This window comes from Vidua chalybeata, chromosome 19, assembly GCF_026979565.1.
Source record: "Vidua chalybeata isolate OUT-0048 chromosome 19, bVidCha1 merged haplotype, whole genome shotgun sequence".
Taxonomy (NCBI): domain Eukaryota; kingdom Metazoa; phylum Chordata; class Aves; order Passeriformes; family Viduidae; genus Vidua; species Vidua chalybeata.
Window position 1 is genome coordinate 8,427,113 of NC_071548.1, and position 70,950 is coordinate 8,498,062.

Here is a 70,950-nt window from a genome sequence, read left to right on the forward strand (position 1 = left end):
AATGATCCAAAGCTCAGGCCCAGGAGCACAAACAGCGTGGGCTGGAGAGAGAAAAACAAGCAGGATGGGAGTGCATGGGCTGGAGCTGGAATGGGACAATGAACTGCAAGGTGCAAATGGAGCAGAGCTGATCCCAGTGAGAGCCCCCGGGAGCGCTCGTGCATTTTGGGACCATTTTGGTTCCTCTTGGCTGCAGCCCTGGCTGGGCTCTGGTGCTGCCCAAGGTGGATCCATGGAGGAGATCCTTTGAATCAATCCCTGCTTTATCCTTTAGCTCTGTCCAGCCTCTGCTCCAGGTCAGCCTTTTCAAGGCCTCACTGCCCCAGGAGCTGCAATTTAGGACAGAAATGCAGAATCTTCATTGCTGTTCTTCCCTTTGAGGCCTGATTTCTCAGGGCAAGGAGTCACCCCTGAAAACTCAGCCAGAAGTGGCTCATTCCAGGTGAGCACAGGGAGGAATAACCCCAGCAGGAGGGAGAAAAAGGAGTGACAGGATCCCCATCTGTCCCCATCCCTGAGGAGCAATTCCCAGCTCATCCCTCACTCTCCCTGCCCAGGGAATGTTCAGCCTTTGAACAGAAGAACTCCGCAGAAGGAATATTTTCAAAGGATTTCACAGCCAGGGATTCAGGATTAAACAGAACATTTTCCTGCTTTTACCAAAAAGTTCATCCAGTGCCAGGCACAATTCCAAGAGAGACAGGAGCACAGGGATGGGTTTTTACCTCAGAGTGACAACCGGAGCAGTGTGGGTTAGACTAAGGCTAATCAGACTTAAAACAGTGATTTTTGTACAAGGATTTAGGGTCTCTCTGAGGTAAAAACCCCATTTCTATACATCAAAGAAGGAGGTGTAGGAACCTTCATCCTCATAAAAATGGGATCAGGAAGATCCAGCCTTATCCAAGGTCAGAGTTTGTCAGACCTTCAATTATTTTTAGGTTTCAAGAGAACCTGTTGCCATCTCCTGTACATAACAAAAGGTCAGCTTAGGTATTAATATCAATACAAAATAAGGTATAAACCAGTTTTTTTGTTTTGTTTTGTTTGGGGTTTTTTTGTTTGTTTGGTTGGTTGGGGTTTTTTTTGTTTGTTTGTTTGGGTTTTTTTTGTTGCAGACACTCTTTTTGTGGTGCCAGGAGTCTGATGTAAGGAGAAATGGAATTCAGATGGTGTCACCAAGGCAGTCAGTGCCACCCCAAGGGATCCGTGTGTGTTTGTATCGTTCCTCTCAGGCTGCAGATCCTCCCTGCAAGGAGTAAAGAAAATATTCCCAGAGAGGGAGAGGTGAAAAATAGAAATTGAAAATCAGTGTGGCTGAGCAAACTCTTTGCTGAGGGCCAGCCAAGGGGGCACCAAGGACAGGAGTGTATGAAGGTAAAAGATGGTGAGGGAAAAGCATTCACAAAGTTGTTGAAATGCCACAAAAACCTGGATCTTTGCTGTTGGGAATGATGCATGAACTTGATTCTTCCTCACACTACAAATACCGTACAAATGAATGGATGAAGGTGATGGGATTGCAGGGATAAACTCTTGGAAATGCCCAATTATTGCAAGAAAGCTGGGGGGTGAACCAGGAAAAGATGTCCTGGCCACGGAGCATGCCTGTGTTCCCAGTTTTTCAGTGGAAAGGGTGTCTCTGAGCTTCCCTGTCCTTACAGCTCGGAAGGGCCCCTGTGCTCCAGCTGCCTGAATTTTGGAGAGCAACTTTGCAAGCCTGAACTTCCTGCCTTGTGGTTCCTGCAAACCCTTCCCAGCCATTCCAGCTGATCCTGCACGGCCTGGGACAGCTCCAGGGGAGTTTGCAGCCACAGAGAGCAGAGTTTGGTGACTCCAGCACTGCCAGCAGCTCCAGGATGGGCAATAAAAGACAAAATCCAGCCCTGAGCTCCAGAGCAGGGTCTGGCTGCTCGCCCCTTGTGCCTCTGAAGTGCTTTTGGAAGTCCTGCCCTGCCCAGTGCAAGGGAAATGACCCTAATGAGACACTTTGAAAGAGTCCCCAGGGAGCTGCTGGATCCCGAGCCTTCCCTAGGTCACTGCGAAACAATTTCACACGTAATTCAGATTGCACAAAGCGTCATGAGCTCATAGAAACTCTGACACAGCTTTGTGTTCTCCCCTAGGAGAACACAAAGTCTAGGTCACTTTTGGGGCTGGATAAAAGGCAGATGATGAGCCTCCTGTTATTTTTAATTTAGGTATTTTATAATGTAGGTATTTTATTCTCCTTCATCTCAGACCTGCACCCTCTGAGCAAACAGAAGTAGATCTGCTCTTTTCTTTATTCCACTTTCAGATGATGATGAATTAAGCAAGTTCTGCTTGTCAGCTCTGTTTATTGAGATGGACCAAACCCAGAATCCAAACAAACCCAAACCAGAGGAAGTTCAGAGTTGCAGCCAGACCTTTTACCTGTTTTCCCTTTTGAATGACCCAGATCCAAATTTTAGGAACATTTCCATCAGGTTTTGATCTATTTTTAATTACTAAGACTCCCAGCCTGTAGCTCAGAAGGAGATAAAGCACAGATAGAAAGATCTGGCTGCTCATCCACAATCTTTTTTCCAGAGTTGTGCAAGCAAGGCAGCTTTAATGACCAAAGAGGTATAAATTAGCCAGAAACAGGCACAGGAAGGGGGATACAGCACCAGGAAGATGGATTTAGCACCAGGAAGATGGATATGGCACCTTCAGCCATCATTTTCTCTCTCTGACCCATCCCACCACTCTTTCCCAGTAACTTTGCCCTAATCTCCAAGAGCAGAAACAGTGGGAATGTTTTTCCCTCGAGGGCTGTCTCATGCTCTGCGATTTTTTGCAGCCCTCAACATGTATTTAGAATTCCAATTTGGCACAACTGAGGTCACAAAATCAGAGAGCCAATGATATAAAGTGAGGATTGTTGGTCATGGGGATCTCTCACAGTGGGAAACGGGGACAAAACGTGCAACGTGTGCTGGATATTTTTCCAGGGCTGTTCATTATTTTGTGTCTTGAAGGTTGAATTTTCATCAAAATCTCAAAAACCAGAAAATTTCAGCAAGGTCTGTGAACAGCTTTGGGCTTGGGAAGGTTTGGAGTCCTCATGACTGGAGGTGTCCAAGGCCTGGAGGTGGCACTCAGTGCTCTGGGCTGGGGACAAGGTGGGCATTGGGCGTTGGGCACAGCTTGGACCTGATGGCCTTGGAGGGCTTTTCCAACCCCAGTGATTCTGGAATTCTGTGATTCCCACCCCGGAGAACCCCCAGACAGCATCCACGGCCTGGTGGTTTGGTCTGATATTGAGCTTACAGGACCCAACTTCACCAGCGGCATCAAAACCTGAGGTGAGGAAGAGCAAAACCCAAAAGAACTGGAGATTCCTTCTCTCCCCTCTCCCAGTTCCACGCTTGGCATTTCTCCAAGATCCAAACCCAAAAGGTGTGCTGGGCTGGTGTGATGACCTCCTCTGCACAATTTCTCAGGCACAGGAAAATCCAGTTGTCCAGCGCTGCCTTTCATGTTCTTTTTTTTTTTTTTTTTTTTTTTCCCAGTAATTTAATCCATAGGAAAAATAGCCAATGGGATGGGAGTGGGGAAACGTGGAAAAAAAAATCACCTTTTTGTCAGGTAGTGACTCTGATCAGCCAACAAACCAACCCAAATTCTGCCAGGTCACACCTGCACACAAATTCAGGGGTTTGTGTTTTTGTGGTCGTGTTCCTGCTTTGTTATTCCCTTCTTTTCGTGGAATATTTTGGGATTTGAGGGAAATTTTTCAACTCCGGTGGGGTAATAGGATTAAAAAGATAAATAAACCTAGCCCAGGGTTTATTTACTCTCTAAAGGATGCTCTGGCTCCCAATTTTGGGCAGACTCCATCCCGGACCAGGCTGGTCCAACACCAGGGCCCTGCTGCCCTTTTGGGAAGTTTCTCTTGAGAACTGATTTTAGGAAAATCCTCTCTGCACTCTGATTTTCCAATGGCATCACAAAAACTTCGTGGAGTTTTGCCTCTTTATAAAAACCAGTTCTGTGCTCAGAGGGAGACTTTTGGATCTTCTGGAGAAGAATTCCACCCAAAATCAGTGGTGGATCACAACATCCACGATCACAGCGCTGACAGAGAAAGCCCAAACCTCTCCCAAAAATCCCCCGAACCCACCCCACCCCACCTCACAACTGAGAGCAGAGCTGGGCAGGAGAGGCTTTTGTTCTAAATTCATCTCGGACTGGATGTTTTGGTGAACTTGTCTGTTTTATAACAAATATTTCCCCCCCTAAAATTATGGAATTGTCTGTTTCATTTCAAGCTCTTTCTTCACCCCAGGCTCCAGAAAGAGCAATGGTTTTTTAATGTGGAAATTTCTTGCACAGGTTCCTTCGTCCCATGAGCCAAATCCCATTTTTCTGTTTCTTAAAGATTTATTTATTGATCCTTTTTTGGCCCACCTGATGAGTTACACAACCACATATCACAGAGGGGATGTAACCAGCAGTTTAAAAACCTTACAAAAAGGGTCTGGAAGCAGCCAAAGCAGCTTTATCAGCATCGCTCTGATTTATTTAGCACATCCAATGATTTACTGTGGCCTTTGCTTTATGCTCAAAGCATTTTTTCATTCTTTATTTTTTTCAGCTTTTTTGGTTTTTTTTGGTCTCTTCTGTAAAGTCGACACATGCAGCCACTATTGTTTTCTATTCTCATCTTTTCAAACTTCCAGGGTTTAAATAATCTCTAATGAATAAAAAAACTTGCAGTTGAAACATGGGAAGGAAAGTTTTTTTTTTTTCTTTCCAGCTCCTCCTGACCATAAGGCACATTAAAGGTTTGGGGTTTTTTTTTTCTGCTTTCTGCTTCTGTTTGGTTTGTAATCAAGAAAGTACTTGAATGAGAGAATAAATGTAAATGTAAATGTAAATGCAAATAAAAATGTAAATGTAAATGTAAATATATAAAAATAAAAATAAATAAAATAAATATAAAATTATAAATATATACATATAAAATATAAAGATATATATGTACATATACATATACTCTATAAAATATAAATATAAATACATATAAATATAATCTATAAAATATAAATATCTAGGATGATAAATATAACTATAAATATACATAAAACTGAATAATAAGTATAATAAATAAAAATAAATAAATATACATATACATATACATATACACACATATATACATAGAAAAATACATAAAATATATATTTATATAAAAATATTTATAAATATATATATATATAAATTAAAATACATTCAATCAGGATTTTTTATTACTTCCAAACCCAAACTTCCTTGCAGTTCCTGGCAGATCCCATCATTTTTTCTCCTTTTCCACACTCAATTTCCATTCTCAGCTCAAAGTGGAAGTGCTGAACTGGCAGAAGGAGTGAACATTTTAACCCCCATGAGATTTCCAGTCAAGTTTTGGCAGCCTGGGGAAACCAAAGCTCAAGACATTTAGGGAAGGTACCTAAATGAATCTTTTCAGGCCTCTGTCATCCATCAGGGGCACGGACTGTGAAGCTCTGTCCTTCACAAAGGCGTTGCCCGGGGCGTTTTTGGGCTCGGGGAATTCCTTTGGTGTCACTGGGGAGCTGACCCTGCCAGCAGCTGCACAGATGGTGAAGGAGCAGATCCTCCTTTGCCTGGAAAAGCTGGAATTTTAACAGCTCTTTTTTTTTTTATTTCTCTTTTTTTTTAATTAGGGATCCTCTGATTTTCACAAATCCTCCTGCGAGCCAGGGAAGGGTGGCTGGGCACAGCTTGGATTTGATGATCCTGGAGGTGTTTTCCACCCTTAGTGATTCTGTGAGGTTGGGTCAGTCCTGGTTGAAAGGTGAGGAATCAAATTTGAGAAGTGGGAACGATTCCTTAAAAACATTTGCAAAGTCCAGGTGAAGAGGAAATCGAATTTGAGAAGTGGGAGCAATTCCTTAAAAACATTGGCAAAGTCCAGGTGAAGAGGAAATCGAATTTGAGAAGTGGGAGCAATTCCTTAAAAACATTGGCAAAGTCCAGGTGAAGACACAGAGCTCTGGACTCCTCTGAGTGCCACAACCACCAGGACCTCATTCCCTGTCCCTTGTGAGGAAAAGCTCCTGGCTCACCTCTCCTGGGGTAGATTTTCCAGGGCTGGAATTATTAAAAATGCTCTCTTGTGGCACCTCCACAAGGTTTTCCCAACAAGTCCTTCTCCATCACAAAAACCTTGCTCCTCATGGAGCATTCTGTGGTCTTGTGAAGGTTTCAGAGCCCTCTCCAAAGATTAAATTCTAAGATAAATTCTAAATTAAAAGATAAATTCTCAAAGATTAAATTCACCCCGTTGCTAAAATGCTTTCTGTGCCAGGCATGGACTGAGCAGTTTGCAGGGAAAAACTGTTCCAAGTTTTTTTTTCTCCTTTTTGTCCTCAAGTGCAGCTCTAATCAATTTTCCAATTGATAAGTGCACTGGATAAGTCCCACCCCTCCCATTTCCAAAGACATAAACAAGTCACAGACCACCCTGGGATGGATTCCCAACCAAAATCCTACATCCAGCACATTAGCTCATATTAAATACACTCCTAGAATCCCTCTGCTTTCTGTTTAATTGAAGTGTGACACACAAAGCAAAAGATGTTAATTGAATTTTATAGCTCCCAGAAGCTGCCAGGTTGTTTGGAGATAATTTTTGCTGAGGGGAAAATTTATCTTCTCAGGATTTATTTCTTTTTGGGTTGGAAGCACTGAAAAAAACCCTTGCTTGGAGAGACACCACATTTATTTATTGGCTTTGCTTTCTTGCAGCTAATGGCTGGTTTATTTTGCAGAAAACACGTCTAGCTTTGCTGTTAACGACACTTTCAGTAAAAATCTCATAAAAACGAGAAAAAAAACCTGTTCAACCTCTGAACTTGAGCCTTATCTCAGATTTAATCTCGATTTGAAATGAGGCCTGACTCCTGACCTCTCGCAGCTGAACCTCCCATCACCTGCCAGGGCTCTTTGGTGAAACCCAGCTTTTATTTCTGCTTTATTTGATTTACAGTAATCCCTTCTAGGAAAGGCTGCTCTGAACTCGGGCTTGGCTGTGCCTGATCAATTAAGACAGGAAAAGAGTTGATTAGAGCTGCTCTGATAGTGGGGCCTATCACAAACCATTCTGCAGCCACCTGGGCTGGTCAGGAGAGCTTTTTTTACACCCTGGCTATTGATCAGCACCTACAAATGAAGACATTGGAGAGGTAATTGCTTCTCCTGCAAGGCCCTGCAATAAATTTCAAACGTGGCAGCACTAAAAGTGGGATCCTCAGTAAACACATTTCACTGCTCCAGAGGTTTGGGGCTGATCAAAAACACTTATCTGGCAAAATACGGGCCTGGAAGGTGCCATTTCACAGGTTTTTCTAATGTTTGTGTCACCAGCTTCAACCTCAGCTGGCAAAAAAAGTATTAAATTAAAAAAAAAAAGGGATTTGAGGCTTTGAGGTAATTTTATTTATTTCCTTCCTGCCACTGTGGTGGGTAGTTCAGGCCCCAGTCTGTGCAATTTATCTGGGAGATAAATTTGAAAACTAGTATACTTATTTCTAGATATAAAGATGCATTTATGTCCTCTCCAATTATATCAGTCATTTCTTGCAAATTACCGAGGAGCAGCGCTTCTTGATTTCTTGTAGATTGGTTAATTTTGGATCCACCTGCAAGGAAAAACGAAGTCAGATATGGCACTGATAAAACAGAGTTCATCACTTCCTGTCTAGTGAACACGTGTCTCCAGGTTTTCCAGGAAAAGACAGAAGGTTCCTTGGCAGGTTAATTAGAGGAGCTAATTGCATTTTTATTAATGGGCCTGCTAGATTTTATTAGCAGTGAGGTTGCCAGGCCTGCAGCAGCCCAGGGCCTGGTTTTGCTTCTCGTTGTGCTCTGAGGGTTGGTGCTCATCAGAGGGACAAGGTGAATTTAATGAAATAAAGACTGTAGTCAGGATGGAACCTCTGGAACTCTGCATGATTTGATTAAAAAAGATTTGATAAGGAATCGTCTCTGTTGGGCGCAAGTTCTGCTAATTTAATACAGAATGTGGGGAGGAAAAAGAGAAAATTAAAAAGAAGAGGAGATGAAAGAATAACACAGAATTATAAAATTGAATGGGCAGGGACACCTTCAGCTGTCCCAGGTGGCTCCAAGCCCCAATGTCCTGGCTTTGGACACTTCCAGGGATCCAGGGGCAGCCACAGCTGCTCTGGGAATCTGTTCCAGGGCCTCCCCACCCTCAGAGGGATGAATTTCTTCCTAAAATATTTGTCTGTGCGGCAGCAACCACATCTCCCAGCACCTCTGCTTCCAGAAAAACTTCAAGACCCCTCGAAGGTCCCTGATCCAGACCTGACACTTCTCCTGTGGAGCTTCCCTGATGCCAAAGCCAGCAGCTGGCAGAGGACAGGCTGTGGGTTTTAACTGCATCCTCCTCATCCTCATGACAAGGAAATAGAGCTCCTCTTATCCCCAGCAGGCTCCTGCCTCATTGGGAATGATCTGCAGGGAGAAACCTGCAATCTGAGGTTGCTCCCGGGCAGCATTTGCATTAAAATCCACAACTGTTGCCTGTATTTTATGCAGAAATCTCACTTAATGTGCTTGAAGAAGAAACCCAGCCATTTCTACACAGAACATTTGCTTATTGATTATTTTGCTACGCATCTGTTGATGCCACAATTCCGTCTTCCACGGAAGAAAGAGGAAGAACAAAGGAAAAACAACGCATCGAGTCTGAGGGGAGAATTCCTGATTCTGCTTGGGAATGGGAGCTGAGCAAGCAGAAAACAAAACCTTCTGTAGAAATACATCCCAGATGTAGTTCCAAATCGTTAATCAGCAAAACTCTGTAGGATTTGATAAAGAAGATTTGATAAGGGATCCTGTCTGTTGGACACAAGTTTCACTAATCCAGGGCCCTCGTGAACAATTCCTATTTTTGAATTAATGAATAATGTGCACAATGTTTGATAAGCTGCCTCCACCAAGCACAGAATGTACAATCCTAATTAGCTGCTTTGCCCAGCTACTTAAAATGTTTTGCACATGCCAGCAAATGTAAATACACAATTAGGACATGCTTAGTTAAAAGGCAAAGCAAGATAAAGTACAACTATTATTAGCCAGAACAAAAATCTTCATGATCTTCATCATAGCCAGGGCTAATTAGGTTGGTAAAATGTGCAAATGAGCTCAGCTGATTGTTTAGGGTTTGAAAAGCAGTGCCAGGCTGGGAAGTCCAGCACTGAGTGCGTTGAGGGGTGGGTTTGTGATTATTGGTTCTGGGAGCTGCTGCCTGCACAAGTGTGAAAATAATCACATTAGGAGGTTAACAGGAATTGGGAAAGCAGTCACAGGAGATCTTCGTGGCAGATGAACCCCAAAAAATGTCAATGGTATCAGCTGGTTTGTGTGGCTGGGTGTCTTTCTGCTTATATTTGGGGAGTAAATAAAATTTAGCTCGTTGTCAGCTTGGTTTAACAAATAAAGTTTGAGGGGGAAAATGGGAAAAGTGTTTTTTCTTTCTCTCTTTGAGCATTTGCCCATTCCCTATCTCGAAACCCTGCATTTCCCAGTGCTCCAGATTGCCTGGGATTAGGAAATGATTCATGAGTTAGTGCCAGAGAAGATAAAGGGGAACTTTCTTCCAGGGAATTTGAAGCATCCTGCGCTGCTGTGGATATTTTGCTGTCAGGTTGGAGGTGATTCCCCTCAGCCTGAAACACAAGGTCTGCTACAGCAGCCTGACAACTTCTTTGCTGTCAAACACACCCCAGGAGCTAATTAAAAGAGAGGCTCTTTAATTTCCACTGCAAATATTTCAGTGTTTATCTAAAGGCTGCTTTTGCCAGCTCCTGCTTCTCCCAGGAATGTGCACCCAAAATTTGTCCACCTGAATTCTTCAGCTAACTGTGGGCACCTGGTGGGGTTGGTCAGAGTGGAAGGGACATCAAAGCCACCAGCAGAACCCTGATCCAAGACTCTGCTGGCTCTCTCTGTGCAGCTTGGTGTCCTTTTGGGTCTCTGTGAGGGCCATCAGCAGCTGGGATTCCTGGAGGAAGAAACAGGAATGTTGTGTAAATAAATAAGTGGAGGCAAAGCAGAGACCACCACTCATCCCCTCAGTGAAAGCACTGGTGATTACCTTTCAAGCAAATTCATATTTACAGTCATAGCATTGTTAAAGCTATTTTTAATTAGAGAAAATAAAATACTAATAAAGCTTAATTAGTGTTTCATCTCTCCCTCCCTTTCTTCACGTCCTCGTGTGAATTTTAATTGTGGTTTCTTTCCCACACCCCTCCAAATCCAAGGAGGCTCCAGCAAAGCCAGAGAGGAGCAGTTGGGAGCAGTCTGATCCAGATAGGCTGGGTTTGCCTCATTAAGCCTGCCTGCAAGCCTAGCAAGCTGATTAAAGCTGAGCCCATTCTCAATTTACAGTCTGTGGGATATGAGACACCGAAAAAGCCTCCTGTGTCCCTGATCCTTTAACTGCATGATGAGTGAGGTTTCATCTTTCTCGAGGTGTTGCCAGGTGCTAATTAGCCTCGGGACCTTGTACAAAGGGAGAAAGTGCAGGAAAAGATTTCAATGGAGAGTGGTTTCTTGCCCACTGTGTAGAACTCAGCCCTGCAGGAGTCTGTGGAATTTATTCCCATCTGGTGCTTTTTCCAGGCATGGACTGCAGTTATTAACAGAAGTACCTGTTGCTGATCGAGTGGATATTTTAGCAGGCTGAATTTCCACGTTTCCTATCCAGAGCTGTGTATAACATCCCCAAAGCAAAGGGAAGACAGAGCAATGTTTAAACCCCTCCGTTTTTTTGGCTCAGCTAAGGAAAACTTCCATGCTGGACCTGATAACTGGTTTATTAGAGCACTCTAAAACAATCAGAGAGCACAGCAAGTTCCCCAGTCCCAGGGGAAAGTGGGCAGGGCTGGAGCAAGCCACAGCTCCTCGTGTCCCGGCCTCCATTCAATCCCAGTGTCGTAATGGAAAGCGGTGGGAATGTCCTTGATTCCCCGATAGCCTCAGCCCTGCGTGCTCCAGCCTTTCCAATAAAGGCCTTTGGGAAAGTGCCTGTGGATTTGGCCTAGGCAGACACCCCGTTTTTATTTGTTTTTTTCTGCTTTGCTGTTCCATTGGCGGCGAGGGAAGGAAGTGGTGGGAGAGCGGAGTCGGTGCCCGGCCACTCGCAGCATTCCCAGACTCCCCGGGATGGTCATACCCTTGGCAGGCTGCTGGATGCTGTGGGCTCACCTAAAAGTGCTTCTGGCTGCTGTCAAAGCCTTGTTTGTGGATAGCCAACCCTTCTTTTATCCCATTTCCGACCGCTCCGTTACCCCGGGCGCTCTTGGAACTGCGTAATCACCATCAATTCCTTCTTTGGGGGGATTGCATCCAAAGCTTTTGGGCTCTTTCAGGTCATGTGTGCCAGACCTCAAAGTGACCTTAGCTAACAATCCCTTGTTTCTCTTCCTCTTCCATGTGCTTACTTTCCAGGATCAATCTCTTTCCAACAATAATATTAATGTTGGCAGCCTGTCCCGCTCTGGTGTGTGTCTGGAGCAGAGAGGAGAAGGACAAAGCTCCCTGTCTTTAAAACTTTAAAGCACTCCTCTTCCAGCCACACTTGGGGCCTTTTCTTTTCATTTGTTTTATTTCTGAGCTGAAGATTGAGGGTTTTGTTGTAAGAGAATCCCGTGCCCAGCACCAGTGACTGGTGCAGAATCCATCAGGGCTTTGCTGGGTTTGTTCCCATCACTTCTGATGTTCCTCAGACATGAAGGGGGATTTATAGAGCTTGTTCCCATCACCTTCTGATATTCCTGACACCAAGAGCAATTCAGAACCAGGAGCATTAATACGCAATCACTTTGTTTCAACTTTTATTTATCCAGTGCATTCTGTGTTAAAAAAATAAATCACAAAATAAGTCGAGTGCAGAATAATGCACAGGCAGGGGAGCAGAGTGGGACAGAAATGGGAGGAGAGGCTGGTTCTGGAATGCTGGGCTCTGTTCTGATGGCTGCAGCCAGAACCAGCAGCTGGAAGCGACTGGTTATAAAATTATAGCAAGAAAATAGATGGAATTATAGCAAGAAATTAGATGGACCCGTTCAATAGCAGGGAGAAATTCCTGCAGGAGTGAAGAGACCTTTTTATCACCTCAGAGCAAGGCTGGATGCATTTCCAGAGGATATTCCAGGCTCAAAGCCTGGACTCCACGAGCTGTGAATGGAGCAAAGGGACCAAGCTAAGTGAAAGTTCACCTGTCACCTTAAACTTTCCTGAATAGGGAATAGAGAATTATTCCTTGGAATGAACGAGCTCGATGACAATTTTACAGACCTGCCTGGACTGCAGGGTGAGTGTGACTTTATTACCCCAATATTTATTTCCAGTGAAAAGGGGCAGCCGAGCTCTGTTTGCACGCAGGGGTTCTGTCAATACCCTGCAGGGCAGGAGGTGCTGCTTTGTGCCTCGTTCAGCAGGAATTTATCCTGCAGTGAAAAGGGAAAGGATGTGGGCTCTAAACCCCACTGGGGGAGAAGAGTCCCTGTTAGTACCCTGTGTATTCACTGTGCACAACGATGGACAAGACCATCAAAGAATATTTTTTTCCCGTTCAAGAGAGAGGGGGAAATGAGGGAAATGGATTTGTAGAGAATTCTCAAAGCCTGACAGAAGGCTCACACTCACACCGTGTGCATCTCTATGCAAACCTTGAGATAAAGAAATGCTGACTTAGAAATACATAGAATAAGACAAACATTGGTGAGAGAGAAATGGAGCTAGAAACAAGTTTCAAAGGATGGCCTTGCAAATAAGACTGGATACTTTGGGGAAATAGAACTGTGAAAGATGCATTGTAGTGGGACCCACGAGGGGTAATTTCAGATGATTTGCCTTAAAGCCTTTACAACACGGCGTAGCAAAAACGAATAAGCCAAGAAACGCATATAATATATTGCAATTTAAAAAAAGCTTCTGATTGTGATAGCATGAATTGTAACATCTGTATTGTCTCACCTTTCACTGAAAATGGAATAAAAGTTTTTAAAACACCTCTCAGTTTGAGAGTTTTGGACATCTCTAAGGCAAAAAAAACCCCATAATCCAACACCCTGGTCCCTTTTCCCCAGCACCAAACCCTTCCAAACCTCGCTGGGCACGATCCCCGCTCCTCGGGAAGGATGGGTCCCGTGGTGCCCAGGATGGAGAGCGCTGCTGTCGCTTGTCACCATCCCCGTTTTGGTGATTTAACAACAGGAACTGCTCCGAGCTGGCTGTGATGGCAGAGATAAGAGCGGGGCAGGGCGGGCAGCAGAGGCGATGTTCCGTTTGCAGAGGGCAGGGCAGGGCAGGAAGGGTGAGACAGAAGCGTTAGCGCTCCATGCTCTTATCTGACAGCTGGAATTGGGCTTTTCTTTTGGTTTTTCCCGTTGACAAACACTGCTTTTCTCGCTCTTCCCCTCCCGGGAAGAGCTGATTGCCATCCTCCTTCCCTCCCTCTCCACCCAAACCCCGCACGGTGCAGATGTTCCAGCTGCCACCAGCCCCAGCGCTGCCCAGGCTGCTCCAACATCATCCAGGCTCTGCATCCCGAGTTTTGGGGAGAAATCACCCTGTCTGGCCTTTTGCAGATGTTTATCCCCATCACCTCAGCAAGCCTGAGCTTTTTCCCCTGCCCGTGGTGCTCTGCTTTCTGATGCTGCTGTACAGTAAAGGGCCTTATCCAAGCCGTGCTTATTTATGAGAGACTTTTATTTAGGAGGAAAAAAAGATACTTTTAAGACAAAACAGATTTTAAGGGCAGTAAATCACTCGGTGTCTTTCTATCTAGAGGTTGCTTATCCCCTGGTGTTAAATAAATGAGGTTTTTTAGCCTTTCCTAGTGACTGCCTTGTTCTGGGCTGCTGCTGCCCTCCCAATCCAAGGGATGCCTCACACCCAGCTGGGGCTCGGCAGCAATTTCACTTTGGCTGGACCTTGAAATTAGTCCCTACCCTCGTGATTGAGTTGTCAGCATCTGCTGAGGGATCATTTATTGTGCTGTCCCTTCCCATTCAGACAGGAAAGCCTCACACAATAAGTTCACCTCGTGGAAAAGGTCATGCCCAGAGTTCACAGAACACTGTCTATATTCCTTTATTTATTGTTTATGCCCACCCCATAAGCCACAAAACAGGGGAAGACAGTTAAAAATACTCTGCTTTGGCACATTCCCCCTGCTTTGGCAGAATTTGGGCTGAGGCTTTTGTATTTATGTGGAAAAGCAGGACAAAGCTCAGCTGGGTTTCCCTGAGAGCCCCGAAGCAGAATCAGTGCAGGATTTATAGCTCTGCATGCAGCCCATAAATCAGTTGAGGGGAACTTTAAACCCAGCCCAGGTTTGCCAGGACAGCCTGGCAGCCCCAGACTGATTCACAGAGCCTTGTGCCCTGTTCCTGCCCTGCCACTGGTTTTCCACATCCCATCCTTTTGCCTCCATGGCCACCACACCTCCTGTTTCCCTGTGTGCTGTCCCCAGCGTCCCCACGTCAGCGACGTCCTGGCGTAGCCACGGGCAGAGCCGTTATCACTCGCAGCAAACGGTTCTTTCCCCTCCATGCATTTTTATTTTTGAGTGTCAGATGTGGAAAACCCAACAGGATGATCACTCAGCGTGTACCTTGTGTCTGCTGCCTGCTGGGAAGCCACAGCAGAAATGACAAATGAGAGAGGGAGGAATTCAGCAAACACCAAATGGCTCAAAAGGCAGCGGGGCAAAGCAAGTCCAACCCTTGCTGTGGTTTTGCTGGTCTTGATAAAGCTGCAAAACCAAGAGACAAATACTCAGATGTTCCACTGGTTTGTCAGCAGGCAATTGGTAAAAATATTTTAGCACTTTTCCTTGAAGAATGATGATTTTTTTTTTTTTTCTTGCCACAGAGCTCCTGTGGGCACGACAGCGTTCCCCAAAGAGCCCTGATGATCTCATCCCAGGAAACCTTTATCCCAAGCAGTGCTCCCTGCTCCCAGCACAATTGCTGGATGATCCTCCCTTTGCTCTGGCATCCACCAGAGTGCCTTGGTTTGAAAAGACAGGTGCCTGCTAAAGAGGGGACATGGGACACTCAGAATTCCAGGTGCTCCACACGGAGCTATTTGCTCATTTTCCTCTGTATTCTGCTTGAAACAGCTTTTGAATCCAATGTGCAGCAATATCTGCCAGCCACCAAAGGGGATTCACGTCCTGGAGTGATGCCAGATCCCAGAATTACAGGAATTCTTCATGTGCACAGAGTCCTTAGCAAAGCTGTGAGACCACAGGCATAATCTTCCTTCTTGTAAATTCAGCCCTAATCACGATTTTCCAAGTTTGGAGTGGCCACAAAAAGCAAAAAGAGAAAGATATAAACTTTAAAATGACCTGGAGAAAAGAGATCAGAAGGGTACAGAAGTGTGAGAGAGGAAAAAAAATAATGTTAAAAGGAAAAATAATGTTTGGAGGAAAAATAATGTTAAAAGGAAAAATAATGTTTAAAGGAAAATTGTTAAAAGGATGGGATACTGGTGGTCCAACAGCAGGATAAAAAGATGTAACCACATTGTCACACTCAGTGTAATACTTTAATTTTCACCTCATCTTAAAGCTGCCTCTGGTTTCAGTCACCATCCACCAGAAACACCCTGGAATTAACTCTGTTGTGGTATTTTCAGTAGTAGAAACACTTTCCTGTGAAATGAAGTCCTCCAAGAACAGCTCTGGTGATCCCATTCAGAGGAAGACAGAAGATTTATTCCCGTGTTCGCTGCTGTCAGTGGGATCTGCAGCTCCTGTCTTTATCCCAATTAATTTTGTCTCCTGGTGTTTACGCAGGGTTGTGCTGCAGGCACTGGAAGGTTCCACAATCCCTGCTTGGGGCAAGATAATTTCATGTCCTTCTGAAGCCTCGGAAGGTGCAGCAGGACCCCTGGAGCCCAGAGCACTCCGTGAACCACGTGTGGGAATGATGATCCCTCCTTTGCCCTGCCCGGCAGTTCTAGTTTGCATTCCAAGCATGATTTGATGCAGGACTCTGGAATTTCTCATTAACTGGGCTACAACCATTTCTAGGAGTTTCTGAGGCGTTTTGCAAATATTTGCAGCTGGGGCATGTGGCAAAAAAGAGGCTGAAGGGAGACGTAATTGATGTCAGCTCAGTAACACTCATTCGTCAAAGGATAATTGTGCTAATTAAAACTTTAGCCATAAGTCATGTCCATGCCACAGATGGAGGCCCCATCCCAAGTGTCCAAGGCCAGGCTGGACGGGGCTTGGAGCCACCTGGGATGGTGGAAGGTGTCCCTGTGCAACTGGATAATCTTTATAAAGTCCCTTCCCACCTGAACAATTCCACAATTCTCTCTCTGTATCCCCACAAATGCTCATATTTGAACCAGCTATTCCTCACCTTCAGCTTGGGTGGCGAAACACAACAAACCCCACAAGAAAACCCATTCCCACCCGTTAATTTTGAAGCAGAGCAGCTTCCAGGAGGACTCAAATGGCGAGCAAAGTTGTTTTCTCCTTGAGGAGTGAGGAGGTGAAACTTATCCCTCGCAGCTGCCTCAGTCATTCCCTTGCAGGCACGTTCACCTGGCTCCTGCAGCAGCTCAGAGCTGGCACTGCCCCCCTGGCACTGCCTGGGATAAATCTGAGCCCAGCTCAGGGGGGACCAGCCCATCCCAGGCTTCTCTTGGGAAAGGGATCGATGGCTCAGCCCTAAAGAAAAGAATCTGAATCACAATAGAGGTTGCTGGAGGGAGGGCTTTACAAAGAATTTGCTGTTTCTAATTTTGGTAAGGAAATAGGCAATTACTGCCTTAAAAAATTAAATGTCACGTCATTTCAAACTCTCTTTGTTTCTCATAAACATCTTGCAAACTCGTGGCAGAGGTTGCTGGAAATGTGCCCTGATGGCAGTGCCATGTTGGCCAAGAGATGTTTGATTGGTGCTCCAGCCTTCTCTTCATGTGGGTTGGACTGGTCTGTAGTCAGATCATAAAATCACCTGCTCAATTTAGCTCCAAAATGTAAATTTGAGTGGATCAGTGTTCATTTTATAGCAGCTCTACCTCATCCATCCAGAGAGGCAGCTAAAACCAGGTTTGGCCAGCACTAAGGCACCATTTGCCAGCTGACTTCAGCAGAGGGAGCCTGGAATTCTGACGTGTGTGTCCCCAGGCTTTGGCTGAGATCCAGCTCTACCTGCACCCCAAAGGGGCTGGGTGGGTCAGGGTGTGCTCAGGTTTGCCCACCCTGGGGTCTGAGTCACCTCCACGCTTCTCCAGGTCGGAATTTCTGAGGCAAAACACGACCTGTAGGCTGGGCTTAAATGGCTGCACAGATATCTGGGCATCAGCCTGTCTAGATTTTGTCCCAGAAGGGTGAACTGATCCCTAACCCAGTTCCATATGGACTTTCTGCCACTTCACGTGATCTGCAGCTACAGCTCCCTGGTGAGCTGGGAATGACACCCGCTGGACACCGAGCACCAAACCCTGCAGTCAGATTTTCCCTAAAGGGTGTCCCAAAGCCACTGCTCCTTTCCAGAGGGAATTCTAGGCTTAAATCCCAATTTTCTGAATGAACTCACTGCTCTCAAAGCCAAGCAGAAACTCCGCCACTTTTACCTGTGCCGTTGGCCCAAACTGATAAAAGATCACTTCCTTGGAAGTTGATGTCTCATCAAAGGAATTCTGCAGTGACTGTCGTGCCTTTCGCCCTGCAGAGTTCCAGTTTGGAGAGTGGCAGGTAATGCTTTATTCCTAGATTAGATCCTGTATTCCTAGAAATCTGTGAGGTTTGAGGACAGGGAATTGAAAGGCAAATGGGTGTCTCCCACTGTGCTGTGCTCCCGTGGGCTGGAGCTTCCTTAATTTCTAATGTTCATTGGAAAACCTCCCCATGTGTCACTTTGACATCCCCATGGTTTTATCAGAGCCTGGGAGAGTCAGCAGTGGTGGCACAGGGACACCCAGATGGACACAGGCGTTTGTGCCAGAGCCCTGCTCAGCTGTCCCCGCTAACCCAGCCCGCCTGGGGCAGAGGGAATTCATTACAAAGCTTGGGAAGAAAAGTCAATAACAGGATTGAAACATTCCCACAGGTTTCCCTGGAACGAGATCTCCCGGAGAACTTGTGCCGATGGTGAAATGCGGTGCCAGGTGAGATTTTATCACTAATTACAGGTGCCCAGACTTCAGCCAGCTCTTGGGATGCTCCATGAGGTCATGGATGAACGGGCTCCAAGGAAAAAAAAGGCAACACAGATGATTTTCTCCAACAGATTCACTGTGATAAGCACATTCCAGTGACTCAGTGCAGAGCGAGGAGGTGCTGGATTTTTCATATCCATGAAAAAATCAGGTAGCATAGAAAAATCCAATGATGCCTTTTTTTTTTTTTTTTTTCTGTCCACTGCTTGTATTTAAAATTAAATATAATTAATAGGAAATCTGTGGGCAGGGACTGTACATTACCCAAGAGTGCTCTGCCCATGAGGTCACACTTCATAGTGTGACGGGAAATAAAAAAAAAATAATAATAAAATTGCTTCCAGTCGATTCTGAGGCAAGTCCTGAGTGACCAAATTCCCTGTCCTTTGAAACCAATCCAGATCACATTGGCTGGGTCCCGGTTCAGCGTGGAATTTGTTTTTCCCATCATGTGAGAGGGAGGAAACGTCCCGTCCAAGGAGGGCGATGTCAGCTCGGACGCAAACGCGCTCGGCACGGAGGCACGAGGAGAGGGCTCAGCAACTTGAGAGCTTTCTGCACTGCCTCGTGCACAAAACCCTCTCGGAAGGACCCACAGCAAACTGAAAGCTCACTGGAAACATCTCCCTTGTTTGTTTTGGCTTCCAGAGCTTTTCTAAGTGTAATTACCAGCCGTTGAGAAATGGAGAGGGTGAAAGAATCCCTGTGGTTCGTGCTCAGGGGCAGCAGCTCCGGAGACCTGGGTTGATTTCTAACCCCTGTCACGGTGTCACGGCAGGAAAAAGGGATTTAATTCATCTGCAGGTCGATTTGTACAAGCAGGGATGAGGCTGCCCTGCAGCAGCAGCTCCTGGCACTGAGGTGAACCCTCCATGTCCTGCTGATTTAATGGAATTCAGGCAGATATATATAATTATACATCCATTTTTAAGGGTTTCCAGTGCTTTTATATCAATATATAAACATCTCTTGACAGCACCATGCTTCTTCAGAGGGGGAAAATCCCCCATTCCTGCACACAGCTGCACATCCCTTTAAACCAGCGGACGGGAATGGATTTGTGCCCTGCAAGGACCAACGTCTTCATTAAGATCCCTGTTTGCTGGGCAGTGACAAATCTTCCCCTCAGAACTCGGTGATTAGGGTTTAATTTTATTCCGGATTATGGGCAGCTCCACTTGCAAAGCAGCCCTGGGCCAAGGCTGGGCACATATTGCCTGGAAATGAACGTTCCTCCCCAAAGTGCTTAAGCAGCTTTGGATAAGAAATGATGGTTTGGGGAAGATTAGGAGCACAAGAAAGATCTCCAGGCTAAGAGGACGTTCAGAGAAAGTGCCATCGTGGGCTCAGGAAGAAATGCTGAGGGCCTGAGGCTGCCAAATTGCTTGGGAGAGTTGGAGGAAGATGGTGGGAAAAGGACAGGTTGGTGAAGGTGGTGGATTTACAGATGGTGAAGACAGCCAGATTTCTGGGGATGAGGTGGGGGTGTGTGGTTGTAAATCATCAGCAGGGAAATTCCCAGGCTTCAATTTGCTTAGAGAACCAAATCAGCACTTCTGGAGGCTTTATGATGTGGCAGCAACCAGGAGCATCACTTGAGATGAAGTTTAGGTGTCATCTTAAACGCAGTGGGGAATGAAATCTGTCCTGCCCAGCCCAAGAGCTGAGTTTGGAAGGCAGACAGAGGGCTGGAGGAGAAGCAGAGGGAAAGGAGGAGAAGCTTCCCGGGCTCGGGATACAAAAGTTTGTCCTGATATGCAGATCCCTGTTCCTGCAGATCCTCTCCCCTCTGCTTTCCCTCACAGGTACAGGTTTATTCTGCCAGAGAATGGTATTTAATGCAAGCAGTGATGATTATTTGTTCTCAAACACATATGTTCTTCCCTCCCCTGAGAGCAGGGGGAGGAGGACAGCGATGAGAGCCGGCGAATGTTTCACCCTCGCTGCAGTGACAGCTTTGATTTGTGAAACAGCTTGGAATAAAACGCCGGTAATTTTTCATGGAAAAACCAGTGGACATAATTTTTTGTGTGTCTCAAAGAGAACAGCAGAGAGCTGAAATGCCTGGACACACCATTGTGTGAGTGCCAAAAGCCCGGATGGATATAAAACTCAGTGTTTTCAACCCAGAGAAATAACATTACACTCATCCCTGGTTAAGCAGATTCTGCTTGTTTATTGTTTTCCAGTATCTGCAGCTTTGCTCATCAATTTTTCACATTATTCCTTGGTTGTTTCCTCGTGTTCTGTCTCTTTGCTGGTTTGATGTTTTGTTCTCTAGAGATTTCTTACATAAATTTTTATTATTTCCTCCAAGAAATCTTTTTTTATGATTCCCAGTAAGAGCTGGGTCTGTGATATGGTGGAGGGAGAGGAGAAAGCTGGGCAGTGGAAACTCCTTTAACTTAATGCCATGGAAAAACCCCTCTGGCTCCCTGTCAGCCAAAGAAGGTCAAAGGCAGTCCAGAGCTGCAGCTGTGCCAATGGATCCTAAATCCAGTATTTAATATCGATCTCCAGCTTCATAAACACCACCCTGACAGTGCTGACAGCAGCCCTGACATCAGCGTGATGACACAGGGCACAAAAATGACTTCACACCGCCAGCTCTGCTCCCAGCCAGCACGGGAACAGCTTTTGTTTAATTAGTTATTGGTAATGAGGTTTGGTTAAAGGATGAGGTGGGACTGAGGGGAGCAAAGCTGGGCTGGCTCAGTGCTTGGGGCAGGGCATGTTTGACAGGGCTGGTGCAGGGCTTTAAAGCAGATTTTGGGCTCCCCTTGGCTGTGGGAGGAGGTTTTCCAGGCACAGCCAACACCAGCCCATCACTCAGGTGGTGATGGAGGAAGTCTTTGGAGATTCCTCTTCAGTTTTCAAAGGGATGTATGGAGATCTACTTGCAGGAGGTTTTTGGGAATCCATCTGTCTGTGATCTGGAAGGGGAACAGAAAGGTTCCCAAGGAGCAGAGTCAGAACCTTGGTGCTGCAGTCACATGGAAAACCAGACTTAGACATTCCCAAAATTGCTGGGCACATCCAACACCAGCACATCACTCAGGTGATGAACAAAAATCTTCAGCTCTGGAGCTGACCTTCAGCTTTTGAGGAAGCTTTTTGGAGATTCTTTTTCAGTTTTAGAGGACATTTACAGAGATTTAGCTTCAGCTTTGAAGGAGATTTTGGAAATGCATCTGACGGTGATCTGGCTGAACCCAACCCTGCACAGGGGAATAGGAAGGTTCCCAAGGAGCAGAGCTGGTGCCCTGGGGCTGAAATCACATGGAAAGCCAGACTTAGACATTCCCAAAATTGCTGGGCACAGCCCTCTGAAGATTGATGGACATGGGGTGTGCTGCCATCACTGCCCTGCCAGCGCTGAGCCCCTGCATGTCCTTTCTGAATTTGACTAAAATCTACAACCACCACAATTAAATCATCCAAAGCCCAACAGAAATATTTAGGAAGGGGGAATGTTCCAAGTGACCACAGTGGGATTCAGGGAAATGGTTCCGAGCTGACAAGAATTCACAGGGTAACTCCTTTTTTAATGAAATGAGGGGGGCAGGGAGAGAACCATTCAGACTTGACAAAATTAATTTTTACCTATTCCAATGAGCCCCACCTTCGCTCCATCCATGAAAATCTGTGCCCACAGAATGAAAATAAACCCAATAAACCCAATAAAACTCTCCTTCAAAGCTGCAAGTAGATCTCCATACATCCCTTTGAAAACTGAAGAGGAATCTCCAAAGACTTCCTCCATCACCACCTGAATGATGGGCTGGTGTTGGCTGTGCCTGGAAAACCTCCTCCCACAGCCAAGGGGAGCCCAAAATCTGCTTTAAAGCCCTGCCCCAAGCACTGAGCCAGCCCAGCTTTGCTCCCCTCAGTCCCACCTCATCCTTTAATGGGAGCAGCATGAGCCAGACTTTGGGATTGTGTAAATAAAGCACTGAGGTGACATCACTGGGGCAGCAGGGATTTATACCAGCTGAGGGTCTGGCCCATGAAGTGGGAATAACTCCTTCTGCCCTGTGATTTATGCTCTCCAGTTATTGACTGCTCCAAAATAAGCCTCTGTTATAAACAATCCAGGCAGCAAAGAAGGCAATTGTGTCTTAATGAGCCCGTGGTTCAAAGCACTGCCCTGCTACATTGACCCTCCTATAGATCAGAAAGTCTCCTTGATTTAATTACCTCACAGAACCCCAGACTAGACAGCTCCAAACCTCATTTATGCCCTGATCTTGCTATTTTTTTTTAATTTCGGTGCGCTTTATAGTGATTTATAATTCAGCCAAGGGACTCTTCAAGCAGCCGAGGAGAATTGTTTAGAGGGGTTTGTGTGCAATTACCTTTTTCTGAAGGAAAGAAAAAGGAAAAAAAAAAGCACATTTGGAGACTCAAATGTCTCGTCTCCTTTCCCAAGCACAAATAATAAGCATTTCTGCCTTTTTAAGTGTAAAGGACTAGAAACTTCAAGGGTAGAATTAAGGGAATTTAAATCAGAGGCGAGACACTGGAAATGTTCCCAATTGGAAGTCCCCAATCCAGTCGTGCACGCAGCTTTCAGCAGATATTACAGGATTGTTCCACCAGGATTATCTCAGCTACCAGGGTATTTATTTTCCCCTTCCAATCTGTGGCACAGAGCAGTGGAAATAATTCCAACGTTCCCTTGCATTCACCAGCGCCTCGTCCCTCCTGTCTCGGGATGAGCCTCTCATTAGATGAGCCTCAAAACATCCCCAAAAATTAATCCCAAATTAATCAAACGACCAAGATTATATCTTAATTTCTTCTGAACTGCAACCAAAGGTGCAGCAAACAGCCCTGGCTCCTCTCTGCTGCTTCCCTGGCACATGAGATTCCATCTCCCACTGGCAGGGAGGGATGGGACACAAAATTACAGATTGAAACTGCGGAATCATGGAGCAGTTTGGGCTGGAAAGGACTTTAAAGCCCATCCAGTCCCACCCCGGGGACACCTTCCACTATCTGAGGATGCTCCAAACCTGGCCTTGGGCGTTCCAGGGATGGGGCAGCCACAGCTTCTCTGGAAGTTCTGCTGCAGAGAGCGCCAGAGTTGGTCATGGATCCTGCTGAGGGCTGAGTCCAGTCCAGAAGGGGACCAGGACTGGCTCTGCCAGGCTGGAGGTGGTGGCTGGGTTGAGCTGGGACCTTGCATCCACCTGCCCCAGGACAGGGCAGCTCTGGCAGCTCCAGTGCTGTCAGATGTCAGAGCAGCTCCACAGTTTGGTGGTTGTGCTTCACTCTTCACATTCTTGTTTTGTGACACAATTGGATCACTAAAACTGCCACATTATTCACTTTCTTCCCCTCCCTCTCCCCTTGATTAGTAGAGACACTTATTACAGCTTTAATAGGGAGAAACAAGTTCCCTCTGTCCTTTTCCAGTCCTAAAAATACAAGAGTGGTTTTTTCCAGAGGAGCTGGTGATTGAGGTTTAAATGTTCAACCAGAATACATTAAAATGCTCTAAACATCAAGGAGAAAAAAGGGAGCCCTGATACTCAGAGGAAAGTGGGGAGCTGGAGCTGAGTTACAGCACTGTAATTATTGGTACTGTCAGAGCTTCAAATCTACATTATTGTTAGGCCCCCGTCCAATCCACAAAAAGATCTCTAAAATAATTGCAAAAAGACCTCACTTGAAGACTGTTTGTTTTGGAAAAATAGAAATCTTTGCTCCACTTCAGCATATTTCATCTTGGAGAGCAGTAATATTTTATTTTTGTTGAAAGAAGGCAGGGGCTTATTCAATGTTCATAAATGGTTTACAGCATGGGTTAAAGTTCTTTTCTTATTCTGCCCTGCAACCCTGCCCAGGAGGCTCCACTCCTGGGGGAGAAGATGTTTCTGCTGAAGGGACATGAAATTAAAGGGAAATAATATTCACAGGGTGTAAATCTGCCCAAATCGAGATGTTTCCTGCTCAGTATTCTGCTACGTTTTGCACATTGGTGCTAATTAGTGGTGTCAGCTAATTAAGAGCAGAATGTTAATAGGACACCTGGCAGGGCAGTGTGCTCCTGGCCAGGACAAAGGGACCTGACCCATTCCTGGTCCAGGCTCTTGGTTTGGAACCCTCTGAGCCCCAGACAGAGCCTGGGAGTTGGGCCAAAGTCACTCCATGACATTAAAGACTCAGAGTCCAGCTGTCCATGGTCAGAGACAAGAAAGGGATGGAAAAGAGGCACCAGGAGAGAAGGAAAAGGGAAAAACCAGATCTTAAATCAGGGGGATGCACTTGGATGGATGAGCTTTAAGGTCCCTTTCAATCCAAAGGGAAAAAAACAGATCCTAAATCAGAGAGATGCACTTTAATGAATGAACTTTAAGGCCCCTTTCAATCCAAAGGGAAAAAACAGATCCTAAAACAGAGGGGTGCATTTCAATGGATGAGCTTTAAGGTCCTTCCATCCCAAAGGGAAAAGCCAGATCCTAAATCAGGGAGATGCACTTCAATGGATGAGCTTTAAGGTCCCTTCCACCCCAAACCATTCCATGGTTCTGTGGGTATCCCTGGGACGGTTTGCAGCCTGCAGGTGACTGAAGGGATTGAATTTTGGCTGCTCCTGAGGATGCACAGACCCCCCAAAAAAAAAGCATTTTCTGCCTTCTTGATGTTTTTCTTTGCTTTGTTCAGTGGAAGAAAGGGGAGAAGGGAAAATGTTTGAAGTCCTGGTGGCAGTGGCTGTGGCTCAGCACTGGCACAACCCTTCAGGCTGTTCTTGCCCCTCTGGCTCCCTGGCTTTGAGCAGAGCTGTCCCAGCAGTCCTGAGCCACTTTCAGGCCGCCCCTCTGGCCCTGGGGCTGCAGAGTCCTGCCGGGTGCTCCCCCCAACCCCAGGGCTGGGCTGGAGCTGGATCCCAGAGCACAGGTGGGACCTGCTGCAGCCACCAGGGCTTTAGGAACCAAAACCCTGCAGGGCACAGAGCTCAGCTCGGGCCTTCACGGACCCCCTGACCACCAGGGTGCTGCTAATTGTGGTCACCAAAGGCCCTGTGTCCTTCCAGGGTGGCATTCAAACGGGTGGCAACCAATCAGTGACCCGGCTGAGGGACTGGCAGCTGGAGAACCATCAGCAACACAACCCCGAGGGACAAAACCCCAAAGGAAAACAGCTCTGGGGGAAGAGAAAAATGACCCCAGTAACAACAGCAGGGAGCTGAAAGGGCTGCAGGCAAGTGCTGGGCATGATCTGCCCAGGTACGATGGGAATTGTGGCTGTGGGTGCCTCGAGGGGACAGGTTTGGAGCACAGGTGTCAGGAATTCCCTGTCCCTCTGCAGTGGGATTTGCACCTCTCCCGCCTGGGCACTGCCCTGGCACCACTCCCACCCGTGCTAAGCTCAGATGCCACTGGAGTGACTCTAAAACCCAACAAAATCTGCTTTTTTATACCACAAACAGGACAGAAGGAGCAAACCCCGTGGTGGTGGACACTGTTGACCACGTGTCTGGGTTTTTGATTCGTTACAAATCAACAGGAGCCAGCAGAGTTTCAGAAAGTCAGATCAGTTTCGGTGTTTTTGCTTTAAACCTTCCCCAGGCCCTGCTGCAGGACCCAGAGATGCTGAGGGGAGAGAGCTCCTTCCCCTCGATCTTTTACCTCTTTTTTTTTTTTTTTTTAAGTGCTGCTTTTCAGGGCTTCCAAGTGCTGGGGACTCCTCTGCAGGCAGCAGCTGAGCAGGGCTGTTTATAAGAGTCACCCAGAGCCACACAAAAGGTTATGGCCACGGGCCAGATGTCTTTGACATCATAGCCTGTCATTAATGGCATAAATCCTCCGTGATTTCATTTCCCACTGAGCCAACCAGCATCTCTCCCAGATTATTTCAAAGGAAAAAAAAGTCTAAACATTTACCTTCAAACCCCAAACAGATCGTATCGTTCCATTCTGCTTGCCCCATATTAAATATATTCTCCTGCACATGGCATTTTTATGGCAGGTTGTGACCACTCCTGGAGCTCGTTTCAGAAGGAGATAGGCTCAGAAAGAGAAATTTTCTTACTGTTCCCTAAGGGCAAAACCAAAAAAATGACATTTCATTCAACAAAACCTATTCTAACCACTGCACTTTACTGTTTTAATGTATTTTTGTCCCCCAGATCTCTGTCTGAAGGAGAGAAATATTTAAAAGGTTGTTGTGAGAATATTTAATGTGGACAGGCTGGAAAAATTTTGCTTCCCACTGTTTTTATCCCCTTTTTTCCATCATATCCATAATATGCACGTGGTTATGTGGCAGACATTAGGAAATCACTCTGAGCATGAAAGGTCTGAATATACCTATAATACCTGAATATTTTCATTTGAATCCTTTGGGATTTGAAGTCTTCCTCACCTTCTGCTGATGCACTGCTTGATAAAAAGCCAGGTGGAAAATATTTTATAATAATATCAGATAATTTTGGACCAGTCATTGCTTGTTACTGAACTGGGCCTAAAATGCCCAGGAAAAGTTTTCCAAATCAGGGCTGGCACTAAACCTGCTGGGATAAACCAGGAATTCTACACTTTTATGCAAAAGCAGACACTCAGAGGGTTGGGTTTGCCCTCACTTTTTGGAATATTTGCTGAAATGGCTCCAGATTGGCCCGTTTGAGATGAAAAGAGCCTGACAGGACTCCTGCCCCCAGGGGCAAATGTCCATAAAGTCAGGGAAGCTCCCACTTATCAGCTGCCCTGCGAGGAGAAATTAATTATCTGCAATTACAGATGAGTCCTGAGATCCAGATGAGCTCAAAGAAAGCGAATTTAGGCTCAGCCCAAGCCCAGGTCGGGTCTGGGCACACAGGGCACCATTAGAGGTGATTTGCTGCAAGCTCCTGGAGCTGCCCTGGCTCAGCCCCGGAGGCTCCGGGTCCCGGGGACAGGAATCCCACGGAACATCCAGTGCCAAGGAGGGTCCCCAGGCTGGAAGGATGAATGTGAATTTTCCCAGGGCAGGAAAGAACCCCCAGGGGCTCGAGAGAGAGGGAGAGAGAGAAGCAAAGTCCCCCCAGGCTCTGGTGATGCTGCTCAGAGGAGAAAGGACAGAACAGGGCTGGACATGACAGCCCTGAGCCACCACTCCTGCCTCCATCCCACCTCCACCCCACACCCCAAAGCCCTCACCGCCACCAAAGAACAGCAGAAGGATCTCCAGCATACCTGAGGAAATAAAAATTGGCCGTTTCCCCCTTTTTTTTTTGGAGCGGGCTGGAATCTCAGGAGGCACCAGCGAGTGAATGCTGCCTGGCCGTGCCGACAGCAGGGCTGTGTCAGAGCTCTCCTGCGAGAGCCAGAGTTAAAATATTCCTGCAAAGCACCAGTAGCTTCATTCTTATGACTAACACATCCCAAAGGTGCCATAACATGCACGGAGGCAGGGAATTCTGGGGTGCTGGAAGGAGTACAGCGAGAGGAGGAGCTGCAGGCCAGAGGTTCTGAGGAAAGCCAGCGAGTTCTTTTTCCACAATTTATCATCCTGCTTTTACTCCGCTCCTCCGAGTGCGCAGATGAAAAGTCCCACAACTCCAGCACGAGCTGAGCCAGCCAAGAAAAAGAAAAGCAGCCTGCTCTGCTCCCCAGGGCAGGTTATGGCTATTTGTTAATGTTTTTTGATACGTGGAGGAGACAAATTTCAAGGAAGGAATGCGGTCATCTCCTATCAGAGGCAGAATCTGCCTCGTTGGAACTGAGCGTGTCTCGTGCTGGGAGCAGGCAGGGGCTGGGGTGGAATGTGGGTGGTTTTTGGCACAAGTCACACAGTGCTGGGCTCCTCTCTGGGTAACTCCTGGGCTCTCACAGCGCTGCTGGAAATAGTCACTGAACGGTTTGGGTTGGAAGGGACATGAAAGGTGATCTTGTTTCACCCCCTGCCATGGGCAGGGACACTTCCACTGTCCCAGGCTGCTCCAAGCCCTGTCCAGCCTGGCCTGGGGCACTGCCAGGGATCCAGGGGCAGCCCCTGTGCCAGGGTGTGCCCACCCTCCCAGCCAGGAATTCCTTCCCAGTATCCCACCCATCCCTGCCCTCTGGCAGTGGGAGCCATTCCCTGTGTTCTGTCCCTCCATCCCTTGTCCCCAGTCCCTCTCCAGCTCTCCTGGATCCTCTTTAGGCCCTGGAATGATGGAATAAAATCACCCAGGAGCCTTCTCCAGGCTGAGCAATCCCAACTCTCAGCCTGTTCTCACAGCAGAAGTTCTCCATCCCTCTGATCACCTTTGTGCCTGCTCTGGCCTCTCTCCATGTCCTTCCTGTGCTGGGGGCAGAGCAGGAGGGGGTGAGCAGCAGGATCCCAAATGCTGGGGTCACAGACATTCCCTTGGACGATGAGCTGGGCGTCAGCAAAACCCCACGAGCCTTCAGAGTAGATAAAGTCACGTGTAAAAATGCTGGGCAGGTTCCTGCTGAGCACCCACCACCACCCAAACCAGTCCAGTGCCATGAAAATGGCCATGGAGGGAAACCTGCCAGGCTCAGAGCATGTGAGCCTTTTGAGCACTACCTAATTAATTACACCTCAAACACATGCAAATGGTTTTAATGTGTAGCAAAACATCCAAATGAGAAAGCACAACAGGAGTGTTTAATTCTTTCTGGAGCAGTGACATTGTCACTGATGGTGATGCCTTAGCTAAAATGCTAAAACTTTTTTAGTTTTAGCTAAAAACTAGCTAAAACATAGCTAATTTTTTTTTTTTTTTTAGTTTTAGCTTTTGTATTTTTCAGATCCTGTACTGCATTAGGGCATGGCTCTGAGCTCCATGCAGAGTGTTAGCAAGCTCTCCTCACATTTTGGGCAGACAGAACAATCCTTCCAGGCCTGAGACCCAAGGACCTCAGACCCCAAAAAATATCAACAAAAATGAATCTGTAGGGGAGCAAATGGGGGAATGTGACTTCATTACCTGAAGCTGTAATTGGACAATTAACCCCTGATATGCAAATAGACCAAACTTCTGTCTGCCCCAAAAACTCGTGACTGTTGTCCATGTGGGGTGTAGCCTCTGTGTGGGAAATGAATTTATAGAAAATTCTCAAAGCCTCTCAAATTCTCACCTCTGCAAGGCTTTGCACTGCCCAAGGTGCAGCTATTGAGTGACTTCAATAAAACCCCACTTTATTCTCTAACTCTGCCCAGCCTCTGTTCCAGGTGCCCCTCCAAGGCACCAGTGGGGCGGCACAGCACGATTCCTACAGAGGCCAAAAATGAGGGACAAGACACGCCAGTGCTGCTCCCACTCCTTTTCCCTGCTCTCTCCCAGTGGTTCCATTTCTGCCTGCTGAGAGCACAGCTCCGAGCAGGAGGATGGCTCCCCGGGAAGGCCACAGGGGATGGAGGAGCTCTCATTATCCGCAGGAAAGCTGCGCCTCTGCCTCAGCCAGAGCTGTCACAACACGCTGAGCTCCAGGGATTCCTTGGGGAAGCTGGGCTGACAGATCTCCTTCTGATTTGCATGGATTCATGAATCCCGCTCAGTCTTTTTGTCCAGAGGTTCTGAAGATGTTTAGTCAGTGCATACCTGGAGTTAATTCGACAGAAAATCTGTCAGATACAATGCCATGGGATAGGTTTTTGGGGCTACCTAAAAACAGAGGCCAGACAGAATTAAGGGAATAAAAAACAGTTTTATTTATTGAAAGGCCTCCAGGTACATTTAGGGCAGACAAAGCCCACCCAAAAATGAACAACAGGTTTTCACACTTTCATAAGTTTGGTCCATTTGCATGTTGGGGGTAAATCTTCCAATTACAGCTTCAGCTAATGAAGTCATTGACCCCAAGTTTGCTGCCCCCAACTCACTTTTGTTTCCATCTCTCAGGGCCTGGGGCAGTGAGGTGTCCTTGATTGCCAGGCCTGGAGAGGAATTGTTGTGCCTGCCCAAACTGAGAAAGCAGCAGCTCACACTGGACATGGAGTTAGAGTTACACACTGAAGAGCTGCAGGGTTACAAATAGATGAAAAATAGAAAAGCTGAAATCTTAAAGCACCCCAGGCCCTGCAATCCTGGCAGCCCTGACCTGTTAAACACCCAGGGCAGGGGCTGCAGCAGGATTTCATCACAGCACTTAATGAGCCAGCAGTAAATGCCAGCACGCTCCAACTGTGGGGAAATGTTACAACTCTGAAGGTAAATACCAAAGCCAGCAGGGTCCTGAGATCACAGCCTGCTGTCACTGCGAGGAGGGAGGGGTGAGGAGGGCAGAAATGAGCTCCAGAGAGCGCTGGGAGAAAGCCTTGGAGAATTGGAGATAAATGTTCTAATAGAGCTCCAGGACTGGCTTTAATTAGGATAAATCAGGGCTTCCCTAATTGCTGTTAATCGTCTGGTTTCTTGCTGACAGGAGTGACCATGCCCAGAACGTGGAGAAGAGGATCCATGGATGTGGATCCATGGAGGGATCCACATCCTCTGTGCCCACTGCCACTCCCAGATCCCAATTCCCACCTGGGATGAGCCAAAAACAGAGGGAAAAGGGAGCCCAAGGACCCCCTGAGCCCCAGGAGCCCAAATCTGGACCAGCACAGCCTCTGCAAGGCAAAAGCTGGGACATTCTGCCCTCTCCCATGGAATGATTTGCTTCCCTTCTCCAGTTGTGCCACTGCAGTCCCCTGGATCCTGCAGACAGGGGTCCTTCCAATTATAACTTTGAAATGCAGAGTGTGGATTTGAGCTGCTCCATGCTTCTGTTCACTTTATTTTTCCTTTGAAGGTTTCATTCTCTTTTTTTTTTTTTTTTCAGTCAGCTGAGGGGTTTTTATTAGAGCTCAGGCATCTCTTGCCAGACCCTCCTGCAGAAGGCAGGATGGAATTCCCTCTGTTCCCATCCCGGAGGAATCCTGAATCACCTGCAGCAACCAAAGATCTCTTGCTTTAGGAGCAAACAGAGAAAAAGAACAAGTTTTGATCTGCTTCCACCTTTCCAGCAGAAGTGAAGGCAGTGCAAGTATCAACGTGGGAAAAAAGAGGGAAAAAATCCAGGTTTTCTAGGCTGTCTTGAATTCTGTGAGTGCATGGGAAGGATCCCACAGAAATCCAGGAACTTTTCTCAGAGGTGACATTCATCCCTCCCGGGTGCAACAGCCACTGCCCCGTTCCAGAGCATTAAAAGGCTTCAGAAAAGAGCAGAGTATAGAAAAAAGAGGCTTCAAAAAAAGAGCAGAGAAATAACCCAGAGTTATTTCTGTGGGTAACCTCTGTGGCCCGGCGTGAGATGCAGCCCTGCCATAAAGATCTCGTGCTGCTCAGCTACAGAAATCCATCCTTTCCTATTCCCCATCAATTAAACTCTGCTAATGAGCTCAGTGGAAGCAGGCTCGTGGGGTTTGTGAGTCCTGGGCAGCAGCAGCAGCAGCAGCAGCCAGGTTTTTCTCAGATCTCAATATCAGGAGATTTCTGAGGTGGTGACCTCAAGATGCTCTGGTTTGGTGTGGTCTTTATTTAGAGCCCCCGGCAAAGCCAGGAAACACCTTGCATGCCTAATTAATGAGCTAATTTGCATATCAAATGAACTTTGTGCACAGCAGGATATTTGTAACAAATTTTTTACGGGGTATCTTGACCAAAAAAATGAGCAAAACAAAAAATCCTGGAAAGCAAGAGCTTACAAGTTCCCTCTTGCTTCCCAAGCAGCCAGCACATCTCCAGCAGCAGGAGGGAGCAGGATTTACCTGATTTGCCTCCCTCCTGCTGCTGGATGCAAGGAAAAAACAGAATGAGGCCAGGTTTGGTCATATGACACCTAAAACTTAGTTTAGACCTGGGCTCCTGAGTTATCCTGAAATCTGTTGCAGCTGGGAGGTGGAAGGAGGAGGGGATCCAACCCCAACTCACCCTGCCACAGCTTCCCAAGCAGCAGGGACGTCACAATTTAATGAATATGTCATTTGTACAAGCCTCAATGGAGATTTTTAAAAATCAAACCTACTGTGGGTTGAAGTCCAAGCCATTAGGGAAGGGAAAGGCAAGGGCAGCATTTTTATTTTTCAATATTTTTATTTAATTTTTTGAACAGGTGTGTTTGTCCTGCCCACCCAAAATTCCAAGCTGCATTTGCGTGCATGTGACACCCTGGATTTGCATATTCAAACAAGCTGAAAACGTCGGTGTTGGATTATAATCTGTTTTTTAGTGAAAAATTTGGAAGGGGAAAAAATACATATTTTCAAGACTTGTAAAGAATTTTTTTTTAAATAATTGATTTAAAAAAAAAATTATATTATTTTCTATAATTCAATTCTTGACTTTTCCATAGTTTTATTTGTGACTTTTCTATAATTTCATTCTTGACTTTTCCATAGTTTTATTCGTGACTTTTCTATAATTTCATTCTTGAGTTTTCCATGGTTTTATTTGTGACTTTTCTATAATTTCATTCTTGAGTTTTCCATAGTTTTATTTGTGACTTTTCTATAATTTCATTCTTGAGTTTTCCATAGTTTTATTTGTGACTTTTCTATAATTTCATTCTTGAGTTTTCCATAGTTTTATTCGTGACTTTTCTATAATTTCATTCTTGAGTTTTCCATAGTTTTATTTGTGACTTTTCTATAATTTCATTCTTGAGTTTTCCATAGTTTTATTCGTGACTTTTCCATAATTTTAGTCTGGACTTTTCTATAGTTTTATTCTTAACTTTTCTATAATTTCATTCTTGAATTTTCCCTAGTTTTATTCTTGACTTTCCTCTAATTTTAGTCTGGACTTTTCTATAATTTCAATCTTGAGCTTTCCATAGTTTTATTCTTGACTTTTCTATAATTTTAGTCTTGAGTTTTCCACAGTTTTATTCGTGACTTTTCTATCATTTTATTCCTGACTTTTCTATAATTTTATTCCTGACTTTTCTGTAATTTTCATTGCTTTCCCTTTTCTGCCCTGTTTGACAAAGCTGGCAGAGTTGCTTCACGCAGAGATTTTGCAGTGTGATTTTATGGGTGTAGGACTTCAGTGGGTTCCAGTGAGGAACGTGAACCACGTCCCACACAGGCTCACCCCAACAATTCCACGAGCAGTGAAACGAGCACACAGGCATGAACTGCACAAAGAGACTCCCTGTTCAACCTCCAAAAACTACAAATCTTGAGGTTTATGTTGATGTTTGGGCTGTGAAAATTGTTAATAGAGCTCTTTTGGCAATCGTGTTAAAAAGAATCCTGATATCTCCAACTTTGTAAAAATTGGATGTTAAATAGACAGCTTGGTCCCCTTATAGTTCACCAGTCCCTGAACAAATGCTAAAATATTTCCTTCATTATTGCGTGGATATAACATCTGTATTGTCTCACCCTTCACATGAGACTGAAAATGGAATAAAGGTTTTTTAAAACGCCTCTCAGTTGCCCCATATCTGAGTCAGAAAAGGGTTAAATCCTGTCAGAGTCCAGAGCATCCCTCTGGCTGCCCTGGTGTCTCCAGACCCTGGCAGGGGGCTCAGGGGCCTTGGCAACAAGTCAAAAACACCTGTGGCTTTGATTTTAGCCCGTGGGAGAGGCTGCCAACTCTGTGTGAGGAATTGCAAGCCACAAGGGTTTGAGTAGTGTAATAGGTGAATTGACACAGGGTGGAAAAGTAGAATTTTGGGGTTTTTAGAATGTGATTCAGGGGTAAAGATGGAGGAATCTGGGCGTGCCAGAGCCTTTTCTTCCTTCTTCTTGTCCTCCATGTCTCGGTGTGATGGTGACACTTTTCTGTTGGTCTAGGATAGGGACACACTGTCCAACATAGATTTCAGGTATTGGTATGGGAACTGTAAACATGGTACATGTAATTTTGAGTCTGTAATGTGGGAGACGCCCGGGGCTCGGGGCAGACTGCCATGGCTTCTGTACTAGCCGGACCTCAGCAGGTCAGAGAGAAATTATTACAGATAAGAAAAAATAAAACAACCTTGAAAACTCGACCTCACGCATTCCATCTTTTCTTCGGCTGCCGGGCTAGGGGAACAAGGACTTTGACACTGTTGGGGTCTTGCCAGTGACCCTGACAAAATCCGACACAGGAGCACCCAGCAGCATCACTGCCACTTCCCCACACTTTCTGTGGGGTTTTATTCCCTCTGCCTGGCTTGGGGCAGCACATCTGGAGCCTGCAGAGCATCTTCCAGCCCAGCTGCGTGCAGAGAGGAAGAAAACTTCAATTATTGCCTCGCTGGCCACCAAAATCCTGATGAATTGGTGCTGACTCCACCCGGGCCGAGCAGAGGAGGAGAGGCACTGACAGGAGAGGGTGCTCATGATTTAGGGAAGGGACAGGGAGTGGTCCCCAGGCTGTCCCTGCAGGGAATCCAGGGCAGGGCACTGAGCAGCTGTGCCCGGGGATGCCTTTCAGCAGCGGGGAGAAGAAGCAGATGCAGGCTGTGGCAGCTAATCTGTGCCTCTAAATCCAGCCCTGTAATTATGATGATAAGCTTTCCGAGAGATCATTCGATTCGAAAAGTAAATTTGAATGTATAAATAGAGTCCTGCTCAGCGGGGTCAGGGCTCCAGCCGAGGCTGATTAAATGGCATTACAGGCTCCTAAAAGGGTTGGGAAATCAGCAGAGGGGGCAGAGCTGCATTGAAATGTTCCCCTCAGCCGGGTAGCAGCATTTGATCCCCGCTGCATCAGCACTTGGCAGCTGAGTCACGGTTGTGCTGATGCCTCAGGTTTCAGCTTTTATGTTTTTCAGACTCTGTGCTGCTTTAGTGTGTGGATCTGGGCTTCACATGAGGGGATGCTGAGCTCTGTGCACAGAGCAGGGAGACAAAACAATTCCTTCTCCAGCTGGGCACCAAGGACAAATGATCCAAAGCTCAGGCCCAGGAGCACAAACAGCGTGGGCTGGAGAGAGAAAAACAAGCAGGATGGGAGTGCCTGGGCTGGAGCTGGAATGGGACAATGAACTGCAAGGTGCAAATGGAGCAGAGCTGATCCCAGTGAGAGCCCCCGGGAGCGCTCGTGCATTTTGGGACCATTTTGGTTCCTCTTGGCTGCAGCCCTGGCTGGGCTCTGGTGCTGCCCAAGGTGGATCCATGCAGGAGATCCTTTTAATCAATCCCTGCTTTATCCTTTAGCTCTGTCCAGCCTCTGCTCCAGCTCAGCCTTCACAGGGCATCAGTGCAGCCTCAATATCTGCCCTGGAGGCCACACAAATCAGGATTTCACAGCTCCCTGAGGCTGCACTTCCCTGTGCTGGTGGCAGTGGGCTCAGGGAAATGAGGGATGCAGGTCACACCCAGGCTGTGTGGAACTGAGCGTTTCAATAAGGAGATGCTCCTGGCAGACATGAAACACGGGGATTTCAAGATGACTCTCGTGCTTAATTTTTGAATCCCTTGCTGATGCTCTGGGTGCTTTCATCCCTCCCCCCTTCCCAGCTTTTCTTCCATTTCCATTCGGAGCAAGGAATGACCTGGGGCTCTGCAGTCCCAGATGTGACCTCAAGAAAGGTCCTGGGGCAGATTTTCCTCTGGTCCGAGTCTCGTTTGTGTTCTCCCCTGGGAAATAACGATGGGATCACCTTCCCTCCTGCCTTTTGTCGAGGCAGAGAACGAGCTGTCTGTTGTCCAGACAATGCTTGTGCTCAGACAAGCATAAACACAGCTCAATATCCCCCTCCAGACCCATCTCCCTCCTCCTTTACACATGGGCTGCACACACTGAGCTCATCCTCAAGTTTTTTTTTTTTCTTTCATTTTTTTAATTATTTATTTAGAAATAATAAAATAAGACATAATATATAAAAATCTGTACAATCCACAATTTGTGCAGTACATTAGGAAGACTTCGATACAAAAAGGCTGCAAACAGGAAAATAGTCATGGACAACTGTCAGATGCCGAGATTGTTCGTCTTACAAGAGCTGCAGGCCAAAAAAAGTCCTTACAAAATCAGCTTCTGATGGGCTGTGGGGTGGTAACTATGCAGCACCTTCTACTCCACAATGTGGTAAGCAGCCAGAATTAAAGACATTACAGTACTTCTCAGTTTTACCTTGTAATCCATCATGAGAAAGAAAACCTCAGAGAACAAATTAAATATCTGAACCCTTTGTCTTTATCCGAGGGCTTCCGCCAACTCGGAAGTGTTTCCACGGCTGGGAGAGTCGTGAAATTAAATTAATTAAAGCCAGCTAATGAGTGAGGATTCCCACCCTGGCCACTTAACCCAGGAGAACTCGCACGGAAGAGACGGAGGGAGGGGAGCATCCCCACCCGCCTCTGCTCCTGTCACTGTACACAGAATTACGGGTCAGACAATGTGTCTCATTCAAGTATTTTCAGGGAAGGGCAGAAATAACATATTCCCCCCCAGCCCCTAAGCAAAAGACAGGATAAAAGCTTCCGTGCGAGCCGGCTGAGCCAATTTATCCCGGATAAAGAGGCTGAACCGAGGCCTGGGGGAGGCTGCGGGTCGAGCTCCGTCAGTTTAAAGTTTTGAGGTTTAAACTTTAAGGTTTAGAGTTCAAGGTTTAGGGTTCAAGGTTTAGGGTTCAAGGTTTAGGGTTCAAGGTTTTAAGTCAGCCTAAGCTTGGCCCACGATCAACAGGAACTGAAGGAAAGCTGTCAGTCACTGTCTAGTCCTTAAAAATAACAATTTTTTAAATGATTACTCCGATTTGCTGCTGAGAAAGCCAAAATTGATGGCGAAAAGTGGAATGGGACCACTTGCAGGGCTCTTCCCAGCAGCTTCCCAGAGCCAGGGCTGAAATGTGGGATTCCCTGGGCAAAGACAAAGGGTTGGGAAAGAAAGAACAAGCAGAGATTAGCAATGGATTACACCGACACACCCCCCTCGACACGGCTCTGGGAGCTCTGCAAAAACGCCAGTAACTAGAACGTGTTCTCAAATGAGAAGTCCATGCTTAAAAAATAAATAAAGAGAAGTTCAGAGCATTAGGAATCCTATAAGGCTTGCAAGTAATTTGCTAAAAATCATGCTAACCTGTAGCATCTAGTCCTAGCGAGCCGAGACTGCTGAGCTGAATTGATACTTTTTTTTTGTGGCCTTTTCGTTGTCTTCTCTTTGTCCTCCTTTACAGACTTCTATTTACATTTGGCTTTAAATATGAAAATACTTGATAAACTTTATAAAATGTACAATTTTTAAAAATATTTCTGAAAAACCGACTTGAAAAACAAAACAAAACAAACAAACAAGAAAGAAAAAAAAAAAAAGAAAAAAAGAAAACAAACAAACCCAAAACCTCTGCACCAGAAATGTTAAAGGGGAGGGGATGATTATTTTTTTTTTTTTTTTTTAACTCTCTGGATTTCTTGTGTGTCAAAGAAATGAGACAAATCCTGCATTTTCCATCGCCCCCCATCTCTCATCCCTCTCTCAAATATCTCAAGTATCATTTAGTGGGAGCGCTGTGCACCTGGGGGATGCTGATCTGAGACCAGGTCCCCTTTCTCCTGCTCAGCCTCCCTTTCCCCGTTGTGTTTTCGTGCCCTCTCTGTGTCACTGAATGCTCTTTGGTTTAGTTTTTCTCCTTTCGCAGGAACGTCACCGTTAGCAGCACTAGCAGCACCCCGTTGTCTCCACCACTGTTGACCCAGAAACTGCAACCAGACCGCCTTTAAATGCCCACCCTTCCCTTCCTTTTCCATCCTCCCACCCCAGTAACAGCCTCAGTACTTGCACTTCATCCTCTGCCCTCTCCAGGAGCCAAATCTGTGTTTACAACATGGAATTCCCCCAGTTTCCAACCCGCCCCGCGCTGCAGATAGCATCTTATCAGAAACCAGTTCCTTGCAGGCATTTCTTCCAGGCAGGGCTGGCAGGGGCCAGAGGCAGATACAGATATCCACGTGCAGAAGACACCAGACCTAGAACAAGCTGTTTTTTAATGGCATACAGTGATCCAATACTGCAAGAGTCATCTGGGATTGCCATCCCCACCGCCCCCACGAGCAGGGGCCAAGCACAGCTTTGCTGTCTCCTTGAGCTTAGAGGCACAGAGAATTTAAAGCCTTCTGGGTGAACGAGCCAAAATACCACCAGAGCTTTGCTGAAGGTGACAAAATCTGCTTGGTGACGAGTGATGGGTGAGTGTCACCCGCTGAGCTGGGGTTTGCTGGGGAGGGAGGGAGGCAGGAGATGAAACTCCCTTTGCAGCCTTGTCCTCCCCAAAGAATCCCTCTCTCCACGAGATGGAAATCCACCTCCCTCACACCCCTGCCCTGCTGAAGAGAAGCATTTTGCACAAAACGTCCCTCCACCACTCCCAAGTGCTGTGCTGCCAAGGCCCTTTCCTCCTCAAAAAACTCTTCCTGGGGACTTCTCTGCTGCTTGGCTCATCCGTGGCCAAGCTCCAGCAGCCTCTGGCATCAGCCAACAGCTCCACGGCGTGTCCATGGCACAGTTTCAGGGAAAGCTCCTCTGCTCGGAGCTGGGGCAGGCCAGGGAGGACACACAGATGATGCTGGTTTGCTTCCCTCAACTGAGTTTTTTCTCCTAGAAGGAAAGAGGGATTTTATTCCCCCCACAGAAGAACGGGGGGAAAGAGGAGGAGGCCCAGCTCGCTTTAGATCCGAGCCTTAAGCCTTTAGAATAAGGTGCAAAATAAAGGTCTTAAAAAGAACAGAAGAAAAAAAAAAAAGAAAAAAAAGTCAAAACCAAAAAAGTGTCTGAGGTTTGATATTTTTGTTGTTGTTGTTGTTTAAAGCAGCCTGTTCCTTTTTTTTTTCCTTTTTTTTTTCTTTTTTTTTAAATAAACTCCACTGTGCAAAACTGTGCATTTTCTTTGGTATCCACTTAGGTAGTTTGAACTTAGTACTTTTTCCTATGTATACATATCTTTTGTCTGGTTTTACCTTTAGACAGAGAATTAAATTCTCCCCCCAAAAAAATCATAATTTTGCTGGAGGCTACTGATTGGCCTGATATTACATAATGCCCCTTATGTAATTGGAAAGAGAGAAATTGATTCTAGCTATCAACTACTGGCCTCAAAAGGAGTTTAAACTTTCTGGCAACATTGGCCTCTCTGAACTGATCATGAGCTTTTCAACCCAAGAAGTTCAACACTGACTTTTTTTTTTTTTTCTTTTTAAATTACACAAGAGAAAATAAAAACTACACTGCAACAAAAATAACCATTTGTGTTCATGTAGTTAGCAGCAGCTTTTTAAAAAATAATTATAATAATAATAATAAGGCAGATTCTTGCCTTTGTTATGCCATTAAAAACATTCTTGTTCCCTAGAGAGAAGCATTCTGGAAAAAGTTGAAAACAAAAAATAATAATAACCCAACCAAAGCTTGCCTGCAAGTTCAAGTTTTGTAAAAAAATATATACATAATTTATTCTACAACATATGTGCCTTCTGTTCATACTTAGACATGTTTAGTGCTTTGTGTTTAGAGTTCATTTCCTGTCGTCCCTCCTCTGAGGACAGCCCTAAAACCAGCCTGGGTTCCTCGGGTCTGCTGCCTTCACGCCACTCTTCCACAGTACCGTTGTCTGCAAACTCTTCTGGGCCAACTTCTCAGGTCAACGAGCCCTTGCCCGACGGACACGGTGGGGATTTTGCCTTCCAGCCACGCGGGAGAGGCAGAGCCCGCCAGTCATATCTCCGACTCCCGCCGCAGCGGCCGCGGCTCCAGGGGCACCCCCGCCTGGTTGTGGTGCTCCATGTCCGGGTGCGTGTCCGTGCTCATGCTCTCAGGCACCCCCGTGTCGATCTCGTCCTCCTCCTTGCTGCTGAGGGCCACCTCGTTCTCGTAGCAGAAGGAGTTGGCGTTGGAGAGGATGTATTTCTTCTCCGCTAAGTCCCTGGCACTGCAGATGGGTGTGTTGGGCACTTCGTACGTTTTGTGGAACCTCGAGTAGTCCACTTTGTAGTAGTTCTTCTCTTCGAAGAGCACGGGCTCGTAGCGGTGCCCCCAGAGGATCTCGTTGGCCAGATATGAGCTACGGCACTGGGTGGTCATGGCGGTGGCCTCCACCATGCCCTCCAAGATGACGACGATCTCAAAGTCAGCATTGTCCATGTCCTGTTTGCTCAGGTCATACAGAGGGCTGTCCTCGTCTATCTCGTGCACTATTGTAATGGGGGAGACCAGGAAGATGCGGTCGATGCCGCTGTCGAAGCCCACATTGATGTCGATTTGATCCAGGGGGATGTACTCCCCTTCCGACGTGATCCTGGATTTCAGGAGCTGCGCCCGCACGTGCGCCTCCACCAAGTGGCTTTTCCTCAGGTTCCCCACGCGCCACATCAGGCACAGCTTCCCGTCCCTCATGGCCACCACGGCATTGTGGCTGAAGACCAGAGTTTCGTTCCTCTTTTTTGGCTTCGCCATCTTTGCCATGACGGCACCAATGATGAAGGCATCAATGATGCAGCCCACGATGGACTGGAAAACCACCATGAACACGGCGATGGGACACTCGTCGGTGACACACCTGAAGCCGTAGCCGATCGTGGTCTGGGTCTCGATGGAGAACAGGAAGGCTGCGGTGAAGCTGCTCACCTGAGACACGCAAGGCTTGCTGTTCTCTTGGTTCTCCAGATCCCCGTGCAACAGCGCAATCAACCAAAACACACAGCCAAAAAAAAGCCAGGAGAGGATGAAAGTCAGGCAGAAGATCACCAGCATCCACCTCCAGCGGATGTCCACGCAAGTGGTGAAGATATCGGCCAGGTAGCGCTGCCCCTTCTCGCCCACGTTGATGAACTGGACGTTGCAGTGCCCGTCCTTCTTGACGAAGCGGCTCCGGCACTGCTGCCGGGTGTGGACCTTGCCCTTGCCGTTGCCGAAGCCGTTGGCCACGGCCATGGTGGACAGCTTCATGCCGTCCTCCTCCGAAGACACGATGCTGTAGCGGTTGGTTCGCACGCTGCCCATCACTACTGCTGGGGACTGAGGTGCTTCTGCTTTAGAAAACAGTCTGAGTTTCTGCAAAACCCTTTGGAGAAACAGTTTTGAAAGTTCTACAGGAACACACACACGCGGAAAAACCGGGCGGAGGCCGGAGTCCCCAGAAGCCCTCGGATCAACCAAGGACGGTCCTCTGGCATGCAGGGTGAGCTCAGCAAGCCACCGTCATAGAGAGGGCATGGTCTGCAAGAGAAAGAGAAATGGCACTTTAGATCCTGGAGGAAAAGCATGAGGGATCAAGGAAAATGGCACCTGTGGGCCTGCAGGAAGTTTCCTCTTTCTTAATGACATTTTCAGCAATGCTCGACGTTCGCAGCTGTGCATGGACAGGGGTCACACATGGTTACTGCAAGGAAGGAATTGCCCTTCCCGAAGGAAAGCGCTGAAGGGGCCGTGTCACACCAGTCTGAGCAATATTCCCTTTAAAGCTGGGCACGCAAAGGATCTCTCTGCTATTTATAACTGTGATTTCTGCTTATTTTGAAGCAAACAACTCCCTTTAACATCCTTCTGTTCGAACACAAATGCTGAGGTGGTTTGTGGTGACTTGTGATGTGTCTCGTGGACTGTCTGACCTATGACAAAGCAGGGAGTGAGCAAAAGGGAAAGTGGAGACAGGGAATAAACTTGGGAAGTGCAGATAGCTGTGATTCCATGAAATTAAAGCACATACAATTGTTTTAATTAAGCTAAAAGAAGGAGTTGTGCATTCTCAGCAAATTTCAAGAACAAGGGCTGCAGTAGCTTCCCTCTAGCTCCATAAACTCATCGAGATTTCTGTAGTTTTCAGACTCAAGTTTGGCCTAAGTTGTACAAAACAAGTAAACCTTTCAAACCTCTCATCTGCTCCTGCTAAAGCCACCAGTAAAACATAGCAGAATCAGCTGAGTGCCTTCCTAACACCTTTAGGAGCGAGTTCCAGCTCCTTCCCCTCGCGAGCCCGAGGCAGCCCCTTCCATCTCCAGCAGGTCACAGTCCTGAGGGTCCTGCGAGTCTGAAATGTCACCAACCAAGACTCAGCAGAAAGGCTACAAAATCTCCTTCCTGCGGGGAGAAGCCACCAAAAAACTTGTTTCAGGGAGGTCTGGCTTAGACCCAGGTCTAGCTTTTAACAAGTGCGTCATCCATTAAGTCATGTACTGCATATCAGGAAATGGAATTGAAATACTGCAGAGGAGAAGAGATGCATTAAAGCAACTGCTCCAGCCACACATGGCCCACGGAGGGAATAAAGCTAAACCCGGGTGGAGAGGAATGTCTGCTGTCCCTTTGGCACGGCACGGGAGGCTCCAAAACCATTTACAGTAGCAGGAGATTAAATCACAGTGCTCTTCCTAAATTAATGTTATCAAAACTCATCTGATTTTGTCCAAAAGCCAACAAAACTGCAGCCACTGTGGAGCACAACCCCTGCCCGCCAGGGCCTCTGCTCTTCTCTGACTGGAATCTCACAACAGCTGGAGATAAGATGTTATCTCCTTTCCCAACAACAGCAGCTCCTAAAGCCTTGCTGAGGTGCTCCAAAAACTCGAGTGATTTCAAGCAACTCCTCAAGCCCTCCCACATCCTTCAGCCACATTACAAAGGCTTGAGCTCAGCAAACAGTTGTTAGGAAAAGAGCAGGTGAAAAACAGCAGCATCATCAGCTGTGTGTACAGGCTGCTTTTCCCTCCAGGATCTCCTCGGGGTTTACTTTCACCTCCTCTTTTCCCCTCGCTCCTGTTTGTTGTGCAAGAATGTGTCCCGATGCCTCCGTGCCAAGATTAGTCATCTGTGACTTCAGCTCAGACAAGACATTTTGGCAGCTCCTGGCGGGTTCTGTAATGTCCCTTTGAGTGCAGCTCTCAGCACCGAACACTTCTGGTGGAGCTGCCCCCCTCCTTACTCTGGGCACTTATTCTTTTACAACTGTCTTGCCTCCACTGTGTAAGGATCCGCTTTTTCCTCCCTTACACCTTTTTCTTCCCAGGGTTTCTCATTCCTGCCAGGATATCATGCTCAAAAATACAAAAGAATTCTTTTAATGCTCACTTAAATGATTTGTTTTGGCCAAAACCCTACTTTTATTAGAAACCTGAACACAGCGGGGAAGTGAAATTACTGTTAATACATCCCACATAAAAAAAACTTCTTGAAAAGCCATTGCACTGCTCTGCAAATCGATCACTTTCATAAACCACATCCTATAATCACAGTCATGTTCGACTGCCACAGTCAAAGCCTGTTTTGTTCCAAGCTGATGGAAACACACAGCTTAGGAAACAGTTTCTTCTGGAGTTTGGTTTTTTCTCCATTTCTTTCCTGGATTTTAGACAAAAACTTTTGGTGGAGGGAAAGATAAGCTGTAACATTTAAAGTGTCTGAATATGCAGCTTCTCCCACAAAAGTCTCGACCTGAGGACACTTGTTTGAATCCCACAAATCCCTGAAATCCTAACGCCAGCATCCTGTGGCCGCATTTAGAAGTTTGGGACCCGAATTTGTCCTATTCCTCCCCTGCAGGACTGAGCACCTCTCCCCTCCTGTCCCTTGCCTGGATCCCTCCTCGCTGGCTGTGCTGTGGGAGTGCAGCTGCACCCCTTTGGTCCCAAACACCCCAAAACCCGGGGGTGAGCCTGGGAGCAGCTCTGGAGCCTGCTGGAAGCTCATAGCACAAAGCTCTGGCACAGTCCAGGGCAGCAGAGCTGTCTGCCTGCTTTTCCAGCACAAAGTGCCTCTCTTCCTGCGAGTGCTGGGGCAGGGAGGAGGGTGGGATGGGATGGGAGCAGGAGCAGCACCACGCACAGGGATCAGCCAGAGGGGCTGATCTCGCTCCTGCTCGTGGAAATACAGGTCCTGTGAAATGCCCTGTGCATCCACTGGCTGCCCCAGCACCTGCTCCGTGCTCACTCTGACCCTCACCATCTCTTCCACCAAAAGTTCCCCAAAAAACCCAGGAACAAAGCAGCAGGAAAACCGAATGCTACTTCTTCGTGTGCCAATCCACCTGCTGCTCAAAGGCTGGACAATGCTGCTGTTTCTCATTCCACCCCAGCATCAGCTGCTGGTGGCACCAACAATTCCAGGCTGGCGTGGGAGCAGCCCTGCAATCCTCACTGGGCAGAGGGAGCCAACCCAGCACCACCAACCCAGCCCAGGATTTCCAGTATTTGCCTAAGTGGGCCCAGTGCAGTGCAGCCAGACACAGAGCTGTAAATTCAATCATCACCAGGTGTGTTATCATTATCATTATTAAAAATAATAATAGTAAAGGTGACCTTTCCTCCTGGAAGGGAAGATAAGCAACACAGCTTGGAATTACCAGCAGTGGCAGGGACACGGGATTACTGGGAAGGGATGAGATGGGACGGGAGAGCCTGGCTGGCTCTGCTGCGAGGGGATGCTTGGAGGAGGCTGTGCTGCATCTGCCGCATTTCTGAGCCAGCATTTGGGGAAATGCCACGATGAGGAGCCCAAACATTCACCTCCCCCTGAGCATCCCCCTGCGGACCTTCCCTGGGGAAGGACGCTCACATCGCAAGGCACAGCAAGAGGGGAATTTGGGCAAAGGTTAAAGAGCGAGGGATAACTCTGGAGAGCAGAGGAGCAGGGGAGGGGTAGAGAGGAGCAGCAGGCAGCGCTTGGAGCGGTTATTCCCCGGCTGACACCACCGAGCCCTGCGGAGCCAGCCGGGCACATGTTGCCAAGAGAGCACCAGCACCACCTCAGCCAAGCGCCCTCCCTGCTGCCCTCGGAAAGCAGAACAAAGCAGCTTCTCGCCGCGGCCAAGCCTGTTCCCACATTCCTGCTCCCTCGCTGCCGGGCACGGCCACCTCTGTAACCTTTCTCCTTAAAAGTCATTCCCCAGGGCTCCTCCGCTGCTCCGGGCGCGACTCAAGTTACACGGAGCTGCCTTCGGGAGAAAGATCTGACCTTCAGGGACAGGCAGCGGGGGGGAGAAAAAAAATTTAAAAAGAGCACATGATGCAGGGAAATGGGTGCGAAGAAATAGGAGAAAGGGAAGGACAAGTGGCGCTCGCATCTGCTGTCCTGCCAAGGAGACGGGCTCGGGGTATTTGTAGCTGGTGACAAAACAACTCCGAGCGGAGCAGCCATCACCAGGGGGTGTACGCGGCGCACCGGCTGCGAGGATGGAAAAGCAAACAAGTGTAAAGGTAAGGCTGAGCCACGGAGACAAGTGCGGGCAGCCTGCGGGGTGGGGACAGAGCTGCGGGGACAGAGCCGCGGCTCCGGCTCAAGCCGGGCCAGCGGCACCTGCGGGTCCCCAGCGGCACCTGCGGGTCCCCAGCGGTCCCCGCCCCGTCACTGATCCCCCCCCCAAATCCATCTGCCTTTGCTTATCAGTATTTTTTCCTTTCACTGTCATGAGCAAAGCTGAAACAATACAGCTCTTCGCTGCCTTCCCAGATGTTTTTTTTTGTTGGCTTTTTTTTTTCCCCTGCTTCCTATTTTTTTGCCAGGACGATCAAAAAGAAAGAAGCCCTCCCGTCTGCACCATGCCGATGAATGAAGCTACAGGTTCATTTCACAGCCCTCCAAACCATCCCGGGCGCTCAAACCCACGCATCCGAGTGCCGAGACTCGCCGCTTCTGCCCTCTCTCCGTGCGGGAAACAACAGGCGAGAAGAAGGCGAAGCGATGGAGCGGTGCGCTTTGTGCAACACGGAGTTGTCATGCGAACTTGCAGCCCTTCCCCAAGATAAAATATCCCGAGGGGGGGGAAAAAAGGGGGGAGCAGCTGGTGCATGGAAAGTTATGAGCACAAACAGATGCTGGAAGCAGATGCTCGGGCGCTCCAGCCATACCTATCGAATTATTTTAGGCGCTGAGAATAGCTCCGTGAGAAACGCAGGAGTTCCCCCTCTTCTCCAAGCCGGAGGCAGCGCTTTTATCGCGGGGGTATCGCGACAGCGCGCGTGCCGCGCATCGCCTCCGCTGCTCGGGGAGGCGGGGAGAGACGGGGGGGAAGGAGGCGATTCTTACCTGCGGCGGCAGCGAGGGAGGTGCCGGTGCGGAGAAGGGGTAAGATCCGTGGCGAGGCCGTGCCCGGTGCCCGCTCCGCTCGCACTGCGCTCCCGCCCGCCCGCGGCCCCTTTTTGCGGGCGGCCATGGCACGTTTAATACGGCCCCGCCGGCCACGCCCCCCGCGCGGCCGCAGCCAATCACAGCACGGGGAGGGGCTCGGGGGGGCGGGGCCCCGCGGGGACCGGGCAGCGGGACCGGGAGCGGCGGGGCCGGAGCGGAGCGGGGATGCTCCGGGAACGGAGCGGGGATGCTCCGGAGCGGCGCACGGAGCCGGGGTTCCCGCTGCCGGGAGGGGCCCGGGAGAAGGCGCTGGGTCCCCCGGTGCCCGCTGCGGCGGCTCTTCGTGTTCCCGGTGCGGAGGATCCCGGGAGAAAGCGCCGGGTCCCCGGCTTCCCGGTGCGGAGGGTCTCTGGGAGAAGGCACCAGATCCCGGGGTCCCCGGCTTCCCGGTGCGCAGGGTATCTGGGAGAAGGCACCGGGTCCCTGGATCCTCCGGTTCCCGGTGCGGAGGGTCCACTGGATCCCCGGTGTGGAGGATTCCCGGGTCCCCTGTGCGGAGGGTTCCGGGAGTAGGCACCAGGTCCCCGGGTCCGCGGTGCAGAGGATCCCCTGGTGCCCGGTGCAGAGGGTGCCAGGACAAGGCACCGGGCCCCCGCTGCGGAGAGTCCCCGGGTCCTCGCGGACTCGGTGCAGAGGGTCCCGGAGAAGGCGGCGGGTCCCTGGATCCCCGTGCGGAGGGTCTCCAGGAGAAGACGCCGGGTCCCCGTGACCCCCGGTGTCCGGTGTATAGGGTCCCGGGAGAAGGCGGCGGGTTCCCCGGTGCAGAGGGGGCCAGGAGAAGGCGCCAGCTCCGCGGGTTCCCGGTGCGGAGACTCCCGGGAGAAGCCGCGGTGCACAACGGGCACGGCCGCGCTGCGGGGAGGCAGCGCCGCTGCGGTTTCGTTCCTCGGCTCCGGGACGCTCCGGTTGCGCTCCCGGGCACCCGGCACCTGCCGCCGGCATCCCCTCACCCTCCCTCGGCAGAGATAAAGGCTCTTGCGGGACTTCGCCGGGAGTTTGGCATGGTCCCGTGTGGGAGCTGGCTGCCCGCTCGCTCCCGTTCCCGTGTTTTGGGCTGATGTCCCAGGCCCGGGCAGTGAAGAAAAAATACCGGAGACAGAAAAGTTTCCTTCCTTTTGTCCTTTCTTTATTTCAGTGAAGGGGAATGCTGAGGTGCAGGGTGTCCCATCCCAAACTCCCGACCCTAGCAGGCACGAGAAGCCAGGCGAACACAGCACAACACCGCTCCCACCACGAAAATCCTTCTCTTTAACTAAATGTAACATCCCTTCCAAAACAAGAGCTTTGATCCCCGGACTAAGAACTTTTGGAGCAAGGCTGGAAGCAAGGGAAGGACGAGCCTGGCTGCAGTGCGTGGGATCCACGGCTTTGTTCCCTGAGTCACCTGTGGCAGCTCGGCCAGGCGGGCCAGGGTTGAAATATGCTGAAATCCAAATGATTTTTAACAGCTTGTCCTCCCTATAGTGGACGTGGCCTAAGACAAAGAAAAAAAAGGATGAAATGCCTGGCCGGGAGCCTTGCAGGAACAAAAACAGCCTTGTAAGCACAAGGCTGAAGTTTGCCAAGCCCCGGCTCTGCTGGACAGTGCAGGGGTGTTGGGTTCCAGGGCAGGTGTCCGCAGCAGGACACTGTCCCTGCCTCGGGGAGGGACAACAGCTGAAATCCACGGGGGAGCCCGCGGTGTGCTGGAAAAACAAGGTGACTGCTGAATGCAGAGCACCCCAGGCTTTAGGCATTGCCACAAACACCTTGAATTGCACCCAGCACTGCTGCAGCAGCCCCTGAAACACCCCAAAAATGAGTGCTGGGGATGCTCCCGGGAGAGGCAGCGGCCATCAGCAGCCGGTCAGCCTGGAGCTGCTGAGGGGTGGACTGCTCCAAGCGGGTCGGCCTCCAGAGAGCTTCTTACAATGTCCAGAGCAGGCTGTAAATATGATTCCTGACTTTCCACAGCAATGCCAGCGCCTGCAGTCGCTCCTCGTTGCTTAAACTCTTCTCCTCCTCCTCAATCGTTTGCTAAGTTTCCAAGTCTGCCATGAGCTGTCTTTAAGCGCCCGCTGGAAAAGCTTTGCCCAAATGCTCTGTCCTGGCGCAGAGGCTCCAGGAGCAGCCTCCCCGTGCTGCTGCTGCTCCATCCCACCAGCTGCCGTGCCTGGCACCGGCGGTGTTTGCCGAGTTCCCGCAGCCCCAGTGAGGAAGTGCCGCATTGTTGCAGCAATAAACACAACGGCCGAGGGCAGCTGGTTCACAAGCGCCACATTTGTGAGTGCTGGAGGCGCAGAATTGACGTGGTGGGGAGGGGGAAGCAGGGACAAGTGCTTCTGTTCGTTGGGCAATCTGGCAAGTTGGGCAATCACGCTGGTTGTGAGTTGTTCTTGGGTGGTTCTGTTCGTTTGCAAAGGGAAGAGAAGTCCAAAACTTATGAGTGACGAGACTGGAAAGCGAAATCTATAAGGGGGATGACTGCAATTAGTTTATCCATTTAGTGAGAGGAAGATAATTAAATCCACAGGATTTGAAAGACACGGGCATGGTTCATGTACCTGTATCAGAGAAAATAATCCCTCATGTTTCCCTTTGTGTACTTCCCATGAACTGCTAAAATAGCAACAACTTGAAGTATTTGCCCGTTGGAATATTCGGAGTTGGAACTAGAGTTCCAACATTTGCCCATCTACGTGTCAGTGAAATAAAGAGCTGTGATCCACTCCTGCTGAGAGGTGCTCTGCTGCGGGGTGGGTGCAGCAATTCCCTGTGTAAAATCTCCGAGATCTTCCAGATTGCAGCACGGCTTTGGAGCCTCTTACTCAGCCTTTACTCATGAGAAGCGGCTGATAAAAAATGCAGCCCTACTACAGATTTATCTGCCCAGATGAGTAAGGCTTACTCAGCCATTCAGCATTTCACACGAGGCAGGGGGGAGCAGATCCATCACCACTGTTTCACAGCTTTCTCAGAGTCAGGGCAGCTCTGCCCGGAGAGCTCTTCTCTGAATGAAATATCGATTCTAAACCTATTGCACAGATAATGAAAACCATAACGGAGCTGCCTGCCTTCCAAACTTCCAAACAGGGAAGCTGAAGTTACAAGAAAAGTTTCTAAAAATCCCTTTCCTGTTGTAACAAGCCAGGACAAAGAGGGTGAGACAGCTGAAAACTTAACCCTCAGCGCCGAGCGAGGGGTTCCTTTTCCTTCTCTCCATGAATGGTTTTCCAGTCTGACCCAGCCTTGCCTCAGAAATCTCCCCCTGAAATATTAGAAAAGCCACGTGAAATGGTCATGGGCTGAGAGATTTTCAAGGCAAGACCCTTTATCTGCAGGAAAAAATGGTACTGAGGGAGAGGAAGGGCTCTGGGGAGGAAGAACATTTGAGAATTTTTCTCCCCTTTTTCTGTCACACTTCTCCCCTCAGTTGTCAGCACACCCAGCCCTGTCCCTCAGCTTGCAGATTCCCCCTGGAAGGAAATTTGGGAGCTCTGTTGCAGGCCCAGACCTTGGACCAGAGGCTTCAGCCCCTGTCTCACTCCACGGGAGACGTTATTAAATTGCTTTTTGTGTCTTGGCGCTGAAAGGACCTAATTATCAGATTGCATTAGTCCTCATCTCTTCAAGTGGCCAAATCTGCTTTGGTTCTCAAGGATTTTATTGCCAGCTGAAAATGGCTTAATTGTATTGTACTTGCAAAGAAAACACGGGCTGGGGGAATCAAAGCTTTCCACAAGAGGAGAAGAAATGCCATAAATAACACGCCAGGCTTCTATTTTTTTGGGTCTCACCATTTCCATGCATGTAAACTGGCATGAGTTTGCCTTTCTTCCCTAACCATGAAGTCAAGTGGAAAAAATTCCTCAGGAAAAGGTGGTTTCCCCATTCCCAGAAACCTCCTGGGGTTTAGGCATTAACTGCATCTTTATAGGTCTAATGCTGGGATCTCCAAGGGAAAATGAACTCGCCTTGGTAACAGAAGGAATGGGCAAATCCAGTGAAAATTCCACAGAGAGAAGCTTGCACGTTTGATAAGACTTGAGAGAGCAAATAAACAGATTTGCAAGCAAATGGGATCTGCAGATGTGCAGTTCTGCTCACTAAAAATGGGTTTGTCCATGGGAGGGATGAAGTTGGACAGAGGAAGTTGAATTTAGGCTTTATGTACCTGAGAAGAGCAGAACTCACACCCCCCCAAGCATATTTGTTTTCTTAACTTTATATTTTATGTCCAAAATCTTCATTTAACACTTCAGGCTGCCTTAGTTAGGCTCATCCTAAAGGCAAATCACCAACCAGTCACTGTATTTTGGAAAAAAAAACAAAATATATTTTCAGTCCTTGCTGCTGCAGGAGGGGGATGTGGGGAGCAAGGTGAAGAAATCCTGAATTACTGAATCCCAAACAGAAATCCACTTCCAGCAGGAGCTGCATCGAACTCCCAATCCAACAGCAACCCGCAAATTCTGCCAAGGAAAACTCCTTTCCAAGGCCGTATTCCACGTGGCTCGCTTCTCACCAAATTAAGGCGCCTCATTGAAAGCACCTTTAGCTCCCAGCTGAACTTTCAGACCCAATAAAACGTGGTGTTGGTAAAAAGGGAGCTCTGAGCTCTCAGTGCGGGGTCAAAGGCCTTGAAATGTTCAGGAAATATTCATCTGATATTTCATGTACACCTGCACATTCCATGTTTTCTCCAAGCACACAGGTCCAGCACCATTTGGAGACCTGTTCCCACCATCCAGGGTTGTGGATAATCTTCCAGAAAGGCAGGCAGTGCCAAGGACATCTGCCCTGTTTGTGGCACAGCAATATTGCACATTTCTCCTTCTCAAGCCAGCAGTTCAGCTTTGTGCTCCAAGACAGCAGGGGGGAGGTGGTTTCAGATTGATGGGAAGGAATTTTCAGATTAACAAGGAGAAATTTTCAGATTAATAAAGAGGAATGTTCAGATTAATGAGGAGGAATTTTCAGTTTAATGAGAAGGAATTTTCAGATTAACAAGGAGGAATGTTCACATTAATGGGAAGGAATTTTCAGATTAATGAGGAGGAATTTTCAGATTAATGAGGAGGAATTTTCAGATTAACGATGAAGAATTTTCAAATTATTGAGGAGCAATTTTCAGATGAACGAAGAGGAATTTTCAGATTAATGAGAAGGAATTTTCAGATTAACAAAGAGGAATTTTCAGATTAATGAGAAGGAATTTTCAGATTAACAAAGAGGAATTTTCAGATTAATGGGAAGGAATTTTCAGATTTGCAAGGAGGAATGTTCACATTAATGGGAAGGAATTTTCAGATTAATGAATAGGAATTTTCAGAAAATGAGGAAGAATTTTCAGATTAACAAGGAGGAATTTTCAAATTAATGTGAGGGAATGTTCAGATTAATGAGAAGGAATTTTCAGATTAATGAGGAGGAATTTTCAGATAATGAGGAAGAATTTTCAGATTAACGAAGAGGAATTTTCAAATTAATGTAGAGGAATTTTCAGATTAACAAGGAGAAATTTTCAGATTAATAAAGAGGAATGTTCAGATTAATGAGGAGGAATTTTCAGTTTAATGAGAAGGAATTTTCAGATTAACAAGGAGGAATGTTCACATTAATGGGAAGGAATTTTCAGATTAGCAAGGAATTTTCAGATAATGAGGAAGAATTTTCAAATTATTGAGGAGGAATTTTCAGATTAATGAAGAGGAATTTTCAAATTAATGTGGAGGAATTTTCGGATTAACAAGGAGGAATGTTCAGATTAACAAGGAGAAATTTTCAGATTAATAAAGAGGAATGTTCAGATTAATGAGGAGGAATTTTCAGTTTAATGAGAAGGAATTTTCAGATTAACAAGGAGGAATGTTCAGATTAATGGGAAGGAATTTTCAGATTAGCAAGGAATTTTCAGATTAACGGGAAGGCATTTTCAGATTAATGAAGAGGAATTTTCAGATTAACGAGGAGGAATTTTGAAATTAATGAGCAGGAATTTTCAGATTAATGAGGAGGAATTTCCAGAATAACAAGGAGGAATTTTCACTTCAATGAGGAGGAATTTTCAAATTAACGAGGAGGAATTTTCAGATTAATGAGGAGGAATTAGCATGAGTGATCAAAGTGACCAAGCAACGCCATATTCCTAAAGCTAAGATTTTCCTATTAATCTCCCAGGCGTCTGCTGCTCTCCCACAGCTCCCATTCTTCAGCTATCCCCAGGGAAAGGGAGTTAATGGTAAATAAAGCTCCCCAGAGGGGTGACAGCATGCTCCTGGAGCTGCCATGGGGATGCTGACAATTCCTGGAAGGAAAAGGGTTAAGAGCCAGCAGCTCACACACTCACAAGTGTGGCACTGCACTTCCATTCTCTCCCTTTCAGCTCCCGTTGTTCAGCGCCAGGTTTTCCAAAATCGGGATGAGCACAGCAGGGTGAGGAGATCTTGGTGGTTTTAAATCAAGTTTAAAACCCCTGTGTGTGGTTTTTTTTTTTTTTTTTTAATCAAGTTTAAAACTTCTTCTGGTTTTCAGACCTCTGGTTATGGATCTTGCCCATGAGCAGGGGGCTCTCAAGGACATCCTTTGGCTTTTTAGTGGTTCTCTGCTGTGGGTAGTCAGATCAAAGTCACAAAATCCCAGAATTTGGGTTGGAAGGGACCTTAAACTCATCCCATTCCACCCCTGCCACGGCAGGGACACCTTCCACTGTCCCAGGGTGCTCCAAGCCCTGTCCAACCTGACCTTGGACATTCCAGAGATCCAGGGGCAGCCACAGCTGCTCTGGGAATTCCATCCCAGCCCCTCCCCACCCTCACAGGGAAGGATTTTTTCCCCATATCCCATCTAACCCTGCCCTCTATCAGTTTTATTCCATTCCCCCCATCCTGTCACTCCATCCCTTCTCCCAAATCTCTCTCCATCTTTGCTGTCAGCTCCTTCAGGCCCTGCAAGGCCACGGCGAGGTCACCACGGAGCTTCACTTCTCCAGGCTGAGCAGCCCCAACTCTCTCATCTTTTCCAACCCAAATTCTTCTCTTTTAGGAGAAAAGGCAAAGAGAATCGGGATTGTTCAACCCAATTTTAGGAGAAAAGGCAAAGAGAAATGGGATTGTTCAGCCCAATTTTAGGAGAAAAGGCAAAGAGAATTGGGATTGTTCAGCCCAATTTTAGGAGAAAAGGCAAAGAGAATTGGGATTGTTCAGCCCAATTTTAGGAGAAAAGGCAAAGAGAATTGGGATTGTTCAGCCAAGTTAAGTCACCTGCTCGCCCCAAAGCCCTCGTGGTGCTCAGGCAACTTCCAGAGTTCCCCTGCAGAGCCCAGGAGGCTCAGAGAGAGGGGCTGGGCTGAGTTTTTCTGTTTGCAGGGGGCAGGGATAAAGCAGAGACCTGAGAGTGGCACCACGGGCAGGGCCGTGGAAAGCTTCCCATGGGAAAGGGAGTGGCAAGAAGGAACAAGAACTCAGTGGCACCAGAAAGTGCTGGGAGGTTTCTGCCTGTTCTGAGCAAAATGGTTTCAAATCCCCTGCCTTTCCTGCACCTCTCCTCCTGAGCTGCTTGCATTCACACCTCGGGCACCACGGAACCGGGCAGCTTCACCTTCCCAGCTGGGGTCTGGGGGCTCCTGAGGGAGATGGTGGGGGAGAGGTGGGCACAGGGTGGAAGCTGCTCCCAGCAGTGCCCCAGGGAGCCTCTGGCAAACCCTGTGTGGGTTTTCCCTTCCCTGATCCCCTCCCCTGCCTGTCCTCTGGGCTGGTCCCCACAATTTTGGGCAGGTCCCCAGGATCCCACCTGGGGCAGGTCTGTGGCTCCAAAGAAGCCAAGGCTGATGCCAGGAGTTCCCACCCCTCCTCAGAGCACAAACCTCTCTTCAGAGCTGTGCTTTGACAGAGATTGCATTTTAATTTCATTTCCTTTTCATTCTGGGGGCCAAATGCCTCCCGAGGTCACCTGTGGCAGGCAGAGGGGACACCCAGCACCCTGCGTGGTTTCCCTGCTGCATTTCTGCTGCTGAGCATTTATTGCCACTGTTATTTATTCCCTATCAGGGCACCCACTCCAGTGAAAACTGCATTTATAAACCTGAAAGCATCTGATTTCTGCTAACACCACATAAATGACTGTTCTCCTCTTTCTCACACTTTTTATTCCAGTAGATTAGCTGAGATCAAATGTCCTCAGTGTTTTCTATCACTTTGTACCAGAGCCTCAGAATTTGCCTGGAGTCTGTGGCCACAACATAAATGACAATATCAGAGTTTATTTTCTCTCCTGGAAAGCAAATAAACTGTGCTAAAAACAGAGAGTTAGATCACTGGCCATTGTGGAAAGAAAACCACAGCAGAAAACAGGCTGGAGTTTCCTGAGGAGCCAGCACTGAGGTTTTTACATCCAGTGGGAACTTTCATCCCCATGGCACTGCAGGAGACTCTCCCTGAGAGGGCTCTGGGTGGGTTTGGGTGTGTTTGTGCTGCTTTCTGCCCATCAGCAATGACTGGATTTCTCCACCACGTGCACCAGGGATGGTCGTGGAGATGCTGGCGCTGGTGGGGAGCAGTCCCAGCTTTTTGGGAGCCTCAGGCTCTTCCAGGGCCTTCACAGCATTTTTTCCCCCCTTCCTTGCTCAGGAAGCCAAGGAGATCCTGGCCAGGAGAGCCAGAGCTGGTCCCTGGCACACGAGGAGCTCAGCCCTTCCCAGAACTCCTGCAGGGCCGGGAAAGAGGAGCACAAATTAAATCAGCTGGCACCTCTCAGAATATCCCTCCAAAGTAAAACTGAACCGATGAGTACAACCAAACCAAGCTCAAAAGTGCTGCTTAAACTTCCTGAGATTGTTTTGGGCTGATTACTTGGACCAGCCCTCCAAGGCCCACCCGTTAAAACACCTCTGCCACTTGAAAAATCTGTCGTCAGAGGGGAAATTATCCTCAGCAAGTAAAGGCCACAGCTTCCTTTCCCCTGCTATCACCATCTTGTGCTGCTTATTTGCTTTTCTGATGCCATTTTGTGCCTCCAGGCCCAGCTCTGCCCTTCACTTACGCACAGGGGAAGGATTTCCCACCCACCCAGGGCATCCTGAGCTGGAATTTGGGCCAAACTGAATGTCCTGTGCTCTGGCCCAGCCTGATCTGGGCCCCAGGAGGGGAAGGATGGTGGCAGGAGGAGGCTCTCTTCTGGTTTTTCCTACTGGGAAATGCTGCGCCTCAGCGTGAGCCGTGAGTTTCTTTGTAATCTCCCTAATTCTTCAGGAGCTGGCTTTGATCCCCCGGTTTTATTTGAGCTGATGCCCAAACCCTATTAAACAACCTTGTGACAGGAGCTGGAGGGGGGAAGGTTGTGCATTTTCCCATCAGATGTTGAGCAATCAGCATGGAAAGCTGATCAGTGTCAGAGCTGGGGGCAGTGAGACCCGGTGACATCGTGCTGCTGCGGTGGCAGAGCACGTCCCAGGGTTCCCGTGCTCCCACAGGGCTGGGACTGCTCCCCACAGGTGGGATGGGAGCTGCAGGAGCATCCTGGGCCCCTTCCCTGATCCCTTCCCTGGTTCCCTTCCCTGATCCCTTCCCTGGTTCCCTTCCTGGATCCTTTCCCTGAGTCCTTCCCTGGATCCCTTCTCTGGTTCCCTTTCCTGATTCCCCTTCCTGGATCCCTTCTCTGGATCCTTTCCCTGGATCCCTTCCCTGAGTCCATTCCCTGAATCCTTTCCCTGAATCCCTTCTCTGGATCCCTCCCTGGATCCCTTCTCTGGATCCCTCCCTGGATCCATTTCCTGTATCCCTTTCCTGATTCCCCTTCCTGGATCCCTTTCCTGATTCCCCTTCCTGGAACCCTTTCCTGATTCCTCTTCCTGGATCCCTTCTCTGGATCCTTTCCCTGGATCCCTTCCCTGAGTCCATTCCCTGAATCCTTTCCCTGAATCCCTTCTCTGGATCCCTTTCCTGGATCTCTTTCCTGAGTCTGTTCTCTGGATCCCTCCCTGGATCCCTTCTCTGGATCCCTCCCTGGATCCCCTCCCTGGATCCCTTTCCTGATTACCCTTCCTGGATCCCTTTTATGGATCCTTTCCATGGATCCCTTCCCTGAGTCCATTCCCTAAATCCTTTCCCTGAATCCCTTCTCTGGATCCATTTCCTGGATCCCTTCCCTGAGTCTGTTCTCTGGATCCCTCCCTGGATCCCCTCCCTGCATCCATTCCCTGGATCCCTTCCCTGATAGCTTCTCTTGATAATTTCTCTGAATCCCTTTCCTGGATCCCCTCCCTGGATCCCTTTTCTGGATCCCTTCCCTGGATCCCTTCTCTGGATCCCCTTCCTGGATCCCTTTTCTGGATCCCTTCCCTGGATCCTTTCTCTGGATCCCCTCCCTGAGTCTATTCCCCAGATCCCTGCTCTGGATCCCTCCCTGGATCCCCTCCCTGGATCCCTTCCCTGAATCCATTCCCTGATCCCTTCCCTGATCCCTTCTCTTGATCATTTCTCTGGATCCCCTCCCTGGATCCCCTCCCTGGATCCCTTCCCTGGATCCCTTCTCTGGATCCTTTCTCTGGATTCCCTCCCTGGATCCCTTCCCTGGATCCCTCCCTGGATCCCCTCCCTGAGTCTATTCCCCAGATCCCTTCTCCGGATCCCTCCCTGGATCCCTCCCCTGCCTGCCCTCTGGGCTGCCCCCCCAGTTTTGGGCAGGTCCCCAGGATCCCACCACAGGTCTGTGGCTCCAAAGAAGCCAAGGCTGATGCCAGGAGTTCCCACCCCTCCTCAGAGCACAAACCTCTCTTCAGAGCTGTGCTTTGACAGAGATTGCATTTTAATTTCATTTCCTTTTCATTCTGGGGGCCAAATGCCTCCCGAGGTCACCCGTGGCAGGCAGAGGGGACACCCAGCACCCAGCCTGGCACTGTCTTGGTTTGACAAAGGGCAGGGATCACACGGAGGGACAATCAGAGGGGCAGACAAAGAGAGAAAGAGAACGAGCAGGGGCTCGCTGTGTCACCTGTGACAGTACTGGAAGGTGCTTGTGCTCTCTGCCACCAAGGGTGACATAAAAACCCCGTGCAGAACAGACCAGAGCAGGGAACAACGGGCTGGCTTTGTTCCTCTCGCCTGGTGGGGTGACTCCAGAGCTCAAGTGCCAGCAATGCCAATCAATTCTGGCTCTTCTTGCTAAAAAATACCCCAAACTGAAACAAACAAAACAAAAAACCAAATGAACCAACCAAACACAACCCCCCCCCAAAACCAAAACAAACAAACAAACAAACCCCAAACCAGAACAAACAAAACAAACACAAACAAAACAAAAACAAACAAAACAAACTCAAACAAAACAAAACAAAAAAAAAAGCCACCCCAAAAAAAAGAAAACAAACAAAACAAAAACCCCTAAAACAAAACACACACACAAAAAAAAAAAAAAAAAAAAAAAAAAAAAAACAAAAAAAAAACCCACACAAATCCATCCTCCAGCTTTCCAGGAGTCAGAGTTCCCCTGCCAGCTCAGCTTTCCTCCATGCCCAGCTGTGCTGCTGATGCCAGGGCCCCAGGGCAGGCAGGATGGGTGCACAGGGCAGGGTTTTACCCTGCAGGCTGCACAGAGCTCTTTGCATTATTCACACTCCTCAAGCTGCTTCCCCTCTGACCGCTCTCTGCTGTAATTTCTTCAAGCTGAAGAAGTGTCTCTTCTGAATCTTCATCTGAAATGGCAACTGACTTTGAATCTTTTCTGGAAGGCCCAGAAAGGAATGAAAGGTTTCCAAGCATCTTTGCGCTGTTTGGGGTCTGGAAGTGGCTCCTCTCACAGGGGAGCAACGAGAAGAAGCAGATCTGGGTGAGTAATTTAATCTGCAGCAGGTAATTTACTGTGAGGAAACACCTCAGCCCTCGATGCTTTTGGTTCCCAGCACAAAACATCCCTGGCCTCGCTCTCCTCTGCCCTCAGCTGTGCTTCAGGTAACTCGGGGAAGGAGAAACCTCCCCAAGGAGCAAATCCCTGAGTCAAAGCCGTGATTTCCTCTGCTCAAACAAGGCCCAGGAGGCTGGGGCAGGGCGTGCATCCTCCCTTGATGTGGAGAGGCTGCTCCAGGGCTTTCATCACCTCAGGTAAAATTAGCACCATGCTAATTACCCCGGGCCAAGCACACGGCTGGGGGAAGTGCAGTTTTTCAGAGGGGTGAGGCTGGAGCTGGGACTGGCAGGGACCATCCCCTTCTATCAGTGTGAGGACAGGGATGGGAGCTCCTTCAGTCCCAATCCACGTGTGCAATGTATTCCCATGTGACACCTCCCTGCTGGAGCTGCTCACCCCAAATTCTCAGGACTGCTATCACCAGAGCTTTCCCAAACCATTCTCCCACATTTTTGGTCCGTAGCAAAGGAATTCTGTGGGTTTGGGACTTCTGTGCTAGCAAGATTTGCTGGAGGGTGTAGTGTGGGATTGTAAAGGACCACATCTGACTGCTTTACCTGGGACTTCTCCAAAAAGAAGGATAAAATGTGAGGAAAGACAAAAAGCACCTTCTAACAGAGTGGTTCCCTGTGGAAAAAGGGATCACTGGAGAGAAGTTTAATCAGTGCAGGGAGCAATTGCAGGAACTGCCATAAAACACTTCCCAAATTTCATTTCCCGCTTCATATCCTACCACAGGTCACTCTGGAAAACCTCCCATGGAATTGGTGAGGTCACATTTACTTCCCATGAGTAAGGGCAGGGAAGGTTTCCCCTTGGAGACACTCCCCGGGCTCTTTCTTATTTCCACTTGGAGATCTGAAAGTGTGGATGCATAATTCCTATTTTCCATGCCCAAGGAGGCATTTACCAGCCAAAATTCCTGCTGGAGACATCCAGCACAGCCACTCCTCCGAGCCCCAGTGCAGAGCAGCAGGAGTGGGGGTGCTCAGCCTGGAGAAAAGGAGACTCAGGGGTGACCTTATCATCCTCCACAGCTCCTGAAAGGTGGCTGTGGCCAGCTGGGGTCGGGCTCTTTCTCCAGGAACTGACAGAACCAGAGGACACAGCCTCAAGCTGCACCAAGGGAAATACAGGTTGGATATCAGGAAAAAGTGTTTTACAAAAAGGGTGATAAAGTTCTGGAATGGCTGCCCGGGGAGGTGGTGCAGTCACCATCCCTGGGTGTGTTTAACAAAGCCTGGATGTGGCACTGGGTGCCAGGGTTGAGTTGAGGTGCTGGGGCTGGGCTGGACTCGATGGTCTTGGAGGTCTCTTCCAACCTGGTCATTCTGTGATTCTGTGATTCTGTGAATTCTGTGATTCTGTGAATTCTGTGGTTCTGTGATTCGCTGATTCTGTGATTCTGTGAATTCTGTGATTCTGTGAATTCTGTAAATTATGTGATTCTGTGAATTCTGTGGCTGGGGAGGCTCTGGGGCAGCCTCCTCCCTGCTGCTGCTCTGCACCGTGGTCACACGGAGGCCACCAGCTCCTTTTGGCACCTGGGCCAAGCCGGGATCGTGACAGACCAAAAATAGTCCCTCCCCTGTCAGGCGAGGCGGGGAGACACCCTGTGATCAAAGATGGGGAAGCACGAGGAACGAAAGCACTGCCCAGTAGTCGCAGCAGAGCAGCTGCCTGACACTTGTGGAGCTTCCTAGAGCCCGGAGAAAGGATGTGAAGGAGGAGGAGGAGGAGGAGGATGATATGGAGGGCTCAGCAGATGTTTCATTGGAGCTGCTCCCGTGCGTGAGAGAACGCACGGAGCCGCTCGACGGAAAATGTGCATCCAGAAGTGGACATGGCACTGGAGATGAGATAATTATTAAGGCATTTCTATTCTGGAGCTTTTCTGTGTGGAGTTTTACACGATAATAAATGTTAGCGGTGCCTTTCTACACGCACACACGTTCCCTGGCTCTTGGTCACTGATATGTCCCCAAGTCTGTCCCTTTGGCCACAAATAGCTCATTGCCCTATTTGAAAGGTTCCTGGTGGAGTGCAGCCAGGTTTGCCCGGCTATATTTACCTAAGCTGGCAAACTGGGCCACGTCCCTCCGAGCTCTGCTGCTATATATAAAGGGGAACGATGCAAAACAAACCAGCAGACACCCGATCAATTCTAAAACAAAATGTGTTCTGCGCTGCCTGGCCGTGCTGAGTCTCAGAGCTGTGCCCAGGTTTCCTGGCGATGGTCAGGGAAATACTGGGAATACTGGGAATTCACTGGCAACAGGCTGTCAGGTTATAACCCCGCTGGTTTTGGGGTGACACTTCGGGACCGGTGGGGGTCCCGTCCCGGGTGGTGCAGAACGGCCCCCGAGGGGCTGCTGGAGCCGAGGGGAGGCGGCGGGGGCTGAGCGCGGCGCGTCCTCGCCGCCGCTGCCGCCGCTGCCGCCGCGGATGCTCCGGTGACCGCTCGGCGCCCGCCGCAGCTCCGGGCGCTGCCGCCAGGTGGCGGCCGAGGGACCGGGATCGGGATCGGGATCGGGATCGGGATCGGGATCGGGATCAGCACCGGGATCGGGATCAGCACCGGGATCGGGACCGGGATCGGGACCGGGATCAGGATCGGGATCGGGATCAGGGGATCGGGATCGGGACTGGGATCGGGATCGGGATCGGGATCATTACCAGGATCGGGATCGGGATTGGGATCAGGACCGGGATCGGGATCGGGATCGGGATCGGCACCGGGATCGGGATCGGGATCAGCACCGGGATCGGGACCGGGATCGGGATCGGCACCGGGATCGGGACCGGGATCGGGATCGGGATCGGCACCGGGATCGGGATCAGCCCCGGGATTGGGATTGGGATCAACCCCGGGATTGGGATCGGGATCAGCACCGGGATCGGGACCGGGATCGGGATCAGCACTGGGATCAGGATCGGGATCGGGATCAGCACCAGGATCGGGACCGGGATCGGGATCGGGATCGGGATCGGGACCGGGATTGGGATCGGGACCAGGATCGGAACTGGGATCGAGATCAGGATCGGGATGGGGATTGGGACCCAGGATCGGGATCAGATTGATCAGGACTGGGATCAGCACAGGGATCAGCACAGAGATCAGGATCGGGACCGGGATCAGGATTGGGATCAGGATTGGGACTGGGATCGGGATCGGGATCAGGATTGGATTGATCAGGACTGGGATCAGCACAGGGATCGGGATCAGGACTAGGATCGGGATTGAGATCAGGATTGGGATCAGGATCGGATTGATCGGGACTGGGATCAGCACAGGGATCAGGATCAGGATTGGGATCAGGACTGGGATCAGGACAAGGTTCGGAATTGGCACTGGGATCGGGATCAGCACTGGAATCGGGACCAGGATCAGGATTGGGATCAGCACAGAGATCGGGATTGGGATCAGGGTCAGGATTGGGATTGGGATCAGGATCAGCACCAGGATCGAGACTGGGATTGGGATGAGCACAGAGATCGGGATTAGGATCAGGATTGGATTGATCGGATTGGGACCAGGATCAGACTTATTGGGATCTGATTGATCAGGATCAGGATAGCGTTTGGGATTGGGATCAGGACAGGGATGGGACTGGGATCAGGATCGGGATCAGGATTGGGATAGAGATTGGGATCCAGAATGAGACAGGGGTAGGGACTGGGTTTGGGATTGGGACTGGGACTGGGATCGGGATGGTATTTGGGATTGAGATTGGGATTGGTCCAGACTCTAAAAGGGAATGGCAAAAAATAGGGAGAGTTGCTTGTAAGACAGGAAGACAGCGACAGGAAAAGGGGTAAAACTGAAAGGTTTAAAACTGAAAGAGGGAGATTTAGATGAGATATTTGGGAGAAACTCCCCAACGAGCTGCAGCTGCCCCACCCCTGGAATTGTCCAAGGCCAGGTTGGAGCAGCCTGGTCTGTGGAAGGGGTGGGCACTGGATGAGCTTTGAGCTCCCTTCCATCCCAAACCATTCCATGATTCCATGACACATTGGGTGGGAAATTCTCGTGCATTTTTGACAGCCCAAGGTAACTTTGTGTTGCTTGGCTTGAAGAAAACATTGAGAGGTGTCGACATCAGGGCTCCAAACCCTCCTGGCTTCCCAGGGAGCAGCACGAGCCCAAAGCAGAACTGCCCAACCTCACACTGCCTTTGCCCAGGGTTCATCCCCAGCAGCTCCTCAGCCACCAGGACTGACCTCACAAAAACCTGGAGATCCTGGGAGCAGCTCCTGCACTGGGATTTTGAAGCCACATGAAAATGATGCCTTGTGAAGGCTGAGCTGGAGCAGAGGCTGGACAGAGCTAAAGAATAAAGCAGGGATTTATTCAAAGGATCTCCTCCATGGATCCACCTTGGGCAGCACCAGAGCCCAGCCAGGGCTGCACCCAAGAGGAACCAAAATGGTCCCAAAATGCACGAGCGCTCCCGGGGGCTCTCACTGGGATCAGCTCTGCTCCATTTGCACCTTGCAGTTCATTGTCCCATTCCAGCTCCAGCCCATGCACTCCCATCCTGCTTGTTTTTCTCTCTTCAGCCCACGCTGTTTGTGCTCCTGGGCCTGAGCTTTGGATCATTTGTCCTTGGTGCCCAGCTGGAGCAGGAATTGTTTTGTCTCCCTGCTCTGTGCACAGAGCTCAGCATCCCCTCATGTGAAGCCCAGACCCACACACTGAAGCAGCACAGAATGTGAAAAATAGAAAAGCTCAAACCTGAGGCATCAAAAACACTGATCCAACATTTTCAGCCCAGATGAAAACTTTCAGCTTCTTGCTTCAGCCTGGTTCTGTCACTCTTCCCCTTGTCTGCCTGGAAGTGACTCTTTTGTCAGATGCTTCTTCCTTTTCCCTGCTTTGGGCCTCTCCTGCCCACCACAGCCACCAACTCCTTCTGTTTGCAGCTTCCCAGCTCCAACCAGCAAAGACTTAAGAGACAAAAAAAGCTTACAAACAATTTTTTTTTCCCTCCTACACAACATTTCTGATGCCCTGAAGGGTACCTGCTATTTCCTGAAGTGAGCTCAGACCTCCTGCACAGCGTGTCAGAAACGAGGGATAAACAAGGGGATAATATCCTGTCCCACATCTGAAACCCAACTTCACAAAAACTATGCACTAAATGACACATGATAAAGGGGAAGGAGATGCCAGCTGCCCTAATGAATGGTGGTGAGCAAGGCTGGAAAAATAAATGATATAATAATCTCTTATTATACCCCCTTTGACATAAATGAATCTTGACCCAGAACAACGGTGCAGCTTTCCAAGGGAAAATAACCAGGGTGAAGTTTTAATCATGAGTCAGGAGGCCAGTGCAGGGTGGTTTGTTAGAATTTTGCTTCAGCTGGTAAATTTTGTGGAAAATTGGTGGATGGGGTGAGCGACTTTCACACAGAAATTCCAATTCCTGCCTCTTCGTGGTGGCTGGGAAGGAGCTGCTGAACCTCAGCTTCAGGAATTGGCTTTTGGAAGCCCCAAGGAGATGGTCAAGGCTCTGGAAGAGCAGGAAGGTCCTGTTGTTTCACCACAGAACAGCCCAAAACATATCCAGTTCTTCCCTTTGGGCTGGTGGGAACTTTCCTCCAATTAATTGGGAATGACTGGAGGCTCAGGTCTGTGCTCCTGCTGGGGGATGCACGTGTTGTTACTTCAGTTGGGTTTCTGGGAGTCTCGTTTGCTTTTTTATTGCTCAGCCCTACAATGGGGATGGAAAAAAATCCCTGGGAAATCCTCATTGAGAAAGAGCAGATGGGGGAGGAAGAGCCTCCCTCTCGTTTATCCTATTTATTTATCCTGTTTTTCCATTGTCCAGTGTCCTGCAGGAACCTTTCCTAGGGAGGAAGGATTAAGAACTGCCTCTACCAGGACACAGGGCCCACCTAAATATAAACCTGGAGAGGAGAAGGCTCCAGGGGAACCTCAGAGCCCCTCCAGGGCCTAAAGGGGATCCAAGAGAGCTGGAGAGGGACTGGGACAAGGGATGGAGGGACAGGACACAGGGAATGGCTCCCACTGCCAGAGGGCAGGGATGGATGAGGAATTAGGAAGAAATTATTCCCTGTGAGGGCGGTGAGGTCCTGGCACATGTTGCCCAGAGAAACTGGATACAGAAGATTAAAACCTGTAGCTGAAGAGAAGAAAAGCACAACGTGCTCTCACAAGGTGTGTGGCAGAGGAATGTTCTTTATTTTGATGTCTTTATTCATTAAAAAAAAAAAAAAAAGAAGAAGAAGAAGAACTGTGTGCTTTGCTATTCATCATTATTATACATAGTGTTTGTACTGGGATAAATGAAATTAAAGAAACAAAGAGGAAAAAAAGCCAGGCTGGTTGAGAGCAGTGGTTCCCCAGCATCCTGTCTCCAGCACAGGCTGGGATAAAAGTAGAAGAAAATATAAAGTGGCTTTTTATGAACTAACATGCCTGGGAGAGAAGTTTCTTCCTGACCCTCATCAGCTGACCCAGGCACACCTTACCAGCCATCCTCACGTATTTATATTTATTATTTGTATCTCTCTGTGCCAAAACCCACAGGACAAATCCCTAAATCTGACTCCTGGTGCTTTCACTTCCAGCAAAGACATTCCAAAGGCAGAATTTTTTTCCAGAGGCTCACAGGGAAGAGACCTGGGGGAGGGAAAGGCAGCTGAGCTCCCCAGCTTCACAGGCACCCCAGCACCTGGAATTGGCACCTTGGGAAGGAATGTGGGGGTTTTGGTCACTGATCTCAGGGACATCTCACCCCTCTGGGTGCCTTTAAACCTGGGTGAGCTCTTGCAGAGGCAGCAGTGCAGCTGTGTCCACGTGGGACATCCCCTGCGGGTGGAAATCATGGGATCACAGAGCAGAAGGCTTGGGAAGTTCCAGGCTGGCCTTTCTGTCTCACCCCTGACTCTGCTTCCTCCTCCACCAGGTTTGCCAGAGCCACCACAGAGGTTACAAACCCTCACCTCTGTCTCACTCACCCTCGTTAAGTGTTTCCTAATTATTTTCCTCCCTTTCCCCCCAGTTTAATCCCATCTTTTCCTGCCCCGTCCTCTCCCAGCCCCAGATTTCACCCGCTCCAAAAGCAATTTCTGTGTTTGAGAGCTCTTTGCCTCCCAGCCCTTTCTAGGACTGAAACACCATGAACCATTGCCCTCCTTCCTCACTGACAGCTTTTCCACACATCCCAACTGCTCCTCATCTTTCCCAGCATTAAATAAAAAACATCCCAGGCAGGATCTGAGGGGAGTGGAAGGGTTAATTCCCATGTCTGGAAGGTGATATTCTATTTTATTCCATCCCAATGGTGTTTTTTCCAACACCACAGAAGTACTGAGACCCTTCCACTTTTTCCTACATTTTCCAACATTCCTTTCCATTTTTTCCTAGACTATTTCCCCCATGTCTGCCAGTGTTTAAATCCAGGATACAAGAAGATGGTTTTTACGGCACTTATAAGTGGTTGCTGCTGATGAATCAGCACATAAAATAGGTTAATTAATGAGTTTTGGAATAACTAACATCCCTCAGGCTTCAGTTTTACCTGAAGGGATCACGTTTATCCAGAGACAAGTGCTAGCAAAAGAGAAATACATTAAAATAATCCAGCAATCCTACTACATGGAGTAAATTGCAGGGAAAAAAAAAAAAAAACAAAACACTTAGCAGGCTATTTTTTCTTCATTAAACGTGATGAGCTCATAAAAACCCAATTAATTAGTCAGAATGATGTGAATGACTCGTCAGACCTAATTTTAGCAGCCTAAAGTCAGCCAGCATTTCCACAGCAGTCGTTTCATCTCCTTCAGCAATAAATGGAGAGGGATGAACATTTCCAGGAAAAAAACTCATCCTGCTGCCCTCCGCTCCCCAAAAACCTCAGGAAGGTGGAGTGAACGCTGCTGTGGAGACAGAGGAGCTCCAGTAACCACAGAGAGCAGGCAAACACTGAATTTCCCTGCTGCTAAGGGCAGGTGAGATCAACCCCACAAAGTCTGATATGATTATTTTGCGTTTGCAGGATAATTAAACACCATGCAAACGAACTGCAGTCGTCAGGGGCAAAAGCATGATGAGGCATTGCTCACTAGATAATTACAGAGATGTGCAGAGCAGGAACTTCCACGTCACAGGCACCTTCAGAACGTTTTCCTTTTTTTCCCAGTTTGAGCTGACAGAGGAGTTGTTGGATTTCTCTGGGAAGGATCATTTTTACACAGCCATCTGAGACAAGCACTTTTCATTTTGACAAAATCACCCTGTTTGTTCTCCGGGTTGATCTTTGTCTTTGCAAGGAAGTGCAACATGCTAAAAAGAAATGTGAAATGAAAGAGGATTTGATATAAAATATTGCACAGCTCACTCCAGACATGATCTTCTCCTCAAGGCTCAACCTGATTTAAAACTGGAGGTCTTGTTCTGATTTTTTTTTTTTTTTTTTTTTTTTTTTTTTTTTTTTTTTTTTAACCTCCTGCATCCCTCCAGCTGCTGAGGGAGCGGCACCTCAGGGAATGGCTCATGATTAGGAATGAAAGCTCCTAATCATGATTAGCTCATGATTAGGGAATGAAAGCTCTCCAGGATCCCACTGTGGATCCCATAGGACTGGGCAGGGTGTCCAAAGCCACCCAGGGACACTGGGGTCACTTATTCCCCTGTCTCACAAAGAACAGCCCCGTAGATTCCACAGAGGAGCTCTGGGATGAGGCTGCACCTGAGGAATCATTTGATGGGATAATGGAGCTTCAGAACCTCCTGGAGGGACCGGGAATGGGCTTTCCAAACCAACGAGGCAGCTTTGAAACCCCTACCCAGAGGGCCCGGGGCATGGTTTGTGTGCCCTGCCGAGGTCATTCTGTGTCTCTGGGCACGGCCAACCCTGCTCCCTGCAGGGGAAGAAAGTTCACACAGGGTTTGCTCAAGGGGCTCTCTGGGCATCCCAAGTGGAAGCTGCTCCCTTGTGCCCACAGCAGCCAGTGCAGAGCTGTCCCTGGCAGCCCAGCAGGGTGTGACAGCATGTGACAGAGTGTGACAGCGTGTGACAGCGTGTGACAGCGTGTGACAGTGTGGCCACGCTGTCAGCGAGGTCTGGGACATAAATACTGCTGCACACGAGTTCATTGTTTGCAATCGAGGAGCTACGAGGGGACAATTTGTTGGGAGGCGTTTCAAAGGCAGGAAAAGTCAGATTTGGGATTCTATGGAGAGCCTGCTTAAGGTCACAGCTGCTTTCCTGTAGGAATCCTCTCCAGGAGGCTGGCTGGAAGTTGTCACTGGCTCTTCAGGATCCTCACAACTGGTGACGAGGGCAACAGCGCTGAGGGGCTTTTGGTTGTACTTGATTTCCAGGGCTGACTTCTCCGCTTGTTTCTCCCGCGTCTTCTCGGCGCGGTTCCACTCCTGCTCCTTCTGCTCCAGCTGCATGGCGCTGCAGTGAGGGGCGTACACCTCCGTGGTCTCCTCAAACTGCAAGCAGTCCACCTTGTAGTACTTCTTCTTGACGTGCAGCACATCGTTGAACCTGTGGCCCCACAGGATCTCTCTGGGGACGTAGGAGCTGCGCGACTGGTGGGAGGTCCCCGTGGAGTCACCCGTGTAGACAAACGTCACCAAGATCTCAAAGTTGTCCTTGGCCAGAGCTTTGCGGTCCAGGCCGTACAAGGGGCTGTCGCTGTCGATCTCGTGGACGACGGTGACTGGCGTGACCAGTATGATCTGGTCATTGAGCAGCTTTAGGTCGCGGTACTCCATGGTCATCCTCCCCTCCTTGTCCTCCCTGTAGCGCAGCAGCTGCGCGCGCACCGAGCCCTCCACCATGTGGTTGGGCCGGAAGTCCCCGATGCGCCACATCAGGCAGAATTTGTCATCCCTCAGCCCAACCACGGCGTAGTAGCTGAAACGGATGGTCTGGGCCCTCTTGCGGGCCGTGGCCATCTTGGCCAAGGCCGCTCCGATGATGAAGGTGTCGATGACGCAGCTCAGCACCGACTGCAGGATCACCATGAGGATGGCGAGCGAGCACTCCTCGGTCACGCAGCGGTACCCGTACCCGATGGTGGTCTGGGTCTCCAGGGAGAACAGGAAGGCTCCCGTGAAGCTGTGCACGTTTGCCACACACGGGGTGACCTCCTCGTCGCTGAACAGGTCCCCGTGCTGGATGGCAATCAGCCAGAACACCAGGCCGAAGAACAGCCACGAGAGCACGTAGGACAGGGAGAAAATCACAAACATGTGGCGCCACTTGATGTCCACCAGCGTGGTGAAAATGTCCACCACGTAGCTCTCCCACTCCCCGAAGATGTGCTTGAAGTAGACGTTGCAGCTGCCATCCTTGTGCAGAAATCTCTTCTGCAGCCTTTTCACCTCCTTTTCCGGGCTCTCCCGACAGGAGCCGCGGTAGCTGACTTTGTTTCCCTGGATATTTACGGGCCTGTAGCAGCCGCTTTGGTCATTCACTGTCCTCATCTCTGCTTCAGCTTACAGAAGGTCCCAGGAGTTGTTTTCCTTGTTCATTGGAAACCTGTGAAATAAAGGAGAAAGTCTGTTTTTATTTGGATTTGCAAATCTGATCCCATTTACTCCGTGGCCATCATGGGTAATTTTTGGAAGGGTACAGGCTGTGACATCCACTACACAACTTTGCTCAAAACCAGGCCTGGAAATATGAGACAGCCACAAACTCAACCAGTTAGAAATGTCCTTATCGACCCTAAAATTTGGTCTGTAGATGAAAAGAGAACTCAAAACCTTTGTGGTGACCCTGTTGTGAGTAACTCCTTTAATTGTCCCGTGAAGCAACATTAAAAGCAGGATGAGCTCCCCTGAGAAGTCACAAATGGCACAAACCACTTAAATTTGGCCAAATATTGGAGGTAATTAATTGCTTTTTGCAATTTTCCTTATTTTCCTCCATTAGGGAAAAGAAATGGGAAAACCCTCTTATTTAGAGGTAAAACTTCAGTCATGTGGGCGGGGAAATTCAGTGCTGGTGTGTTTTAACCAAAAAATGGATCAAACACACGATCATCCATCATTACTTATGTTCCAGCATTGCCCAGAAAAACCTGCTCTTGTGAAGTGAACTTGACTGAGACATGTTTGTTCAATTTGGAGAAAATTATTTACATTTCAAATGGAAAAAAAAAAAAAAAAAGAAACCCTCTGAGGTCCTGGAAAGCCTCTGAAATCCTTCCCTAAAGCAAACAAAAAAATATCCGGCTGCCAAAAATATTTAAATCTTGACTAATGAGTTTGAAACAAACAGGGAGGGTGTTAATGGAAGTTGTGGGTGACACAAATTTAGGGAGTGATGTGGATTAGGAGATTCCTCTGCCAGAGCAGAGAAGAATTGAGCAGTGCCACTCCTGGGCCATATTTAGTGACCAAGAACAAGAATTACGTTAGAAATTGAGACCTCGTCACCTGGAATCCAATAAAAAACCACGTCATTTAAAAAGGCAAATCCTTTTCCTGCAGGTCTCCAGCTCATTTCATGACATCCCAACCATTAACACACAAACCAGTCAGAAGTGATGGGGACACAGCAGAAAAATTCCAATTTTTTGCTAATTTCATGCTTCTAACTGATATTCCTAAAGGGGAAAAAAAAACCCTAATATTTTTGTGGGAAACCTGTCATTATTCTTCCACAAATTGCAAGTTTTTGATGGAAAAATGACAAGTTCTTTTCCCATCTTTAAGCTGGTTTCAGAGTTCAGAGGTAGGTCTTCAGTGGAGCCGAGAAATCCACGGAAAATGAATTTAAGAAAAGCAAATTTCAGAAAAACCGACTTTTCTAGGGGAATTCTTTTCCTCAGGTCTTCACTCCCTTTGCCTGAGCAGGAATGATTGCACACACTTCCAGGCAGAGGAGAGTCAGGCCCACGGAGTGTAAAATATATTGGATGGACTGGATTAACAGCCCAAGAACTCTCCCTCATCCAAGGAACAATGACAAGCATGCAGAGACATTCATCCAAAAACACTTAAAAGCCAAACATAGTTTCCATTTCTTTTTTTTTTTCTCTTTTTTTTTTCCCTTTTTTTTTTTTCCAGTCCAGAAATGAATGTGACATATGGTGTCGTAGCCTCAGAATGTGGCCTTCATTAAAAAACACAACATTAATGTTTCCAAAAATACTTCTTGGAATAGGGTCTTTGGAAACATTCATATGACTTGCTTTACTCAGAGTTTTAAACAAACACTGCAGCCTGGTCTATTGAAGACTCTTGACCCAACATTTTCAAAGTTGTATTTAACAACAAACAAAAACTGGAAACTGTTGAGGGTTGGTTTTTTTGGTGTTTTTTTTTTTTGTTTTAAGGACCTCATAATGTGAGGTGTGAAAATGTTGGGAACTGTAATCAGGAGCCAGTATGATGTTAAATAAAAACATTTGTAGGTCTTGGTGTTGAGGGGCAGCTCTGAGCTCTCTTCTTGGACAGGGACAGGAACCAGGGAATGCTGGAGCTGGGCCAGGGGAGGGTTAGGCTGGATTTTAAAAGGTTCTTCCCCCAGAGGGTGCTGGCACTGCCCAGGCTCCCCAGGGAATGGGCACAGCCCCGAGGCTGCCGGAGCTCCAGGAGAGTTTGGACACCACTCCCAGGGATGCCCAGTGTGGGATTTTGGCGTGTCAGGGCCAAGAGCTGGACTGGATGATCCTTCATCCCTCCCAGCTCAATACCCCATGATTCCTCTGCTTTTCTTATTGACTGCTTCAAACCAGAGTTCCTTGAAAATACTCCCAAACATCCCAGGACTCTAAAAGGGACTCAACTTTGTGAATCAAAGGCTCCTGAGAGGATTCCACTCTCTGCTGTCACC

The 70,950-nt window shown here is 48.4% G+C and overlaps 2 protein-coding genes across 2 annotated transcripts; both read right to left on the reverse strand.

Annotated features, from left to right (window-relative positions):
* Nucleotides 1-39,598: 39,598 nt before the first annotated feature.
* KCNJ2 (potassium inwardly rectifying channel subfamily J member 2) lies at nt 39,599-41,122 on the reverse strand. The gene has a single exon (XM_053960286.1). It carries the CDS (start codon nt 41,120-41,122, stop codon nt 39,839-39,841), a length of 1,284 nt encoding a protein of 427 aa, XP_053816261.1. The 3' UTR covers nt 39,599-39,838.
* A 25,986-nt stretch (nt 41,123-67,108) lies between these two features.
* On the reverse strand, nt 67,109-68,591 carry KCNJ16 (potassium inwardly rectifying channel subfamily J member 16). The gene has a single exon (XM_053960405.1). It carries the CDS (start codon nt 68,589-68,591, stop codon nt 67,311-67,313), a length of 1,281 nt encoding a protein of 426 aa, XP_053816380.1. The 3' UTR covers nt 67,109-67,310.
* Between the last annotated feature and the right edge of the window lie 2,359 nt (nt 68,592-70,950).

Excerpts from the sequence above, each read along its gene's own strand:
- KCNJ2 (XM_053960286.1), bottom strand. The coding sequence starts at position 41,122 with ATGGGCAGCGTGCGAACCAACCGCTACAGCATCGTGTCTTCGGAGGAG.
- KCNJ16 (XM_053960405.1), bottom strand. The coding sequence starts at position 68,591 with ATGAGGACAGTGAATGACCAAAGCGGCTGCTACAGGCCCGTAAATATC.